The sequence below is a fragment of the Ursus maritimus genome, unplaced genomic scaffold (assembly GCF_017311325.1).
Source record: "Ursus maritimus isolate PB19 unplaced genomic scaffold, ASM1731132v1 scaffold_19, whole genome shotgun sequence".
Lineage (NCBI taxonomy): Eukaryota > Metazoa > Chordata > Mammalia > Carnivora > Ursidae > Ursus > Ursus maritimus.
In genome coordinates, this window is record NW_024424341.1 from 16,350,450 (window position 1) to 16,422,538 (window position 72,089).

The window sequence follows — 72,089 nt, forward strand, 5'->3', positions numbered from 1 at the left end:
ACAGTAATTTCTTGGAATAAAGCTCTCCTTACTTAGGAGACATTGTTGATACCTCCATAAGATGTTTTTTTCCAGTTAGAGACTTCACATAGAGAATAGATGTGGAGAAATTGGAGCAGGTCCATAGAACATCAACAAAAAGATTAAAGGGATAGAAAATGGTACCAGTGAGGAAAGATAAAAGGAACTTGGGTTATTTTGTGTAATTTCCAGAACAGAAGTTGAGAGATTGCTTAACAGCCATCTTCCCCATTTATAAGGGAAATGTGTTGTGTTCATTGAGTATCATGAAACTATCGGGAACTTTGAGGTCATCTAATCCAGCCTCCATTTTCACAAGTGAAAACATTGATGCCCAGAGATCAGATGTGACTTGCTGAAGATCCAGAAAATCATTAATGGTAGAGGTTTGGAATAGGACTCAGTGTAATTGCAACTCCAGATATCAAGCTAAAAATATCAAGGCATATTATGCCTGCAAACATGAGAACTTAGGGAGGAAGTCTTAGAATATGTTGTTCTATTAATACAGAAATTTGAAATCTATTTGAAGAATATCATTTTCATTCATACATCTCTATTCTCAGTCTTCCATCCCCTCCTAACTCTTCCTGAACAAAGAATTTGAAGTCACTATAAACTTACATCTAATTGTAGGGCAAAGCCACAATTAGAAATAAGTGAGTTCATCATATCCTACTTGCTAAAGTTTTTGGTTCAGTTAATCTAGGCCTTAGCCAACTGCTACCAGGGCTTCCCTTAGATATAATGGCTGGTTTCAATTGTAGTTCTCACTACAAGGGCCATCAGTACTTTTCCACAGAATCTTAAACATTGTGATCTCCTTTTGGACATCATGGAGCACACACATGAAGTTTAGAGCCTCCACAGCCATTTTCAACCAGGAGGGAAGCCTCTCTCAGTCCTTAACTGTAAAAAAAAGAAGCAACAACACCAAGAAAAAAATCAGAACCTTGATCAAATTATGCCTAAACTCCCACTGGATATTTAAATTACGTGATCCACTAAATTCTCTGTAATTCTAAATTATCCTTCATTGAGTTTTCTAGATATTTATAATCATTCAAGTCATTCAAAATAATATTAGCCAGAAGAAATATTTCTTTTGAAGAATAGATGACTAAGAGTTATTTATTTCTAACAACATAATTACTGAAATAGATAACTAATATTTATTGTTACGTGCTGTAAACTTTGCATACATTATCTTGTTTAATCCCGCCAGCCACCCACTGAGGCAAACGATACTATTGTCTTTATTTTACAAATAGAGAACTAGGTCTGAAAAAATGCTTACTATGGATTGTGCTTGAATTGACATAGCCAAAATGTGGCAGAATTGGCATGTGGCCCAGATCCATCTGGTTCTAGGGTCACTGCGGAGCACTTCTGCTTTATATACTCAATGAATGGAAGGTGTATATGGTAGAAAGAAGTCGTTTACTGACTTACAGATAATGGAAGTTCCACCTAAGTCTTGGTTCTATGAGTTCCTGGGCCACCTTCACTTCCTACAAGAAGAAACAGAGGAAGGAGAAGAAAACAAACTAGAAGTTCTGTTTTTCCTTTCATGTTAAAGAGGTTTCCATCTCCTTTGGTAGAAAGAGAATATTTTGCAACCTTTACAAGCAGGAACACAGTTGAGGCATATATATCTACTTCTGCTCATACTGTTCTCCATGTCAGACCTCCCTGTGTTCATGTCCAACTTCATCTGTGGGCATCGCTTCGCCAGTAGATGCTTTCTCTATTGAGAAGCATTGAGAGCTTCCATTTCAAACAGCAATTTCGAGAATGAGATGCCTGGTCTTCTTCCCGTAATGCCTTGCCAACAGATGGGACCCTGTGATGGATTCATTATGGAATCCAAAATCATTACACCTAAGGAGACATCCACCCACCAGATGATCCATGGCAACAGAATGCTAATAAGTCAATGTACTTGACTTTCTGCAATTTCAACCCTTTTGAGACTTTTAGAGTAGAGTTTTAAGACTAAGACTTCAAAGGTGGATTATTGTGAAGCACGGATGTTTCAGGAGTTTAAGAACCATAATAAAGACATTTTACTAAAATAACTATGAACTATTATACTAATTGAAAAATATTTGTAATCCAGTATTTGTCAGCAAGATAGAATAACATCATCGTGTTGCATTTTTTCTCAACATTCTTTTTTTTAACGTACCTTGATAGGGATCCCATTACTTTTCTTCTCTTTTCCTCCTTCCAGCAAAGTCTTCTAAAATTTCTATTGATTGTGTATGCTTATTTTGTAACTGGCCACCTAATGAACCCGACTATTTAAATAGACCTTTAGTTAATTCTCTATAGTTTTCCTGGCAAATACGCTCATCTTGTGTAAGGAATAATGATTTTGTCTCATTTCCAAATTTTGTCCTTTTTATTTTGGTTTGTTTTGTTTTTGCTAAGTCTGTGGATGTAACCACAAGAACATTTTTTAATGATAGTAACATAAAAACTTTAGTCATGCTCTTGGAAAGAAATGAAAGATAAAAAGCACAAGGAAGTGACGTAATTCTAGGGCTAAGGGAAGTTTGGAAAGTCAGACAGTCTTAGGTCAGAATGTAGATATTCAGCGACAGGATAACTGTGAGCCAGTTAGTCATTCTTCCGCAAGTCCAGTGTCAGCATCAGAAAGTTAATAATAATATCTACCTCTTGGGCTTTTGAGCATGAAAAGAAAGCATGGATATAAATAAAGCCCTTACCATCGTACGTGGCCCATATGGAGACCGCATGTGAAATATCATCCTGAATGGTAGCGATAGTTGGTACTACTTTTTCTGCTCTTGTTGTAGTCGTGGTCATAAGTGTCTCAAGTTTTCCTGGATATAGAAATAGTCAAAGCATAGACTTGGCACATTTCGACTCAATTGGGTGAAAGAGGCTGACGTGACGTCTAACAGAAATGTACCATATACATCCTTATGAGTTACTACTTCGGCCAGCTGCTGGCTAGGACACCTGTGAGGTTGCACAGAAATACTCAGTTATTTATGACTGAACCAACCCAGCCACAACCTGAGAGCAGTTATAGGTTGGCGAGGAAAGAAGGATTGCATGAAGGGAGCTGACATTTTTGAGGATTCGCTCTGATGCATGATCTTACAATACATACTTTGTTTCAGCACACAAGAATCCTGCAAAATTTGTATTTCTCTGTCCACCCCTTACACATACATGTGTATATATGCCTGTGTCTGTATGCACATGCAGAAATACACACAGGTTATGCACAAAGCAGAATCAACTTTTCCTGCTACCACTTGAAGACCCAGTAGGGCAAAAAAAGGAGACTCTCTAGGTAAGGAGGAGAGTTAGCACTAACCTACATCCTTGGTGCAGCCTGATGCTTTTAAAAGTCTAAACAGTAAATGATGTACATTTCTTCTAAAATCACTTTTAGCTTTACCGATGATTACTTGTATAAATTATTTTTTAATGGAGGAGGATGGGAAGAGTGGATAGGATAACTAATACATGCTTCTTTTTCTATCAATTTTCTGTCTCAAAGTAGAACTTAAGTTCTTGAGGCCTTCAGTGTTAATGAGTATTTATTCCTCTTTTTCTTATTAAAAAAGATGCATTTTTAGCATGACTAAAGTTGATGGCAGTTTTACTTATAAAATTAGAACATGTAGCTTATAAAAATGTATCCAAAATAATGTTTTGTGTGTGTGTGTGTGTGTGTGTGTGTGTGTGTGTGTGGTATGTGCATTTTTTTTTTTTTTCCTCGCAGGGAAGTTGGGAGGAACAAAATGGGATTTGTTTGAAAGAGACTTTCATTTCCCACTATCTTCCTTTTGGAAATGTGGTATTAATAGATGTATCCTGTGGATAACATTCAGTCCTATGAACTTCAGTCTCCTTGTCTGCTGTACCCAGATGATCATACTTTCTTGACAGGTTTGTTGTGAGGACCAAATAAATAATCATAGGAAAGAGAAGCATTAGCAGGAAGAGAATTCAAATAATATTCAGTGTGATGTTTATAATCATGCTAAAATAAAAAGATGCAGTGGTTGAAAGCTCAGGCACTGAGCTTAGAGCTTAGGTTTGATTCTTGGCTCTGGACGCATTGACTCTGTGACTGAGCACAAGTGGTACAAACTCAGTAACTTTTGTTCCTTTATCTGTAAAATGGGATATCAGTAGATACTACCTCACGAGATTTCAGTAAGCCAGTGTAGTAAAATGGTGAGTGCAGCGTCCGGCACATCATTAAGGTGTCAGTAAATACTGTCTATCATTACTGATGATATTGTTGGTGCTGTTGTTGTTGAACAAGGCCCTTGAAGGGAGAAAGATTTGAGCCTATGTCCTTGTTATATTCTTTGAGTCTTAGTTTTTCAGGACAGTGAATCTCCATGCCTTTACCACAGGACCTGAGTAAGGTGCAAGAGTTAGCTGGCTAAGTTAGATATTGCTCTGTTATTATTCCCCATGTCTGCAACGACTGAATTCAAAATTGTGGAAGAGGTGTGACAAAAAGTAAGTTACTGAGTCTGATATCCAATATAAAATGTAAGCCATTAAAAAAAGCATCTGGATACAATGTTTTGTGTGGGTCATCAGTTTTCACTACGGGCTTTGCCAACACATGCTGGATAGTTCCTGGCTAATGTACGTATGAATAAAGCATTTGAGTCCATCTAGGAAAGTTTGAGCTTTTGTATTTTAAATATAAGCTTAGAATATTTTAAAGTATCCATACAATCCTATTTCAATCCCACAAACAGGGTAAGAAACATAAAACTCAACATCAGGTGGCACAGAGATAGCATCTAAGCTGAGGCCTCTCTAATGGAAACACCTGAATCTTTTTACTAGAGTGAAAATCCAAGTCTCCTGATTTCCAAGTCTGCATAGACTAATGGATATAACCATGAACTTTGGTGTCATACAGATGTGAGCTTGACTTTCTTCTTTCCTTGTCCACTGGCTATGTGATCTTGAATTCATTATTTAACCTGACTGTCTTTATCTGTAAGATGAGGATAATGATTCTAATATCACAGGCTGTCAACAAGGATTAAGTTCAATCATGAGTGTCAAGTCCTTTCCACATAAGTAGTCATCAATAAATGGTGGCTTTTATCCTTTCTAAGCCTTGGTTATGCCAAGTACAAATATGGTGTTATGAATGATAAACTTTTCTCTGCATTTCCTATCACTGACATCCTAAAAGTCAACAACTGTATGTGTATGTGTATGTGTGTGTGTGTGTGTGTGTGTGTATCCTAAAATATGTATCATGCCCAGCTTTATTATTATTGTTTAACCCAAAGCATGGGTCAACTTCAAGACATATGGTGAACGATTGAATGGAATTAATAGAATCCTAATTTTGATTACTCGTCGTTATATTTTTTCATTTCTCACAAATGTGATTCTTTAGATAAGCCTGGTAATTTGTCTTCAGAAATCGGACAAACATTCCCTCGAGACAAATTCATTCCATTTATACCAGCCGACTGGAAGAGTTAAGCATTTGCTCTCATTTTTCTTAATGAAAAATAAAAATGCAACGCATTGAAGTTACCAGGAAAGCATGATTTTATAAATGAAGGGTTTTTAATTCCCTAATGTCCTGGAGGTGATTTTGTAATGTAGGGTTTGTTGTGGAAATCTTTGTTTACTTGCCTGTTGTGTTTAATTTTTCCAATCAAAATGATCACCTCTGATCATATTAGTATGTATGAAGGGCCAATAGCTGTTCATATGGCATAAAAGCTTCAGTTCATTTATTTATGAAAAATCTTCATGTCATCAAACACACACATTTCACACATGGGAGTCATTCTGTTAGCACAGCTCTCTATGTTAAAGTTGTAGTATAAACTCGTGGGATGTTTCATTTTGAATAGCACATTATGTAGCATCTTTAATAATTTTCAAAGTTGAGTTCATAAACATTTACGATTTTTTTTCTCCCAAAGATTCAAGAAAGATATTAACCCCATTTAACTAATGGGAGAGTTTGTCGTTGATATAAAGTCACATGGCTAATAAAAGAGTACATCCTCGAGCACAGGGTTTTTTGGTGTATTAGGTTCAATGCCCTTTCTACCTAAACTTCCATTACAAATAACTCCTTCTAATGTACATCCTTGTACCTCTGTGTATTTGTTCAGATATAACAGAGGACTCAGTGTAAAATGACTTTTAAAAGCCAAAATATGGTCATGTCTCATAACAGAATGTCCTCACATAAATACAAGTTAAACACTAGCAGAGGTTTGATGTCATTAAGTACCTGTCTTTTCATCTTTCTGCCCTGGCAAGTTCTAGAAACAACTTTGTTCCTTAGGCTCGTCCTCCTCACAGTCAGAGGATGGCCAGCAGAGACATAAGCCAGAGCCTGCGTCCTCAAAAGGAACAGTTGATCTTGAAAGCAGATGACTCAGAGAGATTATTGTAAACGACATGAATACAATCCAGTCAACACTGAAAGCTTAAATCCAGTCATTATTGGAAGGATTTAATTAAGTAGAGTTCCTTCCATCGGCAGATTTTAAAATGACATAACCTGATTTCTGCAACCAGTAAAGATCTAAGAAGCCAAAGACTTTTTTCCCCCCCATATATTCACATCGTACAAGCAGATGCAGTAAATGGTCAGGACCATCTGAAGATATTTTACAAGCTGCTCCATCTGCTATGCTGGCATTCTACCCAAGCAGTGTGGGTAGTTCTGAGTTCTGAGTCATTTCTACCTAACACTTGCATAACTTGGCATGAGGAGAAACCCTTTTCTTTCTTTCTTTCTTTCTTTCTTTCTTTCTTTCTTTCTTTCTTTCTTTCTTTCTTTCTTTCTTTCTTCCTTTCTTCCTTCCTTCCTTCCTTCCTTCCTTCCTTTCTCTCTCTCTCTCTCTCTCTTTCTTTCTTTCTTTCTTTCTTTCTTTCTTTCTTTCTTTCTTTCTTTCTTTCTGGCTTGGTGCACTTTGGAGGAAGGCATTTATTTTGGTGGTGGTGGTGGTAGTGTTTTCACCTCAAAGTTGAGAGAAAAAGAGAGTTCTTTTTTTTTTATGTAATTGTTTAATGTCTTAGAGTGCCTTGGCTGGTTTTAAGGTGGTTTTAGGAGTTCTCCTGGGGGTGAGATAGAAGCTGTAATCTGTTGGTTGCTTGCCAGTGTAACTCTTCGGATTGGTCATGTTCACATACTCAAATACATTTTCCAATTGTTCTGTCCCTAATATATTAGAAGTAAAATATATGCGGATATTCACCAACATGAAACAAACAAAAAGAAACTTGACATCATATATTTATGTCCTTTTTTTTTCAAGGAAAATTTCATACATCAGATTTCACCCAGATAGCAGCTTTTGACTCCATATGATGTGAGGACATGAGAAACAGGTACACATTCAGGCTTAGGGAAAAGTAGGAGCTTATATGAGTCATCTGGAGGTAATCTTAAAGTTTTCAAATATTTGTTCTATTCATGATTTTATTTTTCTCTGCGCTAACACCCTGAGAAGTAGGTTAGAGAAGATATCGATATATCTATATTTCGTATGGAAATTCTGTGGCCTGAGGATGTCAGGTTCTTTGTCCAAGAGTATAAATATTAGAAATGCAAATAGAATCTGATTTTTAATGTCTCTGTGTAAAACTGAGTATCAGTTAGATAAGACATGAATAAAGAATCTGACAAGAGAGTCTAGTGGTTATGCACAGATTCCCCTTTAGGAATGAAGTATTCATTCTTCCAACTACTTGGAATGTTGTCAGCTGACATTTAGCTGAATTTCTTTCTGGGAATTTGCCTCTGGCCAAAAAGATGCCTTCTTTTCATGGTCTTGCTCCTTCTCCAGGGGCACTCTGTAACTACTCATTGGTCATTATTGCGGTTAACAATGCCTAGTTTCTTTGCCTGAAGGCATGACAACTCTGAAAGTTCATCCCAACTCCAGAGTTCCCCATGGAATCAGCTGATACATTGCTGTGAATGCATTGCAATTAAATTGCTTCAGCCCTCTGTCTAATAATACTTACATCACTTTCCTGTAAAGGTTTTACATGCAAATATCCTTCTTGGAATCTGTCTCCCAGAACCTGACCTAAGGCAAGTGGTGCCAAGAAGAATCAGGCTCTGACAAAGGACTTTGGAGCTGGATGAATCACCAAACAGCTGGCAGTAATCACCCCATCACTAGCGGTGCCTGGAGTATGGGTAGTCTTTTTAGTGTGCTATAGTTGTTGCAATCATAAAAATTTTCAGTCATGATTAAAATGGATGAGATGTTAGTGAAAGAAAATGTGCTGGCAAGGACAATGGTTCAGGTATTTGAAAAAAGTGGGGGCTTGCACGGCAAGGGTAGTAGTTATGGTACAATGGAGTTAGATGGACAAAGAACTAATTTTGAATCCAGAAAACACTGTTAGCATTGTATTGAGGAACACTAGTCTCATACAACCAAAGAACAGAAAATATTCAGGTAAGGCCTAGGACTTAATTAAAAGAACAGCAAAATATTAGAAGAGATTGAATTCCCCATCTCAGTGTCCTGATTTGGAAGGACCAGGATGCTCTGAAGATAGAGCATGAGAATACCTTGGTTGGTGCATCCAAAAATCCTGAATTCCAAGATGACTTACAATGTTCTGGGCTTATAGAAATATATAAAAATGGTTCACTGTGCCCTGTTAAGGAAACATTCCACTCTTCCTTGTCAAAACTCCAGAGAACTTTGCCTGCAGGACCATAAAAAGAATACATCCCAAGGTCTACTCTGACTTTCCACTTGGCCAATAATCTGGATCAGGTTAAACATAATTTGACTGGACAAGTGATGAGCCTGCTAGGGGAAGAACAGGAATATACCCCAAATGAGGTTCAGGATCTAGCTAATATACATCAGCACAAAACAGGAGTGTTTTATGGGCTTGGATATTGGAATTGAATGGAATTGAAAATTCATAAAATTGTATAAGAGAAGGTTTAATATCCCATCACATACATTTTAACACTTCTTTTCCTAGTTTCCTAGTGTGGAAGCTTAGAGTATTGATTTTAGATTTTCTTTTCTAATGTATGTATTTGATGTTATATTGAGGTGTAGCTGATATACAAAAATGCACATATATGTTGTGTAGAATTTGATGTTTTGATATATGCGAACACTCATTATATCAACACAATCAGTACCTCTCAAAAGTGTCCTCGTGTCTCCTTTTTATTGTTTGTTTGGTTGGTTGGTTGGTTGGTTGGTTGGTTGGTTGGTTTAGCGGTAAGAACACTTCACATGAGATCTGTCATCTTGAAGAATCTTGAATTGAACAATACCATATTGTTAGCTATGGTCACTACGTTGTACAGATGTTTAGCAGATATTTAGTTCTTATTCATGTAGCATAATTGAAACTTTATACCCATTGAACAACAACTCCCCACTTTTCTCATCCACCCCCAGCCCTTGCAACCACTACTGTATTGTCAGCTCTATGAATATTTTAGATACTTCACGTAAGTACACTAATACAGTATTTGTCCTTCTGTGATCGGCTTATTTCACTTAGCATGATGTCTTTGAGGTTCATCCATGTTGCTGCAAATGGTAGAATTTTCCTCTTTTTTAAAGACGAATGATTTAAATTATATGTATATACCCATGTTCTGTATCCACTCATCTACTGTGAATACTTAGGTTGTTTCTATATCTTAGCTATTGTGAATAAGACTGCAATGAACATGGGAGTGAAGATATTTCTTTGAGCTCCTGCTTTCCGTTCTCTTGGGTGTATTATTTTGGGTATTGCTGGATCATATGAAAGTTCTATTTTTAATATTTTAAGGAATTTCTATATTGTTTTCCACAGTGGCTACACCAATTTACATTCCCATCAACAGTGGAATTCCATTTTTTTCACATTCTCTCCAATACTTATCTTTTTTTTTTTTTTTAATATTCATCCTAACAGATGTGAGATGGTATCTCATCATTGTTTGGATTTGTATTTCCCCAATAATTATTTTGAACATTTTTCCTATAACTATTGACCATTTGTATGTCTTCTTTGGAGAAAAGTCTCTTGAAACCCTAAATTAATAAAATCAGAAAGGAAAATGGAGACATTACAACTGATGCTACAGAAATAAAAAGGACCAAAAAACCTCCTAACAAAAAGAAGACCAAGAGCAGATGGCTTCACCAGTCAATTCCACCAAACATTTACAAAAAGAATTAACTCCAGTCCTTCTCAAACTCTTCCAAAAAAGTGAAACTCATTTCATGAGTCTAGCATTACCCTGATACCAAAGCCAGACAACAAGATGAGAAGAAAATAACATTTCAGGCCAATATCCATGATGAACATAGATGCAAAATTCCTCAACAAATACCAGCAAACTGAATTCAACAGCACATTAGAAGGATCATACACTATGATCAAGTGAAATTTATCCCTGGTGTGAAAACATGATTCAACATTTACAAATCAACAAATGTAGTACACCACATTTACAGAATAAATTTCCTTCTAAGCACTGCTTTCACTGGTCCCACAGACTTTTATTATTTTTATTTTTGTTTTTCTCAAAATATTAATTTTTTTCTTAAGACTTTCTTTTGGAATCATGTGCTATTTCAAAGTATGCTATTTAATCTCCACATATTTTGGTGTTTTCTAGCTAACTTCATGGCATGGATTGCTAGTTTAAATACATAATTGTCTGAGAACATATTTTATGTAATTCCTGTTCCTTTAAAGGTGTTCAGTTATGTTTTGTGGTCATAGAATGTGGTCTATGTTGGTGAATGTTCTGTGTGAACTTGAGAAAAATGTGTATACTGCTGTTGGATGAAGTATTCTATAGATGCCAATTAAATCTAGTTGGTTATTGGTACTCTTCAGTTCTTCTGTGTCTTACTGATTTACTGTGTGCTGCATGTGTCAGATTCTGATAAAGGGCTATTTAAATCTCCAACTGTAATAGTGGATTCATCTCTCTTGCCTTGTAGTTCTACCAGTTTTTATCTTGTGTATTTTGATGCTCTACTATTAGGGGCATGCACATTAAGGATTGTTTTGTCTTCTTGGAGAATTGATCTCTTTATCATTATGTGATGCTCCTTTTTAGCCTTAATAATTTTCATTGTTCTGAAGTTTTCTTTGTCTGAAATTTACATAGCTACTCCAACTTTCTTTTAATTAATGTCAGCATGCTATGCTTCCTCCCCTTTTTATCTTCAGTCTGTCTTATATTTAAAGTGAATTTCTTGTGCACAACATATAGTTGTGTCTCTTTTTTTTGTTCATTCTGAGAGTCTCTTTTAATTGGTGCGTTTAGACCTTTAATGTCTAAAGTGATTATATATAGTTGGGTTAGTATCTTTATTTTTTTGCTGTTTTCCATTCATTGCCCTTGTTCTTTCTTTCTCTCTCTCTCTTTTTTTTTTTTTTTTGCCACATAAAACCAATTTTTATTTTTATGTTTTTGCTCCTGAGGATATTGCAAAACATCTTTTACAGACAAATCAATGCCACAGATTCTCTTAGCATTTAGGGAAAAAAGCACTTTCCCCTTAGAAATAATTATACATGGCAAACTCATCTTTCTAGTTTTCCTTCGTTGCCAGTATCCTCAGGGTATATTATTTCAAGATTATAGAAACATGACACATATCTAGAATTTTGATTCATTGTTTTCCTTTGCGTTGCTATTATTATTTTTTTAAAGTTTTTATTTAAATTCCAGGGGATTAACATACAGTGTAATATTAGTTTCAGATGTACAGTTTATTGATTCAGTACTTCCATACAACACACAGTGCTCATCACAAGTGCACACCTTCATCCCCATCACCTATTTACCCCCCACCTCCTCTCTGGTAACCATCAGTTTGTTCTCTATAGTAAAGAGTGTTTCTTGGTTTGCCCCTCTCTCTCTTTTTCCCCCCTTATTCACTTTAATTCCACATATGAGTGAAATAATACAGTGTTTAATAAACCTCTCACCAGATTTATCAAAAAGAAAAGAGGACCCAAATAAAATCACAAATGAGAGAGGAGAAATAACAACCAAAACCACAGAAATACAAACAATTATAAGGGAGTATTATGAAAAACTATATGAAAACGAATTGGACAACCTGGAAGAAATAGTTAAATTCCTGGAAACATATAAACTACCAAAACTGAAACAGGAAGAAATAAAAAATAGAAATAGAAATAGAAAACTTGAACAGACTGATAACCAGGAAAGAAATCGAATCGGTAATCACAAAACTCCCAAAAAACAAAAGTCCAGAGCCAGATAGTTTAACAAGTGAATTCTACCAAACATTTAAAGAAGCATTAATACTTCCTCTTCTTAGAAAAAATAGAAAAGGAAGGAAAACTTCTTTTTTTTTTATTTATTTTATTATTTTTTTATTTTTTATTATGTTAGTCACCATACAGTACATCCCCGGTTTCCAATGTAAGGCTTGATGATTCATTAGTTGTGTATAACACCCAGTGCACCATGCAATGCGTGCCCTTCTTACTACCCATCACCAGCCTATCCCATTCCCCCACCCCCTCCCCTCTGAGGCCCTCAGTTTGTTTCTCATAGTCCATAGTCTCTCATGTTTCATTCCCCCTTCTGGTTACCCCCCCTTTCTTTATCCCTTTCTTCCCCTACCGATCATCCTAGTTCTTATGCTCCATAGATGAGAGAAATCATATGATAGTTGTCTTTCTCTGCTTGACTTATTTCACTTAGCATTATCTCCTCCAGTGCCGTCCATGTTGTAGCAAATGTTGAGAACTCATTCTTTCTGATAGCTGAGTAATATTCCATTGTATATATGGACCACATCTTCTTAATCCAGTCATCTGTTGAAGGGCATCTCGGCTCAGGAAGGAAAACTTCTGAATTCATTCTATCAGGCCAGCATTACCCTGATACCAAAATCAGATAAAGACTCTACTAGGAAAGAGAACTACAGGCCAATATTCCTGATGAGCATGGATGGCAAAATTCTCAGAAAAATATTAGCAAACTGAATCCAACAATATACTAAAAAACTAATTCACCATGATCAAGTGGATTTATTCCTGGGTTGCAAGGGTGGTTCAATATTTGCAAATCAATCAATGTGATATACCACATTAATGAAAGAAAGGATGAGAACCATATGATCACTTCAATAGATGCCGAGAAAGCATTAGACAAAGTACAACAGCCATTCATGATAAAAACCCTCAGCAAAGTAGGTTGAGAGAAAACATAGCTCAACATAATAAAGGCCATTTATGAAAAACCCACAGCTAATATCATTCTCAATGGGGAAAAATTGAGAGCTTTTCCTGTATGGTCAGGAACAAGACAGGGATATGCATTCTCACCACTGTTATTTAACATAGTACTGGAAGTCTTAGCAATAGTAATCAGACAACAAAAAGAAAGATAAAGCATCCAGATTGGCAAGGAAGATATCAAACTTTCACTATTTGCAGATGACATAACTCCATATAGGAAACCCAAAAGACTCCACCAAAAACCTACTGGAACCAGTACGTGAATTCAGTAAAGTCACAGGTTACAAAATCAACACACAAGAATCTGTTACATTTCTATACAATAATGAAGCAGCATAAAGAGAAATTAAGGAATCAGTCCCATTTATAATCATACCAAAAACCATAAGATACTTAGGAATAAACCTAACTAAAGAGGTGAAAGACCTGTACTCTGAAAACTCTAAAACATTGATGAAAGATATTGAAGATGACACAAAGAAATGGAAAGACATTCTATGCTCAGACGTTGAAAGAACATATACTATTAAAATGTCTGTACTGCCCAAAGTAATATATTTAATGCAATCCCTATCAAACTACCAATAGCATTTTTCACAGAACTAATACAATTTAAAATGTGTGTGGAACCAGAAAAGACCACAAATAGCCAGAGGAATGTTGAAAAAGAATACCAAACCTGGAGGCATCGTAATTCCGGACTTCAAGCTATATTACAAAGCTGTAATCATCAAGACGGTATGGTACTAACACTCAAATGGACACGTAAATCAGTGAAACAGAATACAGAACCCAGAGAGGTATCCTCAACTCTATGGTCAACTAATCTTCGACAAAGAGGAAAGAATATGGAATGGAAAAAAGACAGTCTCTTTAACAAATGGTGCTGGGAAAATTGTACAGTAACATGAAAAAGAATAAACTGGGCCACTTTCTTATACCAAACACAAAAATTCAAAATGGAGTAAAGACCTAAATGTGAGACCTAAGACCATAAAAGTCTTAGAGGAGAACACAGGCAGTAACCTCTTTGACACAGGCTGCAGGAACTTCCATCTAGATATGTCTCATGAAGCAAGGGAGAAAAAAGCAAAAATAAACTATTGGGACCTCAACAAAATAAAAAGCTGCACAGCAAAGGAAATAATGATAATGATAATAATAATAATACCTAAAAGGCAGCCTACGGAATGGGAGAAGATATTTGCAAATGATATATCTGATAAAGGGTTAGTATCCAAAATATATAAAGAACTTATAAAACTCAACACCCCAAAAACAATCCAATTTAAAAAATGGGGAGAAGGTATGAATAGGCATTTTCCCAAAGAAGACATGCAGATGGCCAACAGACACATAGAAAGATGCTCAGCATCATTGGTTATCAGGGAAATACAAATCAAAATTATGATGAGAATATCACCTCACACCTGTCAAAATGGCTAAAATCAACAACACAGGAAACAACAGGTATTGGCAAGGATGTGGAAGAAGGCAACCCTCTTACACTGTCGGTAGGAATGCAAGCTGGTGCAGCCACACTGGAAAACAGTATGGGGGTTCCTCAAAAACTTAAAAATAGAACTACCCTATAATATAGCAGTCACACTGCTAGGTATTTTCCCAAAGATACAAAAATACTAATTCAAAGGAAAGGGGTGCCTGGGTGTCTCATTTGGTTAAGCGTCCGACTCTTCGTTTCAGCTCAGATCATGATCGTGGGGTGATGGGATTGTGTCCTGTGTCAGGCTCCATGCTCAGTGGGGAGTCTGCTGGAGATTCTCTCTCCCTCTGCCCCTCCCCCTGCTCTCTTTCTCTCTTTCTAAAATAAATAAATAAATCTTAAAAAAAAAACCAAAAAACAAAACCCAGAGGCATACATGCACTGTATATATCAGCATTATAGCAGCATTATTTATAATGGCCAAATTATAGAAACAGCCCAAATGTCCATCAACTAATGAATGGATAAAGAAGATGTGATATATACCTGGAATATTACTCAGCCATCAAAAAGAATGAAATCTTGCCATTTGCGACAACATGGATGGAGCTAGGAGTATTATAGTAAGAGAAGTCAGTCAGTCAGAGAAAGACAAATACTGTATGATTTCTTCTTCCTTCCTCCCTTCCTCCCTCCCTCCCTCCCTCCCTCCCTTCCTTCCTTCCTTCTCTCCTTTCCTTTCCTTTCCTTTCCTTTCACTTTTTTTCTATTTTCTATAGAACTAATCCAGCATTATATCCCATTTTGTCTCCTCCTTTATCAGACCAATTATAATTTTTCTTATTCTTCTTTGGTGGGTGCCCTTGAGTTTACAATATATATTTATAACTAATCCACATCATCTTTCAAATAACACTATAACACTTCATAATTAGTACAAGTACCTTATAGCAGAGAATTCTCAATTTTCCTGGTAACTTTTCTGTCATTTATTACACTTACGCATAAGTTGTGATCACCAAATTATTTGTTGTTATTATTATTTGAACAAATTTTTATTCATTAGAACAATTAGGAATAATAAAAATAAAATACTAATTTCACCTTCATTTATTCTTTCGCTAGTGCTCTTCCTTTCTTTATGTAGATCCAAGTTTCTTACCTATATTATTTTATTTCTGAAGAATTTCTTTTAACATTTCTTGGAAACCTGATCTACTGGTTACAAATCCCCTCACTATTTGTATGTCTGAGAAAATCTTTTTTTCTTCCTTATTTGTGAAAGATAATTTCACTAGATATACAATTATAGATTGGTGTTTTTTTTTTCCAACACTTTAAGTGTTTCCCTCCATTCTCTTTTTGCTTCCGTGGTTCCTGAAGAGAAGCCCAGCGTTACTCTTATCTTTGTTTCTCTGTAGCTACTTTGAAGATTGACTCCTTTTTGACTTTCTGTAGCTTGAATATGATGTGTCTTGGTGTATTTTGGTACTTACCCTGATTGGTGTTCTCTGAGCTACCTGGATCTGTGGTTTGGTTTCTAACCTTTGGTAACTGTCCTGCAGTTCTTAATCATTTGGTCTGTTTTTTGTATTTTTTCTCTTTGCATTTCAGTTTTGGAAATTTCTGTTGGTACTTCTTCAGGCTCATTGATTATTTCTTCTCATGTGTACAGTGTATTGATGGACTCATCAAAGGCATTCTTTCTCTTATAGTTTTTTTTTAATTAATAACATTTTCTTTTGATTTTTTCTTAGAGTGACCATCTCTCTGCTTACATTACCCATCTGTTTTTGCATGTTGTACACTTTTTCCATTCCCTGACTTAGAATATTAGTCAAAGTTTCTTTTTTTTTTTTTAATTTATTTATTCAACAGAGAGAGAGAGACAGCCAGCGAGAGAGGGAACACACAAGCAGGGGGAGTGGGAGAGGAAGAAGCAGGCTCATAGTGGAGGGGCCTGATGTGGGGCTCGATCCCAGAACGCCGGGATCACGCCCTGAGCCGAAGGCAGACGCTCAACCGCTGTGCCACCCAGGCACCCTAACCGCTGTGCCACCCAGGCGCCCCCAAAGTTTCTTTTTTTAAATTCCCAGTCTGATAATTCCAGCATCTCTATTATATGTCAATGTGGTGCTCATCCTTGCTCTGCCTCTTAAACTATATTTTTTATTTTTTATTATACCTTATAATGTTTTTGTGTGTGTTGGTATGATAAACTAAACCAAGGAATCTGAGGAAAATAAATCTTTAGTGTGAAGTTTTATATGTATTTGGGTAAGCTGTGTTTACTATTTAAGTATAGGTATCAGAAGCTAAAAATTCCTATAGCATTCTGATTTTTTCTCCCCTATTGTACAGGATTCCCTAGTAATCTGGTATTGGTAATACAGAGTGTGTGTGTGTGTGTGTGTGTGTGTGTGTGTGTGTGTGTGTGTATGGAAGGGGAAGGCGGAAGATTCTGTAGTCTTATGATCAGGTTTTAGTCTTTTAGTGAACCTGTGCCCCTGGGTTGTGATCTTTATAAATACTTCTGGATTTTTTTCCCCCTTTAGATATGACAAGAAGGCTCGAGGGGAATGCAATTGGGTATTTCTCTTCCCCAAGGTCAGTTAGGCTCTGGTAAATTAAGCTGTCCTATTTAAAAATGAGGGCTTCTCCCATCACTTTGCAGGTTTTCACTGTGAGAACCTGGTAGGGCTCCTGGAGTAAAACTCAGAAAAATATAGGCATTCCACCTACACGGGGCCCCCTGGTGTTTTTAACTCTTAAGCTTGTACACTTTGAGCCTCTAACAATTTGGCAATTACAGTTTAGGTTTTCCTACCCCAGTTCCGGTTGCTGTGGGAGTTTATGCTCTTGGGCTTCTACTCCAGTAAGTTGTGATTCTCCACTCTCACTGATCCGTCTCTCTGATTTGGGGGCAGCAGTTTACTTTGTGACCTTCATTCTTTGCAGGATCTAAGAAGAGTTGTTGATTTTCAGTTTGTTAAGCATTATTTTGTCATTAGGACATGAATGATGAGTTCCAAACTCCTTACACAGCACACCAGATATTGGAAGTCTCCCTCAGGTTTTAGTACCAAGAAATTCAGTGCTTCCTTCAAGAAATCCTTTGGTGTTTATTTTATGAACACTAGAGTACTTTTAGTTAACTTTTGTCCAACAGAAGCCTAGAGTCAAGTTTTTTTTTTTTTAATTGAGCAATCGAATCACGCTTTAGGTAAGCCTGTTGCATAGTTACATTATACCTACTTTATTCAATTTTACTTTATTATATATTTATATTTAGTTTGTATTGATGTATACACAAATTGCCTCGATTGTTTAAAATTAAATTGTTTGAATTTCATCTCTAGTTAATAGTTAATGGAAAGGATTGGGTTTCCTATAAATTAAAAATAAAAAAAGAAGAGAGAGAAAGCAAAAAATGTATTTCCTGGGGTGCCTGGCTGGTTCGATCCATAGAGCATGTGACTCTTGATCTTGGAGTCATGATTTCAAGCCCCACATTGCGTGTAAGGATTACTTAAATTAGATAAGTAAAAAGCTTTAAAAATAAAGTGCATTTCCCTGGAACTTTGGAGATCTCAGATCTCAGATCCTGAACTTGCTCATCTAACAGACAGTACATGATTCACATGACTTCTCCACACACCAGTTCCTTCAGTTACAAAATGGGGAGTTAATTTAGAAGGGATATTAAAAACCTAGTCTTGAGTTTTTTCACCTTTGTCTGCATGAATGTTTCAGAAAAGAAGAAATAAGAATAAATCACCAAATTTCCATTGTCCTTGTGATTTCCACCACATTACAACATTGCTTACAGGAAGAATTCTATCTATTAACTCTTAGTCCAAGCCTGTACTCAAGCAATGCAATTTTCATTACAGAGACTCGGATTATACTTTTTATCTTTTGTTAAAGTAAAAGAGAAGCAGCAGCTCCAAAAGATCTTTTTGTGTTCTTTTATTACCCTAGCTTTTCTACGTTCTAAAAAATAATAAAATAAAAAAGTCTACTTGTATACCCCAGAATTTAAGGAAGGGATAAATGCAGAATTAGTATACTAGAATTGTTAAAGGTGAAACACCAGACTTGCTTTTGAGGTCTGGGGGGTTAGGTACTGGGGTGTTATGGCTAGGAAAACAGATTCCGCATAGTTACGTCACATGTACTTTAAACTTTATAAACATTAGTGCCTTTGATGAATACTCATGATACATGGAATAACTCTTCCGAATTATATTCAGCACGGGAAGACTTAGAAGTAGCCTGTTTTTGTTTTTCCAATTTTCTCCCTTTTCTTATCCAAGAAATTCCCAGGTCACTAAGGAAAAAGCACTTGGGACTCATTCAATTTCCATAGTTAAGCAATATCAGAAATGCCAAACTGCTGAACTTCAACTTAACTTAAAAACCATGCCCTGAACACTGAGTAGGCTAATGGTCTGCTTCACTTTTTCCTCTACCAGATTGCCCTCTTTACTTATCCATTCTTCCACAAAGCAACATTTCTTCTAGGTGAGCACCCCTGCAAGGGCAGGCAGGGAGAGCAGCCTCATCTATTAAGGTGACACAGTTAATTGCCTTTGACAATATTCATTTGTGGCTGAAGTGAAGCATTTCCAGCCCAGAAATGACACTTTGATATTATAGTGCTATTAACACCTAGATCCACAAATGCAGAGATTTTGACCAAGGATGCTGAAACCCGTATCAAAATAAATCATTTGACACCGGGATTAGATAACTCCTGATCAAACATTAACACTGACTTTGCAGGGCATCTATAAATACAGATCGCATGCTGCCAAGTTTTCTTTAAGTAGTATGGAGTAGAAAGGTCTGAACAACCAGGGAATGAGAATTTTAAGTGTTCAGTTCATTTTTAATACAAAGTGATCTCATTAAAACCTTATGTTCTTGTGGCTGCCTTCAGACTTGTGAGGGGGGACATTTAAATAAAGAACTCTCATTTATCTATGAAATATATCTAGGGCTGTACGGAACTTGCAAAACATTCTGGTAGAGCACAGAGCAAGGCCACTTAGCCCAGGCTGCTGAGAAATGCTTAGACATGCTTCCAAGAGGAGATGAAGATCAAGAAATGGCCGTTCAGGTGAAGAAGGGAGGGTGGGACATTTTAGTGGGCAGGTACGCAAAGAAACCATAAGAAATGGAATGAGTGGAGTGCTTAGAGTAGTACAAAAAAGTGAAAAATTGAGGGATTAAGGCAGGAATAAAAATAGTGATCAAGTCTTAGAAAGCTTGGTATGTCACACTGAGATGCTTAGATTTTATCCACTCAGGGATGAGGTTTAAACAGTCTGAAAGGAGTAGAATGATTGCTGATGAAATCCTGTATATCCTAAAGCGTATTGCCAAACTCTGGTCATTGATCCTACCGCCAAAATAATAGAATTATAAGGAAGGTTGGGGATAAATAAAAATCCTCTTTACTCTTTTAAAGATGAAGAAACTGAGACCCAGAGAGACAGGGAAGTGATTTGCTCTAAGTCACACAGCAAAACAGTAGAAAATGGTTAAAATTGGAATCTCTAAAATCCTAGCCTAGCAGAGTTTCCATCCAAATGAGATCTTTCTTATGATATGTTCAAATCTAATAATGTTGTGGTCCATTCCAACTCAATGCAAGCTTACTGTTGTCTACTTTGAAATAAGATGAAATTTAGTAAATTAGCTGAACACTTTGCAAGTGTTAATTCTTTGAAAGAACCAAGAAGCCTGTGTATTCTATTTCACTGCTTCAGGATGTAAAATACCTAGAAAGAAGCCAAGTTAGACATCAAGAGGGAAAAGCTGTGTTACATTGGTAGCTAAATGGGTGATCTCAGGCAATGAATTAGCTTCAGCTTTGGTTTTCTAATCTATAATGTGGAGTTAAATCTAGACCATCAACACTCTCCACCTGCATAGAGGTCTTAAGGATGATTGGTGATCATAGATGTAAACTATGCATTTAACATTCAGTATTCCATGTCAGTGTTTCTCAATACAGTGCATGCCCTCCTGAGACTACATAAGATGATTTTAACTGGTAAAGGAAAGACCGTGCTTCTCAGCTCCAAATCCACCTTCCTTTATCTTAATTTATTATCTCAGCTAGAACCTGTAAATATTTCTCCTTTGCCAGGGGGTGCAATGTTGGATGCTGTTCATAGAGGATGCTGGTGGGATAGAAAGGTTTTTCTTCTTGGTTCCTGTTTCCTTTTTCTTACTCTTGTGGCTGCCAGTGGTGTGCAGGATACCCAGTGGCCCTCACTGTCCAGCAAGTTTCTTAGGTACCCCAGGTAAACAGCTTCATGTGGACGAACTCTAGTCCGCTGACACCTCATCTGGTGGCTTCCTGTGGCTAAGTTCTGCCCCGAATCATACCAACAAACTTTTCTGCCTTCCAGAGAGCTGCATCCACAGAGGATCAGAATCTCAGCCTGTAGCTCAGGGCTCTTCCCCATGCTTAGTTCCTTCTCTGATGCTTCTCCCTCAGCCCTAAGAGCAGTAGCTCCTCCTCATAGTGGCTACGTCTTCATTAAAATTTTTTTTTTTAAAAAAACCTCTTTTAGTAGTTAACCACTTTTACTCATTAATATTTCTTTATATTAAATTTTTCCTGTTCAGATTATCAACGCAGTTTCTGTCTTCTGACTGGACCTTGACTCATATATAATGTATATAATATTTTTATGGTTAATTAGGTTTATTATGAAATTATGATTAGGTGCAGATTCATTATTTCTTGAAAAAACAAAGTTTCCACTTTTAAATTTTTTAATTTGGTTATAGTGTATATTATATTGTTATATATATTATATAATATAAAATTTTATATATACTAATATATAATGTTATATAAATAAGAGTGAAAATAGCTCACAGATATGGCAAAATCATAACAGTGTTATACAAATGGCTAAAGTTAAGGAAAGCCTGAACTATCTTAACAGACAAAATATGTAAGGTTTTTAATAGTAGTCCTTGGATTTCTAAGTCATGTCACTTATTAAACTGTTGCATAGACTATAATAAGTGTTTAAGCATATAATTTTATTTCATCCAGACAACAACCCTGAACAGTTATCCTAATCTCTATTTTATATCTAAAGTAAAAATGAGACTCAGAATGGTTAAGAAAAGTACCCACAATCAAATACCTTAGTGACAGATCAGGGACTCATCCTGATTTATCCAGTTTCAGTGTCATTGCATAGTATGTGTAATAGCAAAATAGTGAAACCAGCTACATGTCCCATTGCAGTAGGTAGTAGTTAAATTGCAGTTCACCAAAATAATGGAATAATAATTCGTAAAAAATAATGAGCTATAGGGGCACCTGGGCGGCTCAGTTGATTAAGCGTCTGCCTTCAGCTTAGGTCATGATCCCGGGGTCCTGGGATCGAGTCCCGTGTCGGGCTCCCTGCTCAGTGGAGAGTCTGCTTCTCCCTCTCCTTTTGCGCCTCCCCACCACTTGTACTCTCTCTCTCTCAATAAATAAATAAAATCTTTAAAAAAATAGTAAATAAATATTTACTTACCTGAACATAGAATCACGATATATTGTGAGTTGGGAAAAACAAAAACAAAAAAACAAGTTGCTGAACCGTGTGCATTGACTGGTTCTACTTCTGTAGAATACATTACTGTATATGTGTGTACCTGTGTACATGGAACTATATTTATGAAGACATGGGAAAAGCAAGTCTGTGCATCAGCTTCTTGGAGCTGGGATTTTTAAGTGGAAGGATGGGACTTCCTTTTATTAACATATCTAATTTTAAATAATGAAGTTATGAGTGACCTTTTTTATATTTTTTCAGTGGTTTTTGAGTACATTTTGAAGTACATTGTGTTCTTGCAACTATGTCAGTTGTCTCCTTTGCATAATTCTTCAGTAATATGAAATTTAGCAGATGCTTTCACTGGAGGCAGCATAGAATAAGATCCGAGGAAATGATTTCTTGAGAGCTGTATCAGCAGAAAGCCCCAAATGGCATGTGATTCCTCTCCATACTCTCTATGCCAAGTGAACTCTGCACTTTCACTGCCATTCTGAATGAATGGGCTTCTCACCGTGTTGGCTAAGTCTAGAATCTTCTCTCAAAATACGGATATCTGCTATTAACTTCTTCCCAGCTAGATTCATGGAAGTTACAGGTTCTGAACATGAGAAAATGAAAAGGATGGCTTGGTGTTTGAACTGCCTTCTAGTCACCCCACTGATGAGGGAGGGATTCCTGCCCGAGGGTTATCGAGATGGCTGAAGCTACCACTGGACAGATGAGATGATTATTTTTTTAGTTGCATGTACTCACAGCCTGATGGCGGAGGACAGCACTTCATCACCTGCCCCGCAGGGCCACATAAGGGTGTATTTGGGAACAGAGTGAGGCAGATTTTGTAAGAGCCAAACAGAGGATTTCCCTCTCCTCCCTAGGGGGGGCGGTGGGGTGATGGTTTTGTTTGAATAATTCCATGGACTAGTGAAAGACTGAAACTTGATATTCAGGGACTGCACCTGGTCTTTTGATGAAGAGGATTCTTTGGCTAGGGGGCCTTCATTATGGGAGCAGAGTTGGGAGGTGAACTTGTAGTTAGGCCATTTACGGCCTCATTTTCACCAGATGTCATGACAGCACATAATATTGGACCTTAATTGTAGGCCTTTCACCACACATGGCCAAGGGTTCAACTCTAATTCCACTCTAAAGGGATTGAATTCAAAAACAAGTCACACTTGGAATGCTGAACTCTAGTATTTTCCTAAATATGGCAGCCTTACTCATTCTCTGAGTTGTGCAGCAGTGTTTGTGTTTTGCTTTAAAATGTATTTGTTGACTTAAAACGGTATCACATGTGTTTTAGGAAAAGAATCACGTTTTATCTCTGTTCGCTTCCATAAATTGCCCCCAAATTCACACCATAAAATTAATTTCTGTCCTTGAATTAGAACTTGGGAATTTTAAACCCAGAGATTTTTCATAAAAAAAAGAAAAAGAACAACCATTTTTATGTCATCTAGCATTTTTAATAACTGACTTAAAAAATGATTTTAGAACAGCACCCATAAGAACATAAACATGGGCATTATAATTAATCTACAGCTGGGCCAAGAAATAAACAACTGTACAGGGAATGGATTGTGCAAATAAGTACATTCTATTAAGAGGCCAGACAGATAGTAACGTGTGGGTTTAACTACAAAGGCACGGTAGGAAAAGCATATTGCCAGTAATAACCAGAAAAAAAAGTCATAAAAGTTTGTAATTACTGAAAACAACTCAGTTTAATGAACATAAATTGAATGAAGGACCAAGAAAGTGTTTTTAAAGGACATCATGTAGAGATTCGTTAAGAGAAATGGGACGGAGTCATTTAGACACTAAAGGCAGACAGAGCTGAATTCTACCACCTACCAGCTGTGTGACTGATCTCTTCTTACTGGCTTAACCTCTGGAGGCTCCATTGACTTATCTGGAAAATGGGAATAAATGAAGATCTGCGTGGCAAGTGCCTGGCTTTTCTATGAAGAATAAATGAGATCTGCATAGCAAGTGCCTGGCAGAATACCAGGTATACAGTAAGTGCTCAATGAATGTTATTGCCCTTCTTCATACTGTACTAGCAATGATTTGAGAACTCATAGAAGAACAGGCAAATTATGTGTTACCTAAATGCTTCCTGAGTTATTCATGTTGATTACCCATAGCAGAACTCTAAAGTCTGCATAGAAGTCCCCCAGAAAATTTATTAGAATACAGTGCTTTTGACCCCAAATTCTTGGATTCTGAGTCAGCATATCAGTAATGGGGCCATGAATCTGCCATTAGTGCTTAAAGTAATCGTTAGGTCCACTTTTAGACACACTAGTGTTTTTATCCCAAATAAACAGATGTCTCCCAACTTTCTTCACATTATCAAGATTTTTTTTTTTAAGATTTTATTTATTTATTTATTTGACAGAGATAGAGACAGCCAGCGAGAGAGGGAACACAAGCAGGGGTAGTGGGAGAGGAAGAAGCAGGCTCATAGAGGAAGAGCCTGATGTGGGGCTCGATCCCATGATGCCGGGATCACGCCCTGAGCCGAAGGCAGACGCCTAACCACTGTGCCACCTAGGAGCCCCTATCAAGATATTTTAAAAATGAGTATTGGTTATGTTCTAGTAACCGAGAAGAAAAAAAAAAACCCAAAGAACTAATATTTATATTAGAGATAAATGATTCATTTTAATGATAGATAACCACAATATGAAGTAAGTTTTCTCAGTGATCTATCTGGAAGGAAAAGTTACTGAAAGGTCTCTGAAGGGACACTGCAGGATTCCAAAAAATGTGTCCACTGTTCTTCGGGGGATATCACAGGATCATTCTCTGTGCCTTGCCCGGATTCCACTGTTAAGAAGACAGCCCTTTCTTAACGGCCTCCAAGAATACTGGTTCATTAAGGGATGGACATCTGTTCAGACTCTAGTAATCCTAGGGAATATAAAACCAAAAAATTACTGAATTTATTTTGATTGTGTAATTCTAGTGGATATAGAAGGCCTGCCAAATCTGGAGATCAAATCAAACTCAACACCCAAAGGACAAATAATCCAATCAAGAAATGGGCAGACGACATGAACAGACATTTCTGCAAAGAAGACATCCAAATGGCCAACAGACACATAAAAAAATGCTCAACATCACTTGGCATCAGGGAAATATAAATCAAAACCACAGTGAGATACCACCTCACACCTGTCAGAACGGCTAAAATTAACAAGTCAGGAAATGACAGATGTTGGTGAGGATGCGGAGAAAGGGGAACCCTCTTTCACTGTTGGTGAGAATGCAAACTGGTGCAGCCACTCTGGAAAACAGTACGGAGGTTCCTCAAAAAGTTGAAAATAGAGCTACCCTACGACCCACCAATTGCACTACTAGGTATTTACCCTAAAGATATAAATGTAATAATCCGAAGGGGCACCTGCACCCCAATGTTTATAGCAGCAATGTCCACAATAGCTTAACGATGGAAAGAACCCAGATGTCCATCGATAGACGAATGGATAAAGAAGATGTGGTGTGTGTGTGTGTGTGTGTGTGTGTGTGTGTAATGGAATGTTACTCATCCATCAAAAAAAAGAAATCTTACCATTTACAATGAGATAGATGGAATTAGAGGGTATTATGTTAAGTGAAATAAGTCAATCAGAAAAAGACAATTATATGATCTCACTCATGTGGAATTTAAGAAACAAACAGAGGATCATAGGGGAAGGGAGGGAAAAATAAAAACAAGATGAAATTACAGAGGGAGACAAACCATAAGAGACTCTTAACTATATGAAACAAACTGAGGGTTGCTGGAGGGGAGGGGGTGGAGGGATGGTGTAACTGAGTGATGGACAGTAAGGAGGGCACATGATGTAATGAGCACTGGGTATTATATAAGACTGATGAATCACTGAACTCCACCTCTGAAATTAATAATATACTATATGTTAATTGAATTTAAATAAATAAAATAAAAATTTAAAAAATAAAATAAAAAAAAAGAGGTACAACTGGGATACTGAAGGATGTATAGAAAAAAGAAAGCTCAAGAGCAATGCTCCCCACTACTGACTATTTGTGAGTAATGCTGGAGGCTTGGAACACCTGGGAAAGGAAAGAGGACTGGTTCAAAGAGAGAACTCCAATGGAGTGTGTGTGTCTATATGCCGGGGACCAGCTCCATGTCACTTAGTGTCCACCTTCTTCAAGGAAACCCAGGCTCTCATTTAACTCCTGCAGTGATCCCAAAGTATAGGAATTATTGTCCCCATATTAGAAAAGGAAACTGAGATACAGAAAGTAGCCTGCCTAAAGTCACCTAACTAGTAAGTGGCAAAAATGCAATTGGTGTCCTTGTATGTATGTATAAAGACAAAGCTATGCTATGTCAAACAGGTCACCTTATCTAAGAAACAAAAGTAAGCAGAGAAACAAACAGACAAACAAGAACTCCTCCCCTTTCTTCGTGCCTACTGAAATAAGAGTGTGGGCATTGAGGGAGGTGAAATAAAATGGAGCCTGCCTAGAAGTGAGATATACCAGCCCCAGCATCTTATAATCTGATTCATGGAAGTAAGAGCTAACCTCCCTTTCCTTAAACATATCCATCCGCTGTTGATCTCTCCTTCATGTCCTACATGCTTTTTATATGTGATCTTATTTCATTCTCAAGCTAACCCTATGACACTCAAATAATTTGTCTCACTGTCACAGGGATCGTATTTGGTACATGAAGAATTCTTGACTTATCTAAGAGTAGTCCCAGCAAATACTGTGGTGGCAAAGGAAGGGAGTTATGCCGATAGACTTTGTAAAACAAAATTGGGGCCAGCTATGGTTATTTGAAATCCTATAACTCTTAAGCAGCAGTACCCGGAGGCCCCTTTTAGCCTTCAGCACAAATAAGCTTTGACTCCTGCCGCATGTGTTAAATTTATAATCATGGTTTACAAATATCTTCAGCCTGTAGCAAATTGCTGTAACTATTTCCTGTTTCTATCCCAAGGCAATATGTGATGAGTGCTTAAACACATACACACCTCTATATATTATCTGTAAAATAATGCATATACTCTATATCCCCAAAGCAATCTGCACTCAGTAGTGGCATGCCATGCTTTACTCCAGAGAACTAAAATTATACAATACTAAACCCTCCAAATGATTGGATAAATCTGGCAGATACAGACCAAATGGATGGGGATTATTGTATCATAAATGGCCCATCAGATTGATTCCGGTAAGCACAGAGTTTTAAAAGGCATAAATTGGAGAAATGAATTGGACTTCTCTCATGGACTAACTCAGCGGCATTGCCAATCCAGCATAAAACAGCCCCAACGCTGCTGTTCTTAGGGCTAATGGCCCCAGTGACACTGTATGAGTACACATTGTGAGGGAGGCAGTGCTCCCCACTTCATGCTGTCATCTCTCTGAAGTTGCTGGAGGTGGCCTGTAAAAAGACAGGCAGGGCAGCTTCCCAAATATCAAATCTCACATTGCTGTGTTGCTTAATTACATATGTATAAATGCCAAGTGGTCTGTAGAACATACGGCTCTGACTTTTAATTGGGTGTTTTCCTGTTTCATTCTCTACTGTTCCCTCTCATGTCTCTAAAATGCTCTTTACTCGCTTATTTAGAAGAGAGACAGTCCCAGGCCTCACTAGGCTTTGCTCCCCTTTCCTGCAGCTAGCGTGCAATTATGTGAACACACAGGTCATCTCGTAGCCATGCACTTCTTTTCAAAGGAAGCTCTGAAATGACTCCTTGATGGAACTTGTCAGAACCCAGAAAAATTCCCTTTGGCTTGGGCATGGTAAACATAAAACTTCAAGGAACACACACACACACACACACAATGGACTGTGAAAAAAATCAATAGATCCTTATATATTATTTTTATTAGGGACCTTGTCAGAGTAAAATAACAACTTTCTTTTTCTCTGCCACTGGACACATTCTTTTATGGGCAGAACAAAATGGCCTTTATTTTCACCTTCCAGGGGCCGGAAGGTACACAGCTGCATAGAGGGTAGTGATAATTTGCTGTATTTCTCTGTGTGCAGCCAGCTGACTGATTCTCCCTCACTTCAAGGCAGTCTTTACCTCTGTGATTTCAGTCCCGTTCTAAGATTAATAAGGACTCTGTTCATTTCACGAATGGATACTGCCTTCTAATGTGGTCAGCTAATCTGAAAATTACCGTGAATGAATATTTATTAAGCACTCACTACCTTCTAACCATACTGCTAAGAATTTCATACGTATTGTCATTGCATTTAATCATTACCTTGCATTTTCTTTTATTTTTATTTTTATTTTTTTTAAAGATTTTATTTATTTATTTGACAGAGATAGAGACAGCCAGCGAGAGAGGGAACACAAGCAGGGGGAGTGGGAGAGGAAGAAGCAGGCTCATAGCGGAGGAGCCCGATGTGGGGCTCGATCCCATAACGCCGGGATCACACCCTGAGCTGAAGGCAGACGCTTAACTGCTGTGCCACCCAGGCGCCCCTACCTTGCATTTTCTTGTATTTTCTTGTATTTATTTGTGATCTGCCTTCCCTAGACAGACTATAGGCTCCAATGGGGCAAGGGTTTTGTCTGTTTTGTTCATTGCTGTTTGTCACTGGCCCATTGAGCAATGTCTAGTCAGAGTGGGCACCCAATAAATATTTGTTGAATAAATGAGTGATTTAATGTGTGAAAAGTCTATGAAACACATCTTGTTAGGAGCCCCAGTTTCCAGAGATTATGCAGAAATCCAGCAAAGATACATGCTCCAGGATGTACAGGTAATGAAATCCAGCCCTGGAGCTCATGTTGTCTCTCAGACGTCAGAATACACGCCGCCCCCCTCGCTTCTTACATGTAACTGTGGTGTTGGCTTTGTGCATTCTATATAAATGCCACTTGGCATGGAACAATCAGAGACATTCCACTTCTCATCACTTTCTGTAAATCACAATTTTGAGCAATGGGTTCTGTTTTCAAAGGCACAGCCTTCCACTCTGGGACTCAACTTAGCCATCGTTGGGGTATGTTTGGGGAAAGCGTCAGAGGATGTGAGAGTGAAGAGAAAAAAGAAGAGTGCAGGACAGACAGGTGAGAAGCTGAAAGGGAGAGAGAAAGTGAAAGCAAAAGTTGAAAGGGAAAGAGAGAAAGAGGAACACCCAGCAAAAAGGAAGTGTATTTTGTGCTCGGGGATTCATGCATCTCCTGAGAAATCCGAACCTCTTCCCTATGTCATTCAGTCTCTGTAAACGGTTGAGTGGTGTACATTGTTGTGAGTCCATTAGCTGTGATTTGCTGCAGACCAATTTAGAGGTCACTTAGGCATGAAAACACTGAGCAAGAAATTGTATACCTAATGAAACAATATCAGTAATAGCATATTTAAATGAACAGTATCAGTAATAGCATATTCTAAATGTTTCATTAAGTCTGAATTGTTAGAATCAGAGTACTGCTGTTTCATAGATTTTTACCTTCTTTAACAAGTGTTTCCATATTGGTGGGTATTGCCTCTCTTTATTGAAGTTAGGGAGCTCTCAAAAGTTAGTGTTTATAAAATCATGCAGTTTTTACAACAACATTGCATTTGGGCATCTCTTTCTTTCTTCCTTTCTAGTCATATTTAGCAAAAAAAGGAAGTTCATAAAATAAAATATGTTTTTGTAGCGAGAGTACATAATCAAATTTTAGACTTTTACATATTTAAATTAAAGTACCTTTAAAATAAGCTTGTCAGCACAATCTAGTGTGATACTCCTAACAGCGTGTTATGGAAAAGTAATGCTTACAACCAATAATAGGTTTGCTTCTATTTCAAGATCATCAAGTAGGAATACTAGACCTTCAGAGACCATAGTAAGAATACTTTTACATTATTGGCAACTTTTTTTCCCACATTTTTATTGACTGGATTCAAGTGGTCTTTCTGGGTTATTCTCATGTTTATATAAAGAAAAGGGGAAACACTCGAGAAAAGTTTTCAGTAACCTTAATTGGTGCTGAAAATCGCTGGAGGCTGGTTAGACAGGACATTCTGTGTATCCTTAAACATAATTTTACCGTGGCTCCCTGACCGTTTATACAAAGCCCTGTGATCCTCCTGTGCTCCTTGGTTCAAATGCTGACAAGCGGAGGGTACAGTTGTTTGATTTCTGCCATCAGCCTACTGGGCCAGTTGTTTCATTTCATGGCATTTGATCTCTTTTCATGCTCACAAGATTATTGCAAGGAAGGTACACATTTCACAGATGGAGAAACTTAGCGTATAGAGGCACAAGCTGTAGAAGTGTTAGAACTCTAACCCAGGGCACAGGACATCGTGAAGATGTCATGCTGCAAGGGGATTCCGCTCAGCACTCCGCTTTTCATCTTGCCACAGAGGGATTTGGGGTAAGCCGGGTCTGTGTCACCACTTACCCAAGCAAGCAAGGCAGCTGCATTCATTAGGTGATTTTATTAAGTCATGCTCCACATACCAGGCGGTCCAATGTCTGAAATGTTAGAGACAACGCTTTAGTGAATCACAAAGGTTTGTTGTTGTTATTGTTTTGTTTTGTTTTGAAATTACATTAATCAGTGGATAACTTTTTGTGGCTAGGGAAAGCTTTTAGAGCACCACGCATTTCCTTGTGTAAGCCAAAACCAGAGCTCCAAAAGTTGAAATCAATGTCTAGAAAAAGATTTGTTTCCACTGCCTTGTCTCCTTGGGTCCTCTTAATTCTGTTCTCTCTCCTAAAGAACCCATCATCTTCTGTTATGTCAGCTGTTGATTATAGCCCGGTGCTCTCTGCTGGTCTCCAGAGACGGTCTCAGACTGTGAAAGAGTTCTTTCTCCATGAATCTCTCATACCCAAGACTGAACATTAAAGTTACCACCTTTTCTCCAAACCAGCTTTTCCTCTGTTTTCCTGCTCAAAATCCAGACTTGAAACATTAAAACCATCTCTCATACCACAGTTGGCTTTGATAGACTACAGAACTGTGGACCACAATATACAATGTAACACAAAGGGGGTGCAACATAGCTCACATCCAGTAGACTCTGCAAGCAACACAGAAGTTAGCCTTGTGAATTACAAAAGAAGAGACTCGCATTGCACATTTCTAGGCTCCAGCCCTCCGCCACCCAACCCCACCCTGGCTATTTTAGAGATATGATTCACCTTAGGTGACACCTTAGAAGATTACATTCTTACATAGTTCTTTCAAGTGGGTGATCTTGATCCCATCTTTCATGTATGCAAACTGAGGTTTGGTGCCATGAGATAACTTTGTTAAAATGGCACAAAATTTTAAGAGTCAAACATTTTCCCTTTCCCCCTAATGACTTAATATGATCAGTCCGAAGTCTAAAAACACGTCCCAACTATTATAAAACGTCTCTATTAAATTAAAATAATTTATAATTTGTATTCAAATGCAGATGGTGAGCAGACCTGCTTAGAGGTGATGAAATTCTGGTTGTATTTTGAAGATAGAGTCAGCGTGATTTGCTGACATATTGGATATAGAATGTGAGAGGAAAAAAAAAAAAGGAGTCAAAATAATTTCAATATTTTGACCTGGACAACTAAGAAGGATAGTTGGTGCCAACCACCATGAGGAAGACTATACATGAGGCAGGTTTGGGTGAAATTTCAGGAGCCCAATAAAGGGCATATTGAATTCTCCATGTCTGTTAGACATTTAAGTGCTGATGATATTGACTGGACCATTGCATATGCAAATCTGGAGTTTAGGAGAGGCCTTTGCTGGAGAAAACAGGAGGCTTGTGGGCTATGTATGTAATTTTAAAGCAGTAGATTTTATTTTTTTTTAAGATTTTATTTATTTATTTGACAGAGACAGCCAGCGAGAGAGGGAACACAAGCGGGGGGAGTGGGAGAGGAAGAAGCAGGCTTCTAGCAGAGGAGCCTGATGTGGGGCTCCATCCCAGAACGCCGGGATCACGCCCTGAGCCGAAGGCAGACGCTTAATGACTGCACCACCCAGGCGCCCCCTAAAGCAGTAGATTATTGAACTCATCTAGAAAATAAACACAGATAAGGAAGACAAGGCAACAAAGGAGTGAGTCTCAAACATCTTACATGGTGAAGCTTGGGACAGAAATAAGAGCCATTAAAGAAGACCAAGAAGCAGCAGAACGATGTATGAGGAAAACTAAGAGTATTTGATGTCCTAGGAGCCACATAATGAGGGTTTGTCAAGGAAGAAGCAGCAGCTATGTCAAATGATGCCAATGGGCAAGGAGAAACCTCAGAATTTCTACTGGATTCAGTAATAAGACAGGTATTGGGTGTTTGTGTTAGAGGGTTAAAGAGAACATTGCAAGAGTGGGGATGGAGAGAAAAAGTATAGATAAATCCCTAGATATTTAAACATATTTAAAGCTTCACTTGTTTTCTAAATAAAAACTCAATATTTAATCTGACTTTATTCAAGCTGCATAAATAGTTCAGCTTTGAATGAGTTGCAGTGGACATTGAGCAAAAGCAATGAAAAGAGAGAGAGGAAAAAACCCAAAATATTTCTAAGTATCACAATATGGGTTTGTTCAGTTTTGCTCTGCAGAAGCATTTTAATGTAAGAATGGTCAGCATTTTAGAGTAAACTTTACAAAAATGGGATATCAGCTCAGTTGTTTGTCATTTTCCCCACACTGTATACAATGAAAATATATCTGATGTTGTGACATTGTGGCACATCTTTTTGGTTGCATTCAAACTGTTTTTCTGGAAAATGTTGTTTGTTCTATATGGTTTAGGGCAGAAATCGGTTTTAAGTAATCTCAGAAGATTCAGGCAGAATCAAAGCCTAAGTTCATTATAGGTTCATTATAGTTTTTAGGAATTTGCTACACCTTGCGTCTTCAGTGATACTACTTACACGGAAGTGGGAATTGTTTGTAAAGTGCTGTTTCTAAAAGTCATCTAGCTTAACAAAGACCAGATTTACCATGTTTCTTGTCTTTTTAAAAATCGTTTCTTAATCACTCTGAAGCAAATGTGGACTTTGCATGTGGAGGGGTGGTGGCCATTTCTGGTGGACAAAGTTTTCTTTTGGAAATCTAGCCACGTGGATTCACCCTCCTTTAGAAGTGACCTGGAATCCGCATTTAACTAAGCCAGAGGACAATAAGACACAATGTACCATAAGTGTATTTGCATATAAATAGTCACCATTTAGTATCTTTCATTGAAATGCACAATGTGTGAATCACAGAGGGAGTATGAGCTCAAGAGGCATCCAAACAGGTCAAATGCTCAACTAAAATAGTTTTATTGGTATAATTACTGCCAAGCCCCAGTCACTAAATACTCTTAAATTTTAATTATGATTTAAATTAAGATCATTAAATATAATACAAATATTTAGTGAGCATATAAATATCGTTGAAAACACAATGGAGTTTGATTTGAGATTCTTGGTGGCAAGAATATATTTACCTATGTGGCCTGGCACTAAAGGCCAAGAAAACTGTAGGCCAGTGTCCGTAGCGAATGCACAATTCTCAACAAGATAGTAACAGACCAAATTCAACAGCACATTAAAAGGATCAAGTACCATGATCAAGTGAGATTTATCTTTGGGTGCAAGGATTGTTCAACATGTTTAAATCAATAAATGGGGTACATCACATGGGTAGATGAAAGATAAAAATTATCATCTCAATAGACACAGAAAAAGCATTTGACACAACTCAGTCTCCTTTCATGAGAAACACCCTCAACAGTCAGCTATTGAAGGAATGTAGCTCAACATAATAAAGGCCATTTATGACAAACCCACAGCTATATTGATTTTATTTTTATTTTTTGCTGCAAACTGGCATTTGCTATTTCTCAGTTCACTTATAGAAGCTATATGGCTTTACATTTCTAGTGATCCCGTGCATGAGGGCTCTACTGTTATGACCAGATTACCTCCCCAAAGCTCCACCTATTTATACCATTGTATTGGGGGTTAGGGTTTCATTCTGAATTTTGTGGGGGCACAAACACGCATTCCCTAAAAATCGCATTAACTCTAGGGGAAGCCAAGTGAAGTGTACATAAAAACTCTTTGCAAGTATTTTCAGCTCCTCTCTGAATGTAAAATCTCCAAGAATATTTTTTTTTAAAGTTAACTGTTTGTAGGGGTTATGTAAAGTTTCCATTTATATGATTTTCAAGAATAGGCAAGTCTAATCTTTGGTGATAGAAATCAGAATAGTGATTTCTTTGAGGAGGGGACAATGACAGGAAAGAAGCACAAGGGAACTTTCTGGGGTCGCGGATGGTTACATGGATAAAATGAGTAGACACGGTTTCTAAAACCTATAGAACTGCACACTTAGGATTACATGTGTACGAGTGCACTTTCTTTTCTTACATGTATTATTATTTTTCACTCTAGATTTCTGAATTAGGTAACACTAGCTGCTGAACAGCCTCAAAATACATAAAGATTCAAATATAATAGAAACTTATTTCTGCTTGTATGCAAGTCTGACTATTCCTTGCCTCTGGAGGATTCTATTTCAAGGAGTGATAGATGGAGACAGGCTTCTTCCATGCTGTGTCTTCCGCCCTCCAGGACATTACAGTTGCTTGCTTCCAGGTAAGACATGGTTGCTTTAAAAAAAAAAAAAAAGCTTTGAGGAAACACATCTCCTTGGCTGAAAACGGCACACATAAATTCTGTTCATCTTGTGGCACCGGGGTGGCTCTGTCAGTTAAGCATCTGCCTTCGGCTCAGGCCATGATCACAGGGTCCTGGGATTGAGAACCACATGAGGCTCTCCACTCCACAGGGAGTCTTGTCTCTTTCCCCCTGCTCGTGCTCGCTCACTCTCTGTATCTCTCACATAAATAAAATCTTAAATATGTTCACCTTCTTTTCACATTCAGAATTTTTATGGACTCATCTAGATGTAAGAGAAGCTAGAAAATGTAGTAACTGGTTTAACACTTAATAAATGACAGCTCGATTCTGTGAAAGGGGGAACGTGAAATGCAGTGAATCTCTCGAAATCTCTTAACACAATAAGGCATTGCTCCCAATTTTCCTCCTTAATACTACATGTTTTTTTCATGTCAGTAACAGTTCTGTTTTTAAAAGAAATTCTTTTTTCCAATTTTTCACCCTTGCACTATACCATATTTATTTCAATTTCCCTCATTTTGCATATTTCTCTTTCCTTTGTATTTTAATTTGAAAATGATATTTAAATTGTTTTATTTTGTTATTAACATTTTGAGAAACAGTATTTCTACAACTCAAGTTTTCCTTAAAAATTAAGGCTAGTGAATGTGGTATTAGTAGAAGAAATACTGATTTTTGAAGTCTCTTGATGAACATTGATTTCCAGAAAGATGATGCGGATTTTATCAGCAAATGGTATTATCGAATAGACCTCATCTTTGCTAGTATTTGATGTTACCACTGTAAGGAAATGTCAGTTTGATGTATAGGATATAATTATACATCACTGGTTTATGTAAGCATCTAGAAAATTACTGAGTCAAGGCAGCTGCATTTCTCCTCCTCCTCTTCTACCTCCATCTTTCCTTCTGTTGTTTGAGAATCAGTAAATACTTCGCAAAACAAGACACAAAGTTCTCCAAGGGGGGGGGGCGGTTGCAGAATAACTTGTATGCATTTATCTGTGGGTATATTTGATTTGTATTTGACTTTTGAATTTAAAATTTATGTTAAAAGAAATGCAGTCAGGTTGGCCTTTGGCTCAAATCTTGAACAAGACTTATGCTTCAAAGTTTTACCCTTTAGGTACAAGGACAATTTTGTGTCAGAAACCTGTTCCTATGACCAAGGACAAAATTTTCTTTTTTTTCATGAAAGCATCAATTTTTATGCACTAAAACCCCTGAGGTAAAAATTAGCCACACCTCATGGCTGATCAAGGTTTACCCTACTATAATTTATCTTCTGGGAGCCATGAATATGTTTTTGAAATTTCTCCTGCATTTATATCACAGCTATCCTTTTAGAGGAAATAAATACTTTCTACTATACCACCTGTCCCCAGCATCCACCAGTAACATTCTTAAGAAAGAATATTTCTTACTCTTATGTAGAAAAATGTAGATGTCATTTTTCATATGAGCTTTAGCTCCATATCTCAACTAGCCAAGCAGGATAGGAAAAAAGAACTTTCTGGTTTTTTTCTCCAAAACACAAGGTTTATTCCTATTGTTCGGTCTTTGTGCTTATGGTCTCTTCTCCCTCAAAAACTTCTAATCCTCCCATACCCCCAATTTAGCTTAGCTGTCTCCTTCTTATCATTAGGGACTCAGTTAAAACCAATTTAAATTAACTCTATCCCTCCCCTTTCTGCACAATGCGCCATCTTATTTTCTTCATAAGATTTATCGCTGGCTGACACTATCTTAATAGTTATCTTAATAGTTTAAGCCCTACCAGGACAGAAATTTTTGTCTATTTTGTTCCTTGCTGTTAACTCTAGTTCCTGGACTAGAACCTAATAATAAATGGATGCTGAGTGGATGGCGGGACTTAATAAATAAACTAATAGATGACTAAAGTCTATAGGATGGTTTACTTTGAAGTATTTCATTAAAATATATTCTACCATTTATGTATTGTTTTAAAAATTACAAAATTCATTCACATGCACTGTTCTTTAGGAAATAGAGAATCATCAGGAATATCGAATGCAGATTTCAAGAAGTTGCTACATGAGACTGTTTGGGTATCTTCTCAGTTCCCTCTGCCCACCACTCCCAACTCTCCTCTGTGTGTGCCTGCATGTACAAACAACACACGCACACACACTCATGTACAGATAAACACACATATGTATACTACCTGTGAACATTAGCCATTTATCCTACCATTCAACCTATTTATTGGTACTACTGGCTGTTTGTGCAGCCCCAGTAGGAGGGCCAGGTGTTAGGATGACCACCATTGTACTTTTTCAGAGTGGGAGCTGTGAAGGCTCTAGTTCCCAGATCTGTCCCTACTGGACCTATGAAGACAATAGATATACCCTCTACTTTCAGATTCAGAAGAGGAGCTGAAATGGAATTTGGGAAATGGATTTTCTAGGGGTCAGTCCTGGAGAGGTCAGGTTGCCAACCCTCAAAATTTGGGAATGTTAATTTTCTAAAAGGCAAACCAGGACCACTGAGGTCCAGAAGCTGGCAAAGAGCTGGAAGACAAATTCTTTTTTTTCTTTTTCCTAATGGACTGTTCTGAGTCACAGTGATTCCACACACAGCTGAAGTTGTCCTGATGTGGCTAATTCAGTAATGTACCACTTTGTATTTGCCTTCACCTCGTCCTTGACTGACTGTTTTCCTCCCTTATTCTTGCTGGCCTGAGGTTATAATACAAGCTCTCTTTTACCTGAAGCTTTGCCTCAGGCTCTTTTTTCTAAGAAATCTGGGCTAAGAAGCTGGTCCTTGACTTTTCAAAGCATTTGAAATGGTGTATATTTTTTCTTTCCACCCCATGTTACAGTGCACTTTAACGAGCAGATCAGATTGACTTAATTTCTCATTGCATCAGAAGAGAAGAGAATATAAGGCAAACTGAAGCCCAATTACCAGGTTCTTCTGTCTTCAACGATGCTCTAGTTACTCAGGAAGAGATTTTTAAAGAAAAATAAGCTGAGATCACTCCCCAGATCTGGAAAAAGGTTGTGTTACTGTGTTGCACATGTCTCTAAAACATGCTTTTTTTCTAAGAATATTTTTAAAATATTTAGTATTAAGAATTGACGAAGTAGAGTGACCCTTAGAGTCAAGGGGGAATGGTTTCAAATATCAGCAAGCTACTTTCTCACCGTGTGTCATAGATGGGAAGTCACTACACCTGTCTCATTCATATTTTAATGAAGACATAACTACCTAGCTTGACCATTAAATTAGATGACGTGACTAAAACATTTAGCATGGTTTCTAGCTCTGTGCTAAGAGGAGGTCCATTTTGCCCATGTGGAAAGTTTGATTATCTTAAAATTGCACCTCTCACAGTATATGAAGCTGTACCTTTGCCCTGCCATCACCTAGAATGCAACTGAGTATCTATAAATTCATTCCCAAAGTGGTAGGAAAATTGGGAATTTGAAAGGTGTGCTACAAAAGGTTAGAGATCATGGAGCTGTTGATGTAGAAGATAGAGGGAGAGGGTTCAAGGGAATGGAGATTATTTTTTTCTCTCCTAAACCTTTTGTAGAATCTTCCTCATTAAGAAGCTGGTAGTGGTCATGGGGAAAAGGCCATGGGAGAATCTCCTGTATCAGCTTTTTATAATTCCCTCTTATTTCATAGTGGAGATAAAGTCCTACCAAAAAAAGGGGGGAGGGGGAAGAGGGAGGGAGAGGAAGAGAAAGAAAGCACAATAGAGCTCTCTTCTCTTTATTTATTAATAATATGAACAATTATTCTTATTTTGATTTTAAGCCTCTTACGATCCAAAGAAGTTAAGGGAAATCAAAGTTTTTTTCAAGGTATAAATCCTTACCAGTAATAAGAAATACTTCATTTTATAAATTAGAATGCTGGGGCTCCTGGGTGTCTCAGTCAGTTGAGTGTCTGATTCTTGATTTCGGCTCAGGTCATGATCTCAGGGTTGTGGGATCGAGCCCTGTATCAGGCTCTGTGCTCACTGGTGAGTCTGCTTGAGGATTCTCTCTCTCCCTTTCCCCTGCTCATCTCTCTCTCTCAAATAAATAAATCTTTAGAAATTAGAATGCTCTTATAGCAATTTATCATTTCCCATTGTGCATGGGGATAAACGTTTTATCTGTCTTATTTGATTTCTCTCTTTGGTAGACATAAAGGAAGACTACCCAAATAAAAACGAACCCAGGACAGTATTTATTCTGAGCTTACTACAGCAAGAGAGTCAGCTGCCATCACTGGAGTTTGGCACAGATTCAAAAACAGGGATGTTTGAGAGCTTTATAGTGAGAAGCAGGGAGGACTTCAGATTTTCCTGATTAGACTTCACTGGTGTGAGGAAGCTGAAGGCGAACTAACTAGAAGTGGAGTCTATTATGGGATGGATCGAGAGTATATTTGGCTTCTCTGGTTGTTCTGGTGTGTAGAACAGAGGCAAACATTGGGAAGTTAGAATTTAGAACTAAGTTGCACCCATTCTGGGCTGATTGTGACGTTGTGGTTTGGCCTCTGGAATGGTTGCGGAGAGAGGGTGGTGGCTCAGAGATCTTTTGTCGCATATGGTCTGGCCATTGTCTGTGCATTCAGTTCTCTTCCTTTATTCACACAAACTAGAAAGAGCTTCTTTCCATGATGGAGGACACTGGACCCATACTGTGAATCATCTCTTCTTTTCTGTATGTCCTGTTGTAACTTTGTAATTAAAAGAAACATCCCACAAAGCTGTTGCCTTACACCTCTTGGGAGAAGTTCCAGTTGTTTTGTGTTTTTTCTCTTTGGTCATTTTTTACTTTCCTTACCACATGTAGAAATAGGGATGCAGGAGATAGTTAACCTTGGCAGTGTCTCACCAATCTATTATCTTTTCATCATTTAAATGTTCAATGCTTGCTCCAACTGAGAGAAAGCCGAGAAATCTCTTTTTTTTTGTGGGTGGAGGGAGCAATTTCATCTCTTTTAAGAAACTGTTTCTTCCTTTCAAAAAGGCAGCCAAACAAGGGGATAGTAATCATGGTCTGTGATGATATAAAATAAAACACATTTTTTTTTTTAAAAATCAGTTTTTATCATCACGGTTGTATTCCCATCCCTCCTTCTCTTTCTTTGCAATGCAGACTTGATAATTGTGTCTGTTCATTGGGGTGGAAATTAACAAAAACCAACCTTTGGCCTTCTTTATTGTGGTTTCCGTAGGCCTTTAATCAGATTAAAAAATGATTTCTGCAGTTGTTCCAGCCTATATCACTAGTGTTCTTCATCGGACTGTGGGGACAAAATGTCAACCAGTAATAAAGTTCTGCTCTGCCTTGGTTCATTCTTTGTGTATACATCTCCCTAGAAGAATTCGAGAGAGGGAATACTGGCCAAATGCCATCTCAATTTCATCTCACTTTATTATTTCCCAAAGAACAAACTAGATAACATTTCAACTCCCAGTAAGAAAGCTAATTTATGCAGATTCAAAACAGAATGCAAATGACCCAAGGCCAACAGACGAGAAAAAAGTTTGAAATCCACTTTTGAAAGTTCTTTCCTTCTTTATGTCTTCCTTCTACCCATGCATTTGCTCGAATACACTACATGCTGGGCACTCTTCTATGGGCAGCAGATGTAGTGGCGGGCAGGACAGTTCTATTCTCTACTTTTTAGAGGATGCTGGAAAACAAATTAACACTAACTTAATAGAGTGATCCGTTCTTAGAAGTAAAAACCGAACACAAAAAAAAACATAGCATGGTTTGTCTAGGAAGAAAGGTCTCTCAATCTAAACTTACTCTCTTCTCTCTCTCCACCCCTCTTGCTCAGATGACAGTTATTCTCATGAAGTGCTGTGTGAGCAGGAATCTGAATATACAAGGGGCCATCCTTTGGGAAGGGACATTACCAGCAGAGAGAACAGCATGAGCAAAAACCTAGGGTAGAATTAGATTTGACATGTTCAGAAGACAGCAAGAAGCCCATACATCTGGAACAGTGAGTTAGATTGAGGGTGAAGCAACGTACAGGAAGACAGGCAAAAGCCAAAACATTTAGAATCTTGGATGGCTTGTTGATAGTTTTATTTTCAACATCTAAAGAAAAACTAATTCAAAAACTTAAATATAAATAATAATAATAATAATAATAATAATAATTCAATAATGATGTGACCAAATCCTGTTTTTTCTCACCATTTCCAGCCATGATTTCGATTCCTGAAAATCTCTTGTATTAGAAATTCCCGAATCATGAAAAAAGGAATTTAGGATTCTTGTACTTTAGATACCAGTGTAAATGTAGTATCCTATGATTTCATGCAATAATAAAACTATTTTAGCCTTTCCTCAGGTGACGGTTATTTCACACTATCAACATGATTCTCAAACTTTGAACATCCCTGTTCTTTCTCTCCAAATTGATCAATAGATTCAACATAACTGTAAGCAAAATCTCTTCAGGCACTGCTACAGAAATTCACAAGCTGATTTTAACGTTCTTAGGGAAGTGAAAAGAACAAAAGCTGGCCAAAACAAGCTTGCAAAATTAAAGAACACACTTGAAGGACTACTTGATTTCAAGATACGTTGTAAAGCTAGAGTAATCGAGACAGTATGAGATTGGTATCATCATAAACAAGTACATCAGTTGCACAGAGTTGATAGTCCAATATAGGATGCATACATATATGGAAAACCGATTTGTGGCAGAGGTACAAAGGCAATTAAATAGATAAAAAATAACCTTTTCATCAGATAGTTTTGGAATAATTAGATATTCATAGGCCAAAAGACATTGAACTTTGATTCGTAACTTTTAAAATCTAACCCCTAAATCTATAAAATTTCTAGATTAAAAACATAGGAGACAATCTTTGTGACCTTGGGTTAGGCAAAGATTTTTTTATTGATATATAATTGACATACAATACTCTATTAGTTGCAGGTGTATATCATAATGATCGAATATTTTTATATATTACAAAATGATTTCTTGGATACATCAAAAGCATGCTCTTCATAAAGAAAAAAATTGGTAAATTGAACTTAATCAAAATTAGAAAAATTCTACTTTTCAGGGGCGCCTGGGTGGCTCAGTCCTTACATGTCTGCCTTCGGCTCAGGTCACAATCCCAGGGTCCTGGGATCAAGCCTCCCGCATCTGGCTCCCTGCTCAGCGGGAAGCTTGCTTCTCCCTCTCCCACTCCCCCTGCTGGTGTTCCCTCTCTCGATGTGTCTCTCTTTGTCCAATAAATAAATAAAATCTTTAAAAAAAAAATTCTACTTTTCAAATAACATGTTTAAGAGAATCAAAATACATATACACATATGGCAGCCATTATTTGCTATCCTATACGTATGTATTATATAAAAGATGTAAGGTATTCATACTATATATTACATATTAATATATATTATATAATATATGTCATGTGATATTTATTATATATTTATATTGTATATTTTCGTGTTTGTGTATATAAATATAAAATATATATAATTATTTTTTTTTTTTAAGAGTGCTAGCACTCTTCTTTCCTTTGTGTGGATCCAAGTTTCTACCTGGTATCATTTCTCTTTGTGAAAAACTTTAATTTCTTGAAGTATAGTTTCATTGGGAACAAATTTTCATGGCTTTTATTTGAATGAAATTATTTTATTTTGCATCTTTTTTCTTTTCCGTTGATATATAATGGACCTTCAGTTAATATCACTTTTTGTGCATAATTCTATAAATATAGAGATTTATGTGACTACCACCACAACCAAATTCTGGAATAGTTCCATTACCCCCACCCCCATCTTCTTAGGCTCTTTGTAATCATTTTAAAGGATACATTTTGCTAGATAACAATTTTAGGTAAAGAGGTACTCTCCCCCACCCCCCCTTCACTTGTTTAAAGATGTCATTTCGTGGTTTCCTGGTTTACATAGTTTTTTTTTTTTTTTTTAAAGATTTTTTTAAATTTATTTATTTGACAGAGATAGAGATAGCCAGCGAGAGAGGGAACACAAGCAGGGGGAGTGGGAGAGGAAGAAGCAGGCTCATAGCAGAGGAGCCTGATGTGGGGCTCGATCCCATAATGCTGGGATCACGCCCTGAGCCAGGCAGATGCTTAACCGCTGTGCCACCCAGGCGCCCCTACATAGTTTTTGAAAAAAAAGTCTTCCCTTTAGTCTTCCAGTCAATTCCTCTGCACATGTGTGTCTTTCCTCCTCTGGTAGCTTTCAAGATTCTTTCTATTCATGCTAAAATGTGATATATCTTGGCACATTTGCATGCATGTCTATACTATTTAAGTTCATTTGAGGTTTTTGGATCTATGGGTTTACAGTTTTTCATCAAATCTGGAAAATTTTGAGCCATTGTATTTTCAAATATTTTTTATGTCTTCCTAGTCTCTCTGATTCCTCCAAGAGACCAATTCTATGTATGTTAGACTGTTTAATATATTATACAAGTCATAGAGGTTCTCTTAATTCTTTTCAGTTTTTTTCTCCTTGTTTCATATTGGTTTGAGTCTATTGCTTTGTTTTCAGGTTCACTGACGTTTTTATTTTGCAGTGTTCTGTCAGTCCCATCCAGCAATATCTTAATTTCATATATTGTTTTAATCTACAGCAGTTCCGTTTTTCAAATATCTTCAGTTTCTCTCCTCACTATCTTCATGTTTTTAGTTAATTCTTGCTCATGGATGTAATTGCTGTTTAACATCCTTGTCCATTATCATTTATTTCATTTCCATGTCTTTTCCTCTTGATTTTTTTTTATTGGTTATGGGTTACCCTTTTTCTGATACTTGGCATGTATAACATATTTTGATTGGAGGCTGGACTTTATGAATCCTATGCTACTGTTTTGACAGTTAATTTTGGCAATTGAGTTACCGTGGAAAAATTTATGACCTTGACCCTGTTTTTAAGATTTTCTAGGATGTATCTAGAGTAGACTTCATTCTAGGGATAGTTAAGCCATATTTCTGAGATAGGACTCTCTTGAGGTCTCCACCAAATGACGACCTGGCCAATCACGAAGGATGCTACTCTCTGGCTGGTTAGACTTTGCATAACTGCCTACCTTACGTGAGCTTTGTCTTTTTTTTTTTTAATTTTATAACTTACTGGTATTGTTGGCCATACCCTGTGGAATTTTGCTGTATGTACATATAGCTAAGTATTCAGTAATGACTAAAGGCAACCCTTATGTAGATTCCTGGAGCTATGTTTCTGCGTAGTTTCCCCCCTCCCCCAGAATAACTCTGCCTTACTCCTTCAGTCACTTAAGCTTCCCTATACTCTAGTCTCTATCTACTCAACTCAAGAGACTGCCAGGCTCTCATTTACATTCTTGTCCCTCTCTGTGAATGCAATATAGACAGTGCATCCAGGCAAGAAGTTGGGAGAACTGTAGGATTCAACTCATTTTTACTTTCTTTTAGGGATCCCATTCTAGTGCTACCTACTGTCTAATATGTGAAGCCAGTCGCTTGATATATGCAGTTTTCTAGATTTTTACAGTGGCAGATTAAGTTGAGTTTCTCTTGCTTCTTCATGTCCAGAATCAGTTAAAGCAAGTCCTATGTTCATGATCTTCTAATGGCTTAAAAGTGAAAACAATAACAACAACACAGACACACACACACAGACACACACACACACACACACACACACACAAACTTTGCCTTGTCCTGCAAGAACCTGCATGGTCTGGCTTTGGTTCTTTCTCCAACAGCATATCGCAGCATACAGTTCTTTTCAGTTCTTCTCACCAGGGGCTATGACCAGAATGCTGTCCTTCATTGTTCTCTGAGCACAATGAACCTGGTGTAGGCCCTGAGAAATTGCACTTGAGGTCTCCTCTACCTAGAATGTTTTATTCTCAGATGGCTTCAGTGCTCAAGTCCTCACTTTACTGAGGTCTCTAGCTGAAGTTATTTGATCAGAGACCTTCCATTACTTCACTACCTAAAATACCTCACTCTCTTTTCACTGCCTTCTCCCTACCTTGCTGATATTCTTCTCATAACATTTTTCACCACTCGATAATATAACTCACTTATATTTTTCTATCTTTCTCACTAGAATGTATGCTCATTGAGGAAATAGAGTTTTTATATTTGTTGTTGTATTCCCTATGAGTATGTACTAGTTGCGTAATCATTTTTCCTTTAAAGAAATAATAAAATTTCTTGGATACATACCACCTGATACTGTTCTTCCATCACTGTTTTGGGTATGTGACTTAAAGTATAAGAAGGAGATCCATCAAGACATCTTTCTTAGAACAGAAAGTTTCCTAAAATTTGTGTACCTAATTAATTTTTTTCTGTTGAGACCTCATATTTTTAACTTTTCTGCAACCTTTATAAATATAACTGTTGTTATTCTTCCTTCTAATGTTACGATGTGGATTATAACTGATGTTAACTGATAAGAATATGTTCTGTTTTTAAAGTTGTTCTAGCAGATACCGCTTGTGCTAATTTCAAATAAGGCTCCTTTAACCTTTACTACTCTTTGAGCATATCTTCCAAAGCTACTCTTGGAGCCTCTGCCCACATACAGAGGTATAAGATAAGCTCCACTAATGATCAGTGACTGTTCAATATGAAACCCAAGCTCTCTGGCCTCAGTTTGGTACAAACTGAGATAAAATTTACTTCCCCTGAAAGATTAGGCTAAAACTATCCTGAAATTTTACCTGTTTTTTTTTTTTTTTTTTTTTTTTTTTTTTTTTTTTTTTGGTTTTTTTCTTTGTGTCCACTCCCTCACCAGTTCCTTCTGCAGGAGATTTTTTTTTTTAGGAAAGTAGCATTCATATGATTCTTTACTTAGTCTGATAGGTATATTTGTCAGGTTAGGCTAGTGTTACAGTGTCTTAACAAACAATTCCCAAATCTCAGTGGCTTAATATATAAGGTTTATTTCTTCCTGATGTTGCATGTTTATCATAGGTCAGTTGGAGGGGGTGGGGTTTTTATCTGCATAGCGCTCTGGGACCTGGTCTGATGTTGGAAGTCAGAGGTCCAGCAGGGAAAAAATGGCATATTTAAATTAGTATAATTCAAGGAATATTTGATCAGGAGTTGGTTTGCTAAGGTGGGCAGAATGTAAGGATCTCACAGGAGATAGTGCTGTGTTAGCAGAGTTGAAGCTGTCTTTCACCCACCCTACCTGGAACATGAGGCTTCTTTGATTTCCAGAGAGGGAAGATAGACTGAAAAATCAAGCATGGACTTTACAGTTACTCAGCCTGAAAATAATGTACATCAAATTTGCTCACACTTTCTTGGCTAGAGCTTGTCATATGTACCCACCTGATGGTAAAGGGACCAGAAACAGACATTTCCAACCTTTATGGCCTTATTTCTTTTAAATATAATGGATAATGGCATATCTAATATGCAAACCACAAAGTGATGCCTTTCCAGGAAGTTGATACTTACTACAGAAATTGTGCATCTTCAAACATACTTATCAACTTTTTGAACTTTTAGCAGTCTTTAAAGTTAGGTGTCTTCAGCTGTCAAGTTATTATAATCTCTATTTTTGATCAGTATAATTTTTAATTTTTGATCAGTGTCATAACTATGGCAGATAGAATTCTGGGTAAAATTAATAATTAAACATTTTAAATTAAAGGATTTATAAAGTAACTTTCTTTTTACATGATCAAAGTGACAACTTGTTGACAGATAACTGTTACATGCCCTCCAATCTGATGAAATGATCTTTTTGAAGGAAAAGAGCATATCACATCAGTTCATGTTTAATATATATGAATTCAGTATTTGATATTTTATTTTTAACATATGGCTCCAGAAGATATGAGCCATATATTTCTCATAAATAACAAAGATAATGAATGCATCTCTCAGGACAGGTTAGATTATGCTATAATAACAAACAACACTAAAAATCTCAGTGGATTAAAATAACAAAGGTTTATTTCTTGTTGATGATACATGAACAGTGCAGAGTAGCCAATAGATAGATTAGGTCTACCTCAGCCTCATTCAGAGACCCAGTATGAAGTAGATTCAGTGTCTAGCTGTGCTATCACACTTGCAAAGACAGAAAAACAAAATATGGATAATTGCACAATAACTCCTAAAAGTTTCCACCCAGAAGTTGTATATATTATTTTCACTCATATTTCATTGGGCGTTTTCAGTCACATGGCCAGATTAACTTCAAGAGGTAGGGAAATGCAATTCTGCTGTTTCAATGGAAGGAAAACGGGAAGTATTTGGTGAACCATGCTGAGGGACTGCTACACTAAGACATGAAATTTATCTGAATATATTGAAAAGTGCTCATCACTTCAGACAACTGAAAAATTCATTGAAGTTCTGATAGTCCTATTTAAAAGGGGTTTAAATGTATATTTCTAAAAAGAGATTTATTCATCTTATGAATTGAGTATAAAAATAGCACAGAGAATATTTTACCTTTTTAAAATAACTTGGGACCACATTTATCTATGTCAATAATTTTATCTTAAAACCGGATCACTCTAAACACACGTGAAAATGAAGTACATATTGCTTTAGCAATCTTTCTAACTATCAAAAGGAAATTATTCTTTTGTTGAGGCCAAATCAACCAATAAAATGATACAGAATAGAGAAAAAGAGAATTTATCTGTCTAGGAAAATCATGAATTGTTCATAAAGGGTATGGATTTTGAGTTTGAACAATCAGGATTACAGTGGTGCTTTTCTGCCAGTGCTACAGTTTTTGCTTTAACTTTTCATTTTTTTAACTGCTTTATTGAGGTATGATTGACATACAGAAAGTTGTACATATTTAATGTATACAACTTGATGAGTTTGGAGAGAGGTATATATCTGTGAAGCCATTCCCACAGTCTCTATCATCACCTCCAAAAGTCTCCTCCTACCTCTTTATTTTTTATTATGTTTTTGTATGTGATAAGAACACTGAAGATAAAGTTTCTCAGCAAATTTTTTAGGTATGTAATACATTATTGTGAAATATAGGCATTGTGCTACATAGTAGATCGCTAGGATTTATTCATCTAGCATAACCGAAACTTAGTATCCTTTGACTAATACCTCTCCATTTCTCCCTCCCCTGAACTACTGGAAACTAACTACCAATCTACTCTCTGCTTCTATGTGTTTGAGTATTTTATATTCCTCTTTATAAGACTAGTAGTCTTACAATATGTGTCCTTCTTTGTCTTAGCTTATCTCACTTAGCATAATCCATGTTGTTACTGGTGGAAGATTTGCTTCTTTTTAAGGATGAATACATTCCATGTACGTATATACCACATTTTCTTTATCCATTCATCCTTCAGTGAACATTCAGGTTGCTTCCGTGTCTTGGCTGTCGCGAATAGTGCAGCAGTGAATGCAGGAGTGCAGATATACCTTCGAGATGCTTATTTCAGTTTCTTTGGATATATACTTAGATGTGGGATTAATGGATCATATGGTAGCTCTGTTTTTAATATTTTGAGGAGCATCCATACTGTTTTCCATAGTGGTTGTACCAATGCCATTGCATCTTTAATGCTCCCTTAAAAAAATAACAGTTGAAACTCAGATACAGTGCTACATTCCTTTCTAAACTTTTTATTTATAATAATTTAGATTTACAGGAAAATGGCGGATAGTATAGAGTTCCTATGCTCCCCAAACCTAATTTCCCATATCTTATATTAGTATGGTATATTTGTTACAAATGATGAAACAATATTGATGTATTATTATTAACTAAAGTTTGTATTTCATTAAGATTTCCTTAGTTTTTTCCTAAGAACCTTCTTCTCTCGCAGGATCTCACCCACGATACTATAGTACATTTAGTTATCACGGCACTGTAGCATTGTTTGAGCTGTGAAAGTTTCTTATACTTGCCTAGCTGTTGATGACCTTGACAGTTTTGATGAGTATTGATCAGGTATTTTATAGAATGACCCACAAATGGGATTTCACTGATGTTCTTCTCGTGATTAGACTGGAGTTAGGGTTTGGGAAGTAAGACCACAGAAGTAAAGTGGCATTATCATTAAATCATATTATTATCATCAAATGGTATTAAATCATATCATCAAGTCATGATACATCATATCAAAATGATTTATGACTCTTGATGTTCACCTTGATAACATTGGCTGATTATTAATTTGGGATTCTTTTGCATGGGAGATTTATTTCTCCATTTATTTATTTTTGCTATTATTTATTCATGTCAGTAAAGACTGTGTATATTTATTTTATATTTGAGGTTATAGTCCACTACTACTTGATTTATTGTGTTGCTCCAAGTGTCCCAGCTTTGGCCACTGGGAACTCTTTGAGTTGGTTTCTTTGTCCCTTTAGCATAGACTTATTGTTATGGCAGGATTTTGTTTTTGTTTTTGTTTTAGCATTTCCTTAAGTGTCTGGCACCAAAAGATGTTCCAGATGCCTAAATATCCTTCTCCATTCCTAGGATTAGTTACTACTCCAAGGAGCCTGTATTTTTTTTTTTTTTTAATTAAAAAATGGTATTAGTAACCAAGATTTTAATGCAAGGTAAACTCATTGCTACTGGACTGTTGTTGCTTTTAGGACTTTTTTTTTTTTTTTTAAGGGTGGAGGGGGGCAGAGGGAAAGATCATGACCAGAGCAGAAATCAAGAGTCGGATGCTTAACCAACTGAGCCACCCAGGTGCCCCACTTCTAGGACTTTTTAACTGACTGAGCAAGGAAATATGTGAGCACACTAACCTGTACATATACACATATTTATAATATTTCTAATTGTAGCCATTTGTATCTATATACAGATGTTACCAGCTATGCTGATGTCACCAACTCTAATCCATTATCCCATGGATCATTCTAGCCTTTACCTCTTGCTTATCTGTACCTCTCACTTCAGTAGTGGCTGCCACTATCTGCAACACTTACTTGTTTAATTCTGTTATACAGGTATAGTGATTTTGAATTTTTAACCTGGAGTCCAAAAGGGAAAAACTTTATTGACTACAGTACCATGCATATATACAGTTTCTTTTTGCCTTTAGTCTTACAGGTTTCACTCACTTCCAAAGTTATTTAATTCTGCATCTAATTTCCCCCACCCCTTACGTAAGTTGTTCCATGCATTTGTCAAACAGTAAATTTTATTTTTGGTTGCATCCTGTATTATATTTTTGGAACCCCAACTCCTAATTTTCTGGTATATTTTAAGGTTCGCTCTGTGTTCTATAGTTGCATGCACTTGGGAAAATGTATAACTGTCATGTATCCACTATTACAGTATCATACATAAACATACCCTGTGCTTCACCTATTCTCCCCCCAACCTCTGAATCTAGGCCAACAACTGATCTGTTTATCATGTCTGTAATTTTGCTTTGCCAGAATGTTATATAAGATGCCCCCCCCAAAAAAGAAAAAAAGATTATATAGCATGTACCTTTTTCAGGATGACTTCTTTCACTTAGCAATGTGCATTTAAAATTCATCCACGTCATTGCGTGACTTGATAGCTCATCCCTTTTATCACTGAATAATATTCCGTTGTATGTAAGTATTCTTACCACTTTATGTCTGCAGCAGTGTCTGCTCTGGTAAACAATCTCAGCTGTCTTTCCGGATGCATTCACTGTTGATATATTAAGTATATCATTAAATTTGATGAAGATTCTCTTAATTATTCTGATTACATTTCAGACTGTATAAAGGATATCCCAAAATAAAACCCCAAATAAAAACAGTGAATAATTTGTAGGTACACTTTATTTAGAGTTATTGAGAACTGACTGCCTGTATTATTTTATTGTTGTCCAAGTCCTTTCAAAATATTGATTAGCTGTACTGTAGATAACATAAAATGCAGCTTTAAGATCAAACACATGCTTTATGATTTCTTTGTTCTGTACCGCCCAATTGTTTGCTAACTTGATTTGTTGCTATTTGATTCACTTGTTTAATCAAAAAATCCATGTCACCTACCGGAACCTGGGGTTCCCAGGATTCTACAGTGCTTATGCTGACATAGAAATTACTAACAATTTTTACCAAGAAGGGCAGCCATATGAAAATTTGTTAAAGATTCATCGAACTCAACTTGCATTTATCTCAATTGATCGATTACACTTACACCAGCAATTTTCACATTTGTTACAATACACACAGAAAAGAAAAATAGCTAAGGGTATAAATTAGTTCATATTTGCTCTAACCACAAACATGAAAGGGAGTACATTAAAGCTAATCATCCTTCTATTACCTTGTCATTGCTGCATTTTTACTGATACATGATGTGAAATGTAAAACAGAGAGCTTTGGGAGCATGGTAATAATGGAGTGTGTGAACGATCAGCTTGTCTTTCTGCTCGCTTCAGCATCCTGCTATTTGGGCTGTTTAAATCTGGTTTTAAACCATAGGATTTGGGCCTTTATGAAGAAAAATAAAGCTGGGCTTGAGAGGCAGTGAATAATGGAACTTAAAAAATGTTAATATTTTCAAACATTGTATTTTATAAAGATCAGAAATTCACCATCTCAACTGCATAAAACGTTAGCTGTTTAAGAGATTTACATACCTCTCTCAAAAATTAGAAATGAAATAGCAACATCTAGTAAAAAAATATTAGCAGAATCCAATTTAACTGAAAATATGTGTATTAGTATTCAAACTTCTTGAAGACACAGTATTCTTAGAATCGCTTTTTGCCAGTAAGTGGAAGCAAGATGAGATTTATAATAGATGAGATCAAGTAGATACCCAGCAGCCAGACCCTAATAGGACATTGCAAATAGATAGACTTTCATTCTGAAAAAATGGGGAGACATTGAAGGATTCTGAATAAAGTAGCTGCAGTTTTTGTGGGACACTTAGGTTGCTGTTTTGAGAATGGAATATAGGGGAAGGGGTAGGAATGTGGTGCATCAGTTAGAAGCTATTGCTATTTAATCGAGATGAGAGATGATGGTGGTTCTGACAAAGGAAGTAGTGGTTGAAGTGGTGAGGATCAGAATCTGGATAGGAGACTGAGATATACAGACATAGATATAGATGTATATTTGATTGTGGAATCAAATTCAGACTCCATAAGGATATATCTTCATTCTGAAGAAGAACACTCAGGCAGTGACCATAGATGTCTCATTAAATATTTATGTGTAACTTTTCAGCATACTAGGAAGCCCATTTTTCTCTTACTTATGGATGGAAAAATAAGTGTCATTTGGCAAAAATGTAAGGCAAATATAAAAATAAATACAAGGAAAAAAAGCCATGCAATGATATCTAACATGATGGCCTTTTTGAAGGCTCTGTGCCATGAACCCACTCTTTGTTAGATGAAGCAAGTTTTAGAATGGTGTTCAGGACATACCAGTGCCAAACTTAATCTTTTAGTATATTCAAAAGAATTGAAAGATGAATTAAAAGAAAGATGCTTTTCTCAACAGGAGATTTTATTTTCATGCATACTCTGCTATTCTACCACCTAAAATCATCTTATGAGCCACATGTGGGATGAGTTCTGGTCTATGTGAATGACTGCCCACGGCATCAGTGTGCAAGTATATGAGGCTCCAGATTTCCCCACATGTTTTCCTCTATGAATTCTGCATAAAATTTATGAATGATTTGTGTTAGGATTTCTTTCCGTTCCTTCCCTGGCCTTTTATCCATCGACTGGTCCTTTGCTTCAGCCTTAGTCATACTATATTTGCAGTCTTCTCCTCATGGGTCTCTAAGCACTTACTGTTTACTCCTGTATCCTAATCATTTACAGTGAGAAATTAGTTTTAACTTATTTTTAGTCAACAAAAGTGTTGATTTTTTATGATAGAATATAATTTCATAAGTGGTTATACATTTTTAGTAACCAGTGATCATATGTAAAATTATGCTTTTTAAAAACCTATTTACTAACTTTTTTTTTTTTTTTTTTTTTTTACAAACTGAACTTCAAAAACGGGGTCAATCGTGATTTCCCTTATCTGAGTTTACATGTTTCCTGTCCCAAAGGAAAATAATACATTGATTTAGTGAGAACTGACAAACAGAATTTTGAGGTTTTTCTTAACTACAAAAATATCAGGCACACTGCTCAAAAGTATATGAAATAAAAATATGGACTCAAAATAAGCAATCTGATACAAGTATTTGTTACTTATTATATTTTACATTGGGTAATTCAGTTTTTATTAAGTAACCATTTCCCTTCACTTAACTATTGTTTACATGTATTAGTATCAGAATCTCTTCTTACTGCCTCACATCACTTTATTCATCAATCATAAGGCTGCCCATCATACTAAAATGTGTTTTCTTGCTGACATTTGAATCCAGAAATTGAAACAGATGATTGAAAGGATTAAAAATGACTGGAACTATCTCATAAAAAATGCCAGAATGTTTTGAAATGTTTGTATTTTTTTCTCTAAACTAAAAAATCCTCAGGGGAACAACAGTGTGTCTTACTATTGTGTCCTCAGTGCTTAATGCAGTGCCTAGTACAAAGTAAATCCCAAATCAAAATTTATTCTTTGCAGTGAACAATTGTTCATTGAATGAATGAATACTTAAATAATAGTTGGTGTGTATACACAAAATAATTCAAAGGGATATTCATTTTCCTCCTGACCACATTCAGACTTGTATTCCTTTGGGTAAAAAAAAAAAAAAAAAAAAGTTCGCATCACCTTCATGGTGAATTGAGTTTGCAAAAAGGACAGATCTCTCTTAATTCGCCAAAAAGTGAAAATAAGAAGAGCCATTTCTCCAGCCATGTGAAATTCCATGCATTTTTTCATGTTTATAGAGATAAATGTGTTTATTCTAGTTACTTATTTCTGTACGTGAAACTCTGACAAAACAAGAGCCATTTTATCGTATGTCATGATTTTGTGGGTTAGAAATTCAGGCAGGGCTCAGCTGGGTGATTTTTCTATCCTCTATGGTGTTGTCACACATCTTTCAGTGGTATTATGATGGCACATGGTCTGAAGGGCCCAAGACAATGAAATGCACAGGTCTGATGCCTTGACAGAGATGGCTCATGTCTCCATCAGGGTAATCTCAGGGTCGTCAGATCTCCCATACGGTAGCTTAAGACTTCAAGCATGAGTTTTCCAACAACCAAGGCAGGAGCTGCATAGCCTTTGATGCCTTAGCCTCAGAAGTCCCTCTGCCACTTCTGCCTTATTTTAATAGTCAAACAGTTACAAGCCTGCCCAGATTCAAAGGGAGGGGACTTACCATACCTCTCATTGGGTGGAGTGTCAAAGAATTTGCAATGATGTTTTAAAACTAGTGGATTATCTCTAACATTAGATAGATCTTCTGAAATGTAAGTATCAAACACTCTGTATCAAAATGTTACCTATCTGTACAGATAAAATAACATTAGCCAAATTTTGCATCAAGCTATCAACTGTCTTTTATTTTAAAACTGTGAACCGGGAAGTCACATGGTTCTGAATCCTTCCTAGAATACCTGAATTCAAGGTAATAGATAAAGCCAGTCTGAGAGAAAAAAAAAAAAAAAAAAAAAGTCATGAGAAACCACATTGTATTGTTGAGCTGTCTGACTGCAGTTGTGAGCCAAACAAATCCCTAAGCAATCTTAGACCTTGTTGCAAGGATTATGCAAGAAAGCTTTTCTGCTCATCTCCTTGGGTGAAAGACAGGCTTTACCTATTCATGGGTTTAGGTGGCTCAGCCTAGAAATATTTATATGCTTTCTATATTTCAGCCTAAAGGCGTGAGAATAATATACTTTGAATGAGTAGATCTAATGACAGTACAGAGCAAACTGACCACATTACAAACCAAAGCATTGGGAAGGTATAAGGGAAGAGGGAAGAGCTAAATTTGAAATGTTAGACACTATCAGTGGATCTAGAGTAGAAAAAGATTTGTTTGTAACTCTTAGAGTAATGAGTTGACTCAAAAGGGGAAAAATACAATTATTAATTCTCTCACATGTCTATTCATGGAGAGTTTAATTTAGGATTAATGGTTTGGCCTCTGAAATCAGGGCAGCAGATGGCCTAATGTTCAAATACTGGGTCCAATTACCATCACTGTGTCCTTGGGCAAGTTCCATAACCCATCTGACTTGCATTTGTCTCACCAATAGAATGGAGATGGAAATAGAATAAAGTTGATGGGATTTTGATTAAATAAATTGTATAATATATGTATTAATAAAGAGAAAAGCAGTCTCAGACATTCAGGAGCTACCCTGGTCCTATCAGCTAAGCCTTGGTGTTGCTACATATTATTTGGGCACTCATTGCTAGACCCTATTATTCTACTGTTGAACATAAACAATTTTAGAGAATATCACCAATAGACAGGGCCTCTCTGTGGTCATGATGGCCCAAGACAAAAACAAGACCACTCCATTATCAAGTCTAAAAACTGACCAATTATGAGTATTGTCCAAGGCACCAAATACCAAACAGCCTATTCTCCTAGCTAACATGAATGGCTGCTGCTGTTTTTTTTTTTTTTTTAACCAAATACAGCTTTAGCCTTCCTTTATTAGTCCACCTTTCCTAAAGATGAGGTTTATTGAGAATCCTAATCATAGAACTATTCCTGATTTCTGACATCCCTCAACCCAGTGCAGGCCCCAGTTTCCTTGGGCCCACCCCAAGCCAACCAGAGCACAAATCTGACACTAGGTCCTACCTACCACAATTTTACTGAGATATCCCATGCTTCCCCATGGTGTGCATTCTCCTGTGCATTTTTTAAGCATAGGCAGGTTCCTGGTGGTTTTTGATTGAAGGACTGTATGTAGAGTGCTTAATGGAGTAACTATCAATAAATGTTAGCTGCTATTATTGCTAGCAGCAGAATTGGCATGATTAATGCTGTATCTTCCTTTTTCCTTCCTTCTTTCTGTCCATGAGACTATATTACACATAGATTATGTACCATGACCTGTAGTTAGAGAAAGATATTATTTTAGGATGTAATGCTTGAACATGGTAAGGTAGTATGAGCAAGAGAGAACTTATTAGGACAGAAGAGGTAAGGAATGGAATTGTGTATCAGGCATGGGATTATATAAGCACACGATGTATATTAGGGACACCAGAAGTTTGCCCTAAATATTTTTTCCAGGAAAATTTTCAGTTGAAAGACTTCATCTGATATATTAAGAACACTAATTGTAGTCAATGAATTACAAATAACTACATAGACTAAATGATAGTCTGTTGCTTTTTCTAGAAACAAAGTTAGTTCTAATTAAAAATTTATGGTAATTTATGTTTGGGGAATTTGAAGGCAGTTCAAAGTCGATGGCAATTTATCCTACTACATGATCAGTATCATTGATTATGTAATCAGCATATTAGCAAATGCATTCAAAATTTCCTAATATTCATGCAGCTTTAAAGCTTTACTAAGAGGCTTAGTTAAATTACATTGAGAAGAATAGGATGTTCTTAATTGGGGCATTACAGTGAATGTACTAGTTTGCATAGTTAGATGATTTTCAGATAGTTTGCATAAGTTAAACAATCTAAGACATGTTAAACACTATGCCAACACGTAAAATATTTTAAAAAGCGGTATATTTATAATGGCACGTGGCTGAAAAGTAAAATATTTTAAAAAGCGGTATATTTATAATGGCACGTGGCTGTCACAGCGGTGGACTTTTGATAACATATGGTTTGAAAAGCTCCCCACACCTCCAAATCCTTTACGTTAGATTTGTGGAAACAACACCGGATTGGACTCAAACCCACCCGAATTTTTAATCCTGACCCCATTACTTATACTTGGGGCAGCTTTAGCCATTTTGTTAAACTCTCTGCGTCTTAGATTTCTTAACTGAAAAATTAAGATTGTGGTATTCAGTATGCATACTGATCATGCCAACTGAGAAAAAGAATGTTGTATTCTCAGGATTTAGTGTTGCCCACTTAAAGACTAGTTATCTTTCTCTAAAAAATAGAAGCATGTGAGATTCTAAGATTAAGTGTCGGCTGCCTTGATCACTGTAAATCCATGTTCCCATCTGACCAGCATCAGCAACAGTCTTGACCTAAGTGACACTTAACAGAGCTCTAAGAAAGTCAGTGCATCCTTGGAGGCCCAGAGATCCAGACTGAAAACACCTTATTACAAAGCTGTAAAGTCTTTTTCATGGGATAGTAAGCTCCTTGGTGGCAGGGAGTTCATCTTTGCATCACTATTATTCAGTTTAGTGCAACACTCACTGTGGATAGTCCATGTTTGTTTGTTGTTTATTATTTTTTTTAAGACAGAATTGCCAACTTTAGGTCCCTTATGAATCATGTACTCTAATTACCTTGTTACTAGGTTGACTTTTTTGACTTTTTGAACTCCACTTTCTTTTTGTTCTTCTTTGTCCAGTATCCTGGAAGAAGTTCTCTACTTCGCCGGTGGTAGCCTAAATAGTGAACAGGATATAGCATGACCTATGGCAGTACGTCCACGGATTGTTGGTTTGGGACGAGTCCAGTGAAGCCAGTCCCCAGGCCATAAATTTCAATCCACAGATGATTGGTGGCCTTTTATAAAGTTGGAGGTGAGCTGCTTGAGGACCCATTTTCTCCATACCCACTTCCTTGTTTAAAAACACATCATTTTTCAAAAAGCACTTTTGAAACTTCTTTATAAATGGTCCTGAGCAAAAAAGGCAAAAGTGCTCCCTGGTCCCACTCAACAAACACAAGTTGTCTAACACCACCTAGTTCTGACAGCCATTGGTGAATGTGAATTTGTTTTCTGTTTCCTCCCCCAGACTAATTTTGTTCTTGTGAAACATCTGCTTAGCTTTTAATCTCCTGGACTAACAGGTCATTACTCATTTGTTTATGGACCAAATGATTCACATCGGCATAAATAACTCCTGTAATATTGTTCTCTCAATTGAGTGACTCTTCAACAAAGCAATAATGAGTAGGATGTGTAACTTCTGCTAATCTTGTTTATTGTTTGTAGACCATGCCAGTGCTTTCAGTTTATTATGATTTCTGGCAGGAAAACAGGACTTGCAGCCTTCCAACTACAGATAAGCTTACATTCTTAAGAATCTTGGTAGACATATTTAAATATAACACTCAAAGCTACAGAATTTCTGCATTGCACTAGCAGCTCCTAAAGCCTTTATAGTTCTAATCTTCTTTTAGAAATTATAGCTAAACCATAATATTTGGCCACTGTCCTGTTGGAACCCAAGGTTCTGTTCTCTGGCCAACCATATCCATTTTAAGTAAGACTCCCTGATGAGATGAATTAGGTTTTATATTTCAAGATAGGCATTTACCACAAAATACTATATGCCTTTTTCCCCCAAAGAGATTAAGAGGTTCTCTCACACCCTTCCATTCCTTTATTTAAACAGTATATTTATGTTATTTTCAAGACCAACATTGGTTTGAGTTGTTATTTAAAAAATAAATAAAGTAGATTAATCAGAATGATGTTTGGGGAAAAAATAAAATAGTTTTGTGCATTCTAATATTTCCAGCAGAAAAACTTGCATACTTAGTCCACTGATTAATTACCCAATGTATATAGAGCTCTAAATTGTTTATAAAGCATTGGAAGAGTCACGTTAACATAGATATTTTGTCACACCTGTTTCATATTCCTGTGTGACTCCATTTGTATGAAGTATCAGAACAGAAGAGTAGCTCCCTCTTTGAGATATTTTGAGGGAAAACTTGGGTTGATGGAAATGTTCCATAGTTTGGTCTTGCTGACAGTTACAAGGGTTTATGCATTTATAGAGTCTCACCAAACTGTGAACTTTTTAAATTTACATTTTTAACAAAATAAAGTTATTTTTAAAACTGCCAAAAAAGAATAATATTCAAATCAAGCCTTTTTATACAGATTTATAACATACAGAGAACAATCCCAGTATTTAAATATTCCGTATTTATATGTTGTCTTTAATTTATAACAAAAGAATTTTTCAGTAAATAAATAATTAAAATGTTTGTTGCATGCCCACGTTGGGATAGGCACTGTTGGGACTGAGGATAAACAGCTAGTGAGCAAAGGCAGACACAGTCATCATTATCACGGAGTTTATAGTGTAGACAGACCTTGAGGAATGAGGACAAGATTCAGGATTCCGAGATTTAAAGAGAAGGATATGCTGAAAGGGGAAAATAATGTCCATTCTTGCTGCAGCATTAATGCAGATACTAAGCACCTACGAAAACTTGAACTCATTAAAGAAAGGGCCTAGGTCTTAGGGTTTACTGAGCCCCAAATGCATATGCCAGGGCCTGGCACAGAAAACATTCCGTGTGTATTTGTCAAATGAATCCATGACTGCATGAGCGAGAGAGACAAAACTACTCCTAAAATACAAAGGAGTGATTACGGGCATTTCAATACAAAGCATCATTTGATAAAGATCTTTTAAATAAATGACCGATATATCATACAGAAATCAGATGAAAATTACCTACTTATCCCATGTGTGCCTTAAAGTTCCAGAAATTCTTTGCAGCATGGATTCCAAAGGCCAGCTGGAAGTGCTTAGTGTCAAAACCCTGTGTGGGCCTAGACTAGACACAGGAAAAATAAAACCTGAGAGGGTCGTGTGTATGAACATTGGGATTAGGCCTGTGTTTTCATGGTTTTAGTCCATCATAGCCCAGGAGAAGGCAACTCTTTGGAGCATTATCAAATGTTAGACACCCTTTGCTTTGTGTATAAAAGCACTTCACGCCTCTGCCCCCTTTAGAAGAGAAGCCGATCCGATCCTAGCCTGGAAAGCTCAGAAACCCATAGAGCAATATTAACGGTTTCCAAGTCTTTGGTGCAGGAACAAAAATAAAATGAAGGCGAAGCTGGGCCCTGAAGGAGTTTGTCGAGTTAATGAATGATGGCCTCCTTCCATCGTCTGATATTCAATTGAGTCACAGCAGATGGGCAAGGGCTCCACGGGAAAAATGAATTATGCACATCAGACTGTTGCTACATTTCTCACAATCACATTTTCATCACTTCACCTGTTGTATATCTGGGGCTGATTAGTTATGCATCTCATCTCATATTGGCAGTCCTGGTTCAGAGATAATCTTTAATTGGTTTTTCCCTCCCGTATGTGAATCTGTTAAAGATTTTTGTCTGTTTGTTCCCTCATCACACAAAGCGTGTTCCTTGAATTATTTTGGAGAGGCTGATGATGATGGTTATAACATTAATATCACTTGAGGAGCTCGGGCGCAATAAATTATGAGGAGGGTGTATTTTGAGGGGGGAGGCTGTATTTCATAAGGCATTGTTTAAACAGAAACAACAGAGTCGGCAAAAGTTACCACATCAGGGTTAGATCAGGCAGTAGTTTAAGGTCTTGCTAAAAGGCACATTCACTTGCTTTCTTTTTGACGTCTGCACAGTTAAATGCATCATTTTCTCTTCGTGTAACTTTAAGATCAGATAAGCATTTACTCATCAAGGGAAGCAGGATTGTGTCATGGAAAGACCTTAGTTTGGTGTTTAGGTCTGATTTTGGATGCTTATTTATTGTGTAGGTGTAGGCAAGCTATTTTACCTTTCTAAACCTCAAATTCTGAATAATATGTCCACCTCTAAAGGGTTGATGGGAAGATAAAGCAAAACTATATGAGTAAAGTCCCTTATGATACCTGGAGGAAAAAAAAGACAAAGAACAGATCCATTCAATAAAAGATTGTTGAACCTAGAAGGATGTAGTGGAAAGTGAATTGGACAAAATAAAAGTCAATCCTTATCTGGGCTTCTTCTTCAATATTAGGGGAAACAAATACATCTGTGGAACCCTTTTTTTATGACATAGAATCAGTACATGTAAATAGGTAAATATTATAATGATCCTGGTGAAACAAAGGTAAGAGTTAGTCATCCCTACCCGTTTGGCTCTCTCCCTTTCTCTACCAGCCACTGTGCTCTGACACTTAGACTTAGCAATTTCCAAGATCCTTTTCATCTCTGGAGTCCTATGACAAAATAATAATGCATCAGTATTTTTTTTTTAATTCTTTGTAATGTAGAAAAACCTCACACTGGCCAGAGTCCAAAGAGGAGAACAGAAGCCACTAAAAGTATGTAAGTCACAGTAGATAAGGTGCTGGGAATTTGTTACATGGGTGATAGAAGTGCTAAGAAGCCAGAAGACGACTCTGGTATAACGCAGAGATTAGCAAAAGCAAAAGCCTATGCCATCCTAGGCAGGAGGAACCAAGAGAAGGACAGGATTCAACTGGAACCACTGAAGTAGTTGTGCTACACAGACCCAACCCGAGGCAGAGAAAGAGGAGAGAAAATCCCTGGATGTCCTATTCCTCCTACCCTCCAGTCTCTCAGTAACCAATCTCTCAGTTCAATCTCTGAACACAGCTAAAAGTCAGCTGATCTGAGAGCCTGCAGAGATCAGCTCCTCTATCACCCAGGGACTCAGAAAAGGAGTGAGAAATAGATCTGAGGGCAAACAGGTCACGGGCTGGCCGCCCAGATCAACTGATCCATTAAAGGTAGAAAATTGTTATTTATTACAGACTTCAGTTAAATGAATGAGTGACCCCAGGGCCTCCCAAATCAAGGCCTAGTGGTCACCTCATGGTTATGCTTACCAGCTGGGTAAATACATCTAGACAATGCCACCACATTTACTGTTCTTTTGCTGTCATTATATTGTAGTTTAGGAGTAAGCCCGTGTACTCATAAAATATTGGTTGATGATTATCTCTCATAACTTATTTCTATTTATTTTTATTCTGTAACATACTAACATTACAGAGCAATGTTTTTTTTGTTTTTTGTTTTTTAACATTTATTTATTTTAGAGAGAGAGAAACTGACAGACAGCATACCAGGACGGTGAGGGAGGGGCATAGGGAGAAGAAGAGAAAGTCTCAAGCAGACTCCGTGCTGAGTGTGGAACCCCAAGCAGGGCTTGATCTCAAGACCGTAAAATCACAACTTGAGCTGAAACCAAGAGTCGGATACTCAACTGACTGTGCTACTCAGGCACCCCACAATACAATGCTTTTTAAAATTGTTTTGAGCAAGATTAATATAAGGGCAAAAATAATTCTTCAGATCTCACATCCATTCATTGTTAAATTCTTTTTGTCCATATCCTCTCTTCCCCATTCATTGTTTAGGAATCCACACTGTTATTTGAAGTGCTCTGATAAGTCCTGCAATTAAAAAGTCCAATTTAACCTAGTGTTTTCTGATCATATTCAATGAAAAATTTTTGTTTTTTTTCAGAAGCACCATTTAACCTAACCTAAATCTACCCTTCCATGGTGCACACCTTGGGAATATAAGTGTAAAACATCTTTAGAAATCTTTTACTCGACACTTTCTTGCTTGAAGTACCTACATGATAGAAACTCAATTTTATGTAAGATCTTCTGTTCCACTTTTGATTACATTTATAAAATTTTGGAAGTAATTTCTTTTACCTTCCCATCACTGGTTTTGTCTTCTTGAAGCAAGTCATTAAAGGACTAGCAAATACACAGTAGCTATTTTCAAGAATCTTGTGAACGTAATCTGTCATGTGTCCACCTTACATGTCTCATTTAAATCTAAACATCACTACTTTCTCCACCAAACCCTCAAATATTTGGTGTTTTCTTCAACGTTCTGGCAATTTCTGTGGAAATGTTACTGTTCTCCATGTCCCTTCTAATATATGATTTTCAGATGCTCATACCCTGTCAGGTGAGTTCTTACTAACAAAAAGTGAAGTTGAATTATCATTCCATTTCTCTTATATAAAAATGTTCATTTCACCAAGTTGGTGTGAGAAATACATTGTGGAGTTACATATCAGTTTTGTCAGCCAAACTAACAGAAGGCAACAGAGGCTGGGAAAATGTGGAAGAACCCATGTCTCCTATTCCATATAAGTCAGAGTCAGAGATGGGGGAGATTCAGGAATCCTGATTCTTAGATTGTTTAACTAATTTCCAGGAAATTTGTGTCTGTCAAGGATGGGCAGTACAATAGATATTCAACAGGTATTTCCTGTCCCTGTGCTCCAGTTTCTGGTGTTTCCCCTTATTTTAGGATAACTGCTACAGTGAGCCACTGTTTCATGAGAAGGTGTCTTCTTGATTCTGCTGAGGCTAAAAGTTAAAATCAGCACTTCTCTACATATTCTTCTCCTGCCCTCACCCCTATCATGTATCAGGACATGATACCTAGGCTCAGTTGATTTCCACTTTATTCTATATGAACGTTGCACTTATGGACCATGGATGACTGTCTGGTTCAGACTAAGCAAAACTTTGGGAATATTCCAGAACTAAGAAATACGGTCCCAACTCCCAGACTAAACTCAAAGGAACTTGGAAAAGTCACAAATTTTAAGCTCTGAGAACTGGAACAAAATAAGAGTGTCAATATAGTTAGAATGAAGACAGTGATGATTTGGTGGTCTACATATGATGGCTATAAATAAAAATTTCTATTATGTGCTGTTCTTGCTTGAAAATATTGCCTATATTTTCTAATACCTGGGCACTGATATACCTAAGTATATTCTGAAAGGTAGAGGATAGTTGACTATTTCTCTATAAAAATGAGTAATCATGAGCAAATTAGCGAATTATTCATCTAAGTATCTATGTATGATATGTGTGCGTGTATGCATGTGTGTGTGAATTGGACCCATCTTATATAGTACACAAAATTCAACTTGATATGGATTCAAGACTTAAACAGAAGACCTGAAATCCTAAAACTTCTACAAAAAATATAGGGGAAAATCTCCCTGACATTGATCTTGGCAGTGATTTTTTGGATATGACACCAAAAGCATAGGAAACAAAAACAAAAATAAGCAGATGAGATTACATAAAACTAAATATCTCCTGCACAGCTAAGGATATAATTGATGGAATGAAAAGATGAACTATGGAATGGAGGAAAATATTTACAAATCACGTATCTAATAAAGGATTAGTATCCAAAATGCATTAGGAACTTCTACAACTCAATAGCAAAATAATAATAATAATAATAATAATAATAATAATAAAATACAGATAACTCTATTTTAAGAAATTGGTCAAAGGACCTGATAGACATTCCTCCAGAGAAGACATGGAAATGGCCAACAGATACATGAAAAGAAGGTCTCACTAATCATCAGAGGGATATACACTGAAACCACAATGATGACCTCATACCTATTTTTGTTTTTAAAAGCAAAGCTTTATTAAGAATACAAAGATAACAATTTTGGCGAGGATGTGGGGGAAAGGTTACCCTGGTATACTATTGGGGAAAATGTAAATTGGTATATCCACTAGAGAAACAGTATGGAGAGGCCTCAAAAATTAAAAATAGGAGTACCATATGATCTAGCAACCCTACTTCTGGGTATTTACCCAAATGGATTGAAATCAAGATCTCCCCTTGTTCATTGTAGCATTATTCACAATAGCCAAGGTATGGAAACAACCACAGTGTCCATGGATGGGTGAATTAATAAATCATGGTATATACATATAATGGAATATTATTCAGTCTTCAAAAGAAGAGGATCCTGCCATTTGTGACAACATGGATTGACCTGAAAGACAACATGCTAAGCGAAACAAGCCAAATACAGAAAGATAGTTACTGTATGATCCCACATATTTGTGACATCTAGTAAAGTTAAACTCATTGGAGCAGAGAATAGAATGATTCTTGCCAGGGGGTTGGGGGAGGGGTAAATGGCGACACTATAGTCAAAAGTACTATAGTCAAATTTTCAGTTACACAAAATGAATGAGTTCTGGAGCCCTGTTATACAGCACAGTGCCTATAGCTAGCAATATTATATTGTATACTTAAATTTTGCTAAGAGAGTAAATCTTAAGTATTCTTACTACTTCTGTGACTAATAAATGAGGCAGGAAGAAACTTTGGGTGGTGATAGGTATGTCTGTGACACTGATGGTAATATTTGCACAGGTGTATACTTACCCATGAACGCATGGAATTGTATATATCAAATATGTAGTCTTCTTTACCTGTCAATCATACCTCAGCAAAGTGGTTTAAAAATGCATACCTCCTGGGGCGCCTGCGTGGCTCAGTCGTTAAGCGTCTGCCTTTGGCTCAGGGCATGATCCCAGCGTTCTGGGATCGAGCCCCACATCAGGCTTCTCCGATGGGAGCCTGCTTCTTCCTCTCCTACTCCCCCTGTTTGTGTTACCTCTCTTTGTTGGCTGTCTCTCTCTCTGTCAAATAAATAAATAAAATCTTTTTAAAAAAATGCATACCTCCTATAGGGTTTTGTGAGCAATTAAATAAGGCACTCTAGGTATCCATGTAACAAATTTAGCTGGCAACTTACCTTGCACTATCTTTATCTACCAGGTGCAACCCTAGGCACAGGGTTTCATTGTGTTTCACTAATAACAATCATACTTTTTAAAGTTGAAGAAGCCGTGGCTCAGAAGGGCCTCATTAACTAATGTTGACATTTTCTAGCTGAGTAACTTAGGATGGAGGAAACTAAGAAGAGAGTTACAATCCCTGACTGTAGTGCCAGTTAAATCATAAAATGGAATAGCCAGATGGTACACTTTGCTGTTCACTCATTCTGTAAAGTACAGGTGCCTTGTGAGGTGGAAATATATAGCTACAGTGACAAGAGCTTATGTATGTTTGCTTCTTTAAAAAAAAAAAAGATTTTGTTTGAGAGAGAGGGACAGAGCGTGTGCGTGCATGAGTGGGGGGGAGGGTAGAGGGGTGGGGGCAGGGCAGAGGGAGAGGGAGAAGCAGACTCCCCACTGAGCATGGAGCCCAACGTGGGCCTTGATCCCAGGACCCTGAGATCATGACCTGAGCTGAAGTCACACCCTTAACCAGCTGAGCCACCCAGGTGTCTCCTGTATGTGCTTCTTGATGCTACTTTGAAAAAAGAGCCCCTGCTGAGAACACAACTTTGTGGAGAGATTAGTAGATTCTAAAAATTCCTTTTCCAAAGGGTGGTTGGCCATAATGCATGGCTTACCAGTGTTTAGAGAGCATAAATTGAGGAAGTTAGAACCTTACATAATAGGAGCCTTATGATTGTTATTTTATAGAAGATGTAAAACCAACTCTCCTCAATTTGAGCAAGATTTTCTCAGTTTTAGAAATAGAAGTCCTGCATTGCGGAACACCCTCAGTCTTAGACAAACCAGGACACATAGTTTATCAATATAATCCAGAATGGAATATTTGGGTCATAATTGCATAATCTCGTTAGAAGGAAAACTAAGTTTTCTCGTTGAGTATTTCCATAGTCACCCATCTTTATTCTTAAATAAACTTACGGGTTTGGAATCTTGATGGCTTTATAATTGCATGCCATTCTCTGCCAAAATCTTTATTTGAAACAGGAAATCCTGTTCCTTCAGGATTTTGTTGTTATTGTTCCTCTTTCTTGTCTTAGTGTATTTGGAATACCAAGTTGATATTAAAGGTTACTGACTTCTGTTTGGCTTTACAAGGACAAAATCTTTCCCAAGCCCTCCTTGGAAGTCATAGTAGGCATGGAGAGTTTTCTGAATTTAATGATTTGTCGTTCAGGAACTGGTAGTGTTAATGTTGTGACCATGATATGGCCTTGCAAATAGATCCAGTGGGAATATTGAAAAATGAATTTTGTTCTTGACTTTTTAATCAACTTGTATCTCTAGCTTCCTTTAAATAAAGAGGTTAGTTGGTGTGGGGATAATCAGGTCTGTTCTTCTATGAAAAAAAAAAGCTGCCTGTTACACATTTTATTACTCTCCGTATTTTCTTAAATAGCATTTTCACAAGAGTAATTAATTGTTGCAATACATGCTCCTGGATTTACTCTCAGTTCCGTGAAGCAGGAACAGTCTTGCCTTATTAAGCAGTGTATTTATTTTAACTACACAGTACATCCTGATTGAGTGGACACATCGATAGAGGATAGATGGATGGATGCAGGTATGCATGCGCACATGGATGCTTGAATGAATGGTTGAAACACAGCTAAAGCTAGCCTACTGTGGTCACAGGACATGGTGTAATTCTGACAGGCCCTGACAGTTTATGTAAACCTCCTTTATTTTGGATTAAAACAATCTACTCTTCTCCTTCGTTTCTTCTGACTGGAAGCAAACGTGTGTTAGTGCTACCATACCCACACACAGGACGGGAAAGAGTTCAGAGAACGTACACCTTCTGCTCAGTGATCAATAAACTCTTCATACCATGTGCTCACTAATTCTGCCCCTCCTTTAAACTGGGAAGCTTGAAGTTGAGAGGAATCTTACAGATTGAGCAATTCAAGACACTTTGAGGGATGAGGGAAAAGAGAACAAATGTGTTAACTTATTTGCTAAATGTTATATAGTACATTGTTAAGAGAGTCAACAATAAAAGCCAGATATGCTATGGCCAGCTCCTGGATTCTTGATGCCGTCTGCTTAAATGTTAGTATACCTCTTAAACGTTTCCTCATTGAGCCAGGCTCCCTGAATCAAACTCTTGTCTGCCTGACCTATGTTAAAAAAATTAGCCTTTATTCTTTGGCACTACCTCTTGCTAAACTACGTTTTTCATCTTTAGCCTCTTCTAGTCAGACTAAGTCCAATTCTCCATGCCCCGGGGAAAACATCAGGGAGATGTCTTGCAAACATATGACACTTGAGAAAAATAATAGCACACCTAGGAAGACTTTCAGGGTGAGCGACAATCTAGTAATCCTTCCCATAAGGATCACATTCAAAAGGATTTCTCATTCACTTTCAAAGTTATGCAATTTATCCATACTTCACACAGAATTCTGGATTTATATGGAAGACCTCTTTTTTCTATATTCTTTATAAATTGTGAATGCTGTTCCTGAGTTGAAGGTTATCCACAGTAATAGAAATGCAGTCAGGTGGAAATTGTCTACAGCAGAACTATTACTGGGTCCATGGCGTGATATCTCTACATACAATATGCTTCAGGCATAAATGAGGGGAGGAAAAAATGGCAGTGAAATAGGATTTCCCCTCTAACTAAGGCCATTCTAACTAAGGAAGAAATTACTTTATTGGAAAGATGCCACTAGCTTCTATTCAATATTCATTTAAAAGGAACATTTCTGATAGCTTCATTTCTGCACATTTTCAACAAATAACAATCCAAAGAATCAGAACTTGCCATATTCAATTTTATGCAGTTCACTAAATGACCAATAAGAGAAAAAGCACTTCTAGTTTTTTCATGCTTAGGTTACTCCAAAATGGGACAATTAACAAATGTGTGCTGTAAGATTTAGACTCTTTTCTTCTAGCATTTTGCAGAGATGCCAAAGGCAAAAATGCAAACACTTTTGGAAGGCATTATACTTAAGAAAATCATTGGTCTTTATCCTAGGAGCTAATCTGATTGATAATTCCAAACCGGTGGCTTATGACTCAGTAAGAACTACTATAGTTATTTTGATAGAGAGTATTTTCTAATTTTCTTCTAAAAGTTGGGCAGACTGAATGCCTTAAACTTCACTTCAGCCTGGTACAGTATGAGAAAATGTTCTTGTTGGCTACTTGACAGGGTAAATAAAATAAGAAACTATTGGGAAAAGAGAATATATTGCTCCCTAAAGGTGCAAGTGTTTCTTCGAGCTGAAAATTACACATTTATGAGAAAAGCCAAGTGTCTCCCAGTGGAGACTAGGGTGTCTCAAATCAGCTGAAGTTAAATGAAATACATACATTGAATAGATAAGTAAATTCCACAAATGGATTGTCAGGAAGTGCATTTCCCTTGTCAAAGCATTGCACATAAGTTCAAATAATTAGTATGAAGCATCATTTCATGGAATTAATTCCTTTGAAAATAACTTGGTTAACAAATCAGGAACAATATATTAATTGAAAGTTTTCATTCTCTCCCTTTTCCAGTTTTCTCTCTCTCTTTCCCTTCCCAGAAGTTATTCTAAGAGATTTTGACTTAAATACATATCAAGGGGTTTTCTAGCTGTTTTCACCCATGGTTGAGATACCTCAGCTGCCCTTTTGCTGACAGCAAATAGCGTAGATATGCTCCATTTCTTATTATTGCTCCAAACACAATTTACACTAGTAAACAGGCACATGAAAACTAACACTTTACTATTTAAGACATCGAAATTTAAAAAATAAAATGAGCAAAATGGGAAAGGTTACAGCCTTGTCATAAGCACCAGTTGAAGGCACTAAATATCCATCTGAAAGGTTTCTGCAACAAGAGATTGCCCCATTCTGGAGGTAGCAATGATACTCTGATTTTGAACATTATCTCTTTAAACTTGATGGCCTTGGGGAGCCTGGGTGCCTCAGTTGGTTAAGCATCTGCCTTAGGCTTGGGTTGTGATCCCAGGGTCCTGGGATCGAGCCCCGCATCAGGCTCTCTACTCAGCAGGGAGTCTGCTTCTCCCTCTCCCTCTGCCCTCTGTGCTTGCTCTCTTTCTCTTTCAAATAAAAAAGTAAAATCTTCAACAAATAGTAATAAACTTGACTGCCACTTGAAGTTACGTTAATTTTTCTTTTCTTCCTGTGCGATCTCAGCCATCCTGTGTCCTCATCTATCAGTTTTCTGCTGACAGTCACAAGACTAGTGTCCAGATTTTGGACTTTGCTTCTGGGAAGTGCCTGTAGATGATTCTAGCTGGGTTTTCACTGATGTTTTATGTGTCATGTACAAACCTGAGCTCAGGACTCCATATGACTGTGGCCTGTGGTGGGCTCTCACTGCCCCACCAGAGAGCTGTGTCATTTGGAAGGAAGGGGCACCTTTTCTTCTCTATAAAGGCAGGGCCTGGTGATGAAGCCATGGGCCTGTGGGACTTCACCTGTCCAGAGGGGCTGTCTTTTCCCATTTTGCACGGCGATGCTCTACAGGCTAGTAAAGTCTTTGATTGGACTCTATTTTCTTTCTCACTCTCCTCTCATTTTAAATTTCCCGTTGTTTCTTAAGGTGATCTAAATTTGGAGACTGAAGTCACTTCCCTTACTTTTATCCTCACTTCTCTCCCTAAGCAGTTAGTTTCTAGCCTTTGTGAAAAGGCACCTTACAAATGTATTTGCTATCGTTGGAGAGGCCTTTGCTCATGTGGAAGAAATGGGAAGCAGTAGTCAGAGTTTCACATTGCACATTAAGGGATATGGAATAATCCATTTTTCATCAGGAGCTCAGAAACCTCTTTTTTAACTGTTCCACTTCCTCCAGGATGGCTCTTTTGCAAACTAGCACCCACTGTATCAGAAGATTCCTTCTTAATTATAAAGTGTATCCCATCATATCTCTGCTTATAATATGTGGTAAGCTGAATAATAGCTTCCTGAAGATGTTCATATTCTGATTCCCAAAACCTGTGAACAACTTTCATAGTGAAAGGGGCTTTGCAGATGTGATTAAGGATCTCGATGGGATAGTATCCAGAATTATCCAGGTAGGGCTTCTTACCATAGGGAGGCAGGAGACTCCATTAGTAGTAGCAGATATGATGTGGGAAGCCAGCGGTAGGAGTAATGTGAGGAGTGGACCATGAATAAGGAATGAAGGCCAGTCTTTAGAATATAAGAAAGGCAAGAAATCATAATCCTAGAGGAGAATGCAGGCAGCAACCTTTTTGACCTCGGCCGCAGCAACTTCTTATGAGACATGTCTCCAGACACGAGGGAAACAAAAGCAAAGATGAACTATTGGGACTTCATAAAAGGCTTCTGCACAGTGAAGGAAACAATCAACAAAACTGAAAAGCAACCTACGGAATAAGAGAAGATATTTGCAAATAATCAGATAAATATCAGATAAAGGGCTAGTATCCAAAATCTATAAAGAACTTATCGAACTTGGGGCACCTGGGCAGCTCAGTCAGTTAAGTGTCTGACGTTGGTTCAAGTCATGATCCCAGAGTCCTGGGATCGAGACCTGCACTGGGCTCCCTCTTCAGTGGAGAGTCTGCTTCTTTCTCTCCCTCTGCCCCTCCCCCTGCTCCTTCTCTGTCTCGCTTACTCTCTCTCTCAAATAAATAAAATCTTAAAAAAAAAAAAAAAACTTATCAAACTCAACACACAAAAAACAAAAAATCCAGACAAGGTATGGGCAGAAGACATGAACAGACATTTCTTTAAAGAAGACAATCCAAAAGGCTAACAGACACATAAAAAAATGCTCAAGATCACACATCATCAGGAAAATACAATCAAAACCATGATAAGATACCATCTCACACCATTCAGAATTGCTAAAATGAACAACATAAGAAACAACAGGTGTTGGAGAGGATATGGAGAAAGGAGAACCCTCTTAACGCTGTTGGTGGGAATGCAAAATGCTGTAGCCACTCTGGAAAACAGTATGGAGGTTCCTCAAAAAGTTAAAAATAGAGCTACCCTATGACCCAGCAATTGTACTACTAGGTATTTATCCAAAGCATACAAGCATAGTGATTTGAAGGGGGCACATGCACCCCAATGTTCATAGCAGCAGTGTCCACAGTAGCCAAAATATGGAAAGAGCCCAGATGTCCATCAACCAATGAATGGATAAAGAAGATGTGGTATACCTATACAATGGAATATTACTCAGCCTTCAAAAAGAATGAAATCTTGCCATTTGCAGTGATGTGGATGGAACTAGAGTTTATTATGCTAAGCAAAATATGTCAGAGAAAGACAATTATCATATGATTTCACTCATATGTGGAATATAAGAAACAAAGCTGAAGAGCATAGGGACAGGGAAGGAAAAATAAAATAAGATAAAAACAGGAAGGCAAACCATAAGAGATTCTTAACTATAGGGAACGAACTGAGGGTTGCTGGAGGGGACATGGGTAGGGGATGGGGTAATTGGACGATGGGCATTAAGGAGGTGTAATTGATGTAATGAGCACGGGGTGTTATATGCAACTGGTGAATCACTAAATTCTACCCCTGAAACTAATAATACATTGTATATTAAGTAACTTGAATTTAAATAAGATCTAAAAAAAAAAAAAAAGAAAAGAAAGAAAAGAAAAAACAAAAAGGAAGGGCAAGAAAGTAGTGAATTTTCCACTTAGAGCCTCCAGAAAGAACCAGCCAAGCTGACAATTTGACTGTAGGCCAGTGAGACTGACTTTGGGCTTTGAACTTCGAGATATGCAAGATAATAAAGTAGTTTAAAGTTACTAA